This window comes from Triticum aestivum, chromosome 3D (genome assembly GCF_018294505.1).
Source record: "Triticum aestivum cultivar Chinese Spring chromosome 3D, IWGSC CS RefSeq v2.1, whole genome shotgun sequence".
In the NCBI taxonomy this organism is placed as follows: domain Eukaryota; kingdom Viridiplantae; phylum Streptophyta; class Magnoliopsida; order Poales; family Poaceae; genus Triticum; species Triticum aestivum.
Window position 1 is genome coordinate 567427004 of NC_057802.1, and position 72089 is coordinate 567499092.

General features: G+C 47.2%; 1 protein-coding gene across 1 annotated transcript; it reads right to left on the reverse strand.

The window, feature by feature from the left end:
• Positions 1–19934: 19934 nt before the first annotated feature.
• Positions 19935–28980, reverse strand: LOC123075499 (CASP-like protein 5B3). The gene is made up of 3 exons (XM_044498089.1): positions 28850–28980; positions 21983–22115; positions 19935–20142 (listed from the first exon to the last, which is right to left on the reverse strand). The coding sequence occupies exons 1-3, from the start codon at positions 28978–28980 to the stop codon at positions 19939–19941; spliced, it is 468 nt and encodes a 155-aa protein (XP_044354024.1). The 3' UTR covers positions 19935–19938.
• Between the last annotated feature and the right edge of the window lie 43109 nt (positions 28981–72089).

The window sequence follows — 72089 nt, forward strand, 5'->3', positions numbered from 1 at the left end:
ATGAACAATTTTTCAAATCCATGAACTTTAAAAAAATGTACAAAATTTTAAAAAACGCAAACATTTCCTAAATTTGTGAAGAATTTTCAAATCATTGAACTTTTCTCAATCTGCGAACTTGTATTCAAATTCATGAACATTTTTCAAACTGTGCTTTTTTTAAATCAGAAAACATTTTTTCATATTCGCGAACAATTTTCAAATCCATTAAAATCCGTGAATAATTTCTCAAATGCACGAACACTTTTTAAATCCATGAAATATTTTAAACTTCATGAACTCATTTTGAAATTCATGAATGTTTTCCAAATCCTTGAACAATTTTCAAATCCACAAACTTAATTTTTATAATTTGTGAACAATTTTCTAATCCATAGAATTTTTTTATTCGCGATCATTTTTCAAAACGGTGATTCTTTTCAAATTCATGAACATTTTGAAAATCTGTGAGCATTTCCAAAATTTTAAATCCCCAATTTTTTTTCAAATCTGTGATGTTTTATCTGAATCCACGAACTTTTTCAAATTCATGCACTTTATGTATGTCTATGGACATTTCTTAAATTCTTTTCTAGTAGTCATTTTGAATGTTGAAGATGATAGCAACGACCACATCTTCGTCTTCGTCTAGCACAAGCTTATCGCCAACGTCACCGTCATCTTCCCCGACTACTTCATCTACTCCGGCAACTGTGAGCAACAATGGCACCTTCTATCTCATGCCGGTTTGAGCTGCAACCGCCGTCGACTCCTCCTCTGCTGGTCCCTCCGTCGACATGGCGTACAATTTGTTCTAGTCCCCATCTACGCATGCTCGGTGCCGGCAACACCGACACGTGCCTTCGTCCACAACGTGTCCCAGGGCTTGGCAACTGCGGTGCGGTGCCTCGTCAACATCGACTTCTTCCCGTCTACGCATGCCCTGTTCTGGCAACACCGACGCATAGTTTCGCTCACGACGTGTCCCCGGGCGTCTCAACCCCGGTGCGGCGCCTCGTCAACATCGGTCATTCCATCTATGCATGCTCATCCTGGCAACACCGATGTGTGCCTTCGCCCACGACGTGTCCCTGGGCTTGGCAACCCGGTGCGGCGCCTCATCAACATTGACTTCTTCCCATCTATGCATGGCCAGTTCTGGCAACACCAACGCGTGCCTTCTCCCATGACGCGTCCCCGGGTTTTGCACACCCGGTGCGATGCCTCGTCAACACTGTCTTCTCCCTGGTGCCCCACTGCACCCCTAACTACATGATACTTCCTTGCGCCCACGGCTCCATGGTGGCTATGTACCTCGACACCGGCCACCCTCGACTCGACATCATCCACGGCGTCCCTCGCACGGCTACCTCGACCACTGCTACACCACCTTACATTCTCAGCTACTTCAACCTCGGCACAAAGGGCTATTGTCTTGCTTGAGAAACTTCACCGGTTTTCACTCCAGTCACAACATCCGCAACACTCCAGTCACTCCAGTCTCAACATCCGCGATGACGATGACACTAGACGGGTGGTCGGTTCCGGTACTGACTCGGCGGAGGCCCAACGCTTTTCCCCCGGCAATGCTCGTCGACGGAGTCGGAGCTGTCTGGTCGTCGGCGCGTGTGGTGGACTGTTTGGCATGGACCCGCGGAGGCCTCGGCGCTTGTTTGCGGTAAGGCTACATCGTTGGTAGTTGATGGTGGAGTCGGAGTCGCCCTCGCGAAAGTGTGATGACGATGACACCGGATTGCAATCTCGACGACGCTCTTCTCCTCGACGGCGTGTGCGCGTTCTTGTGTGGGTTGTCAGGTCGCCCCGTGGGCCTTGTTTTTGCCGACGTGTTGTAACGGTTTTCCACCGGTTTTTCGTTAATTTACTGGGCAACTCTCTTCGACCTTTTTAATGAATCGGGCCCTAAGGGACCGCATTTCAAAAAAAAAGGTTACATTTATTAATCAGTGATAAAAAATTCCAAAAATGTTCACAATTCAAAAAAAGTTACATAAATTTTAAAAAGTGTTGATGTTGTCAAATTTTGTTCAGAATTCAAAAGTTCTTCCCGTTTCAAAAAATTGTTCACAGATCCAAAAGATGTTCTCTTTTCCAAATTTTGTTCAATATATTACAAAATGTCCCTGCTTTCAAAATCCATTCACAAATTAAAAAAAGTTCAGAAATACTAAAAAAATAAACAAAAATTGGAAAGAGTTTGTGAATTTGAAAAATAATCAGGGATTTAAGATAAATTGCCAATTTATAAAAAACTTAGCGAATTTAAGAAAATTTTCACGTATCTGAAAAAAATCAATAATTTATGATAAATTGAAAAAATTATAATTTTTTTGCCAATTTAAAAAGGGAAAAAATAAAAAAAAACAGATGAAAACCCGGCCATGGAAGTGCTGCACTTTTGTCGCACGACAATATGGAGATGAAGTAGTAATAAAGCACAGCAGGTGACATTTCCCGGTTGGTTACTGCTGTTCAAACTTAACCAGGTTTGTGCTTCGAATCCCAACTTCCCTCACCATTTTTTTGAAAGTAAAAAAAAGGAAATAAAGTAAATGGGCCAAGCCCAATCTGCAAGGGGGGGTGTAATGTACGGAAACTGGGCTGACTGGGCTGCTGCAGTTGGTGGTGAGGGAGCCCACCTTTCCCAGGGTTGGGTGTGCATAATTGTCCACATTACTGGGACCTGGACCTGGCTGTCAATTTCTTGGAAGATTTGTCTTGAGCACAAACTTCTTTTCAAGGCAATTGGGAGTGATTGCTGTGGATCACTCTACTACAGTACTATTCACATGCAGTTAGTGAGACTCCCAATGTTTGCTGGACCGAGTAGTAGTACTTTCTATTGCCACCAACATGTCCTTTTTAGGCTGGTGATGAACTAAACGCATGAAAGAGCTGTTGGATTTTTGCAATATGCTTTCAAATAAATCTTTTTTTTTGAAAAGGGGATTCCCCGGCCTCTGCATCAGGTGGATGCATACGGCCACTAAATCTAGTACGCCTTTATCAGTTTAAGATTGTGCAGGCCTTGAATACCTTTATGCTGGGAATTATATTAATCGATTAGTTGCTATGCTGTTTTTAATGGATGCTGCTGCAAACTACGATCTAAACTTTTCTGTCAATGAATATATATTGCTTCCTTCTGAATTTATGAACCAGGTTGAAACTATAGAGCAGGACTAAACTGAACTTCCTTTTGAAAATGTATTCCACTCTCTTTTTTGTTTTGTTGAAGAGATAAAATTCCATTGCACAATAACTAGAGCATTTTTCAGGTACCTTCGACGGCGACTTATCTCCATATATATTACTCTTCATACAAGTTTTAGAGTGGTTGGGCTTTTTTAGAATCGTTCGTTGATGTCAATCTAACGGCAGACAAATACGAAGTACTGGGTAGTACTCCGATTAAAGTACGCGAAAGTACTAAAACGAGTGGGGCCGGTACTCGTGACAAGGTGGGGACGCGTTTTAATATAGGGGCAGTTTAGTCCTAGAAAAATTTGCACGCGCCGCCCCTCTCGTCGAATGCAAAACCGCCGCCATGGTGCTACACCTTCCACAATTACTCATCGACGGCCATCTTCGCCCTCTCCTCCAAGTCCACCGCAGTCATCTCCTCCTTCTCGCCGCTGCAACTTCTCTCCACTCAGGAACCCCCCCCACCCACCCCCACCCCCTCTTCCATCGAAGCAAGAATCGGCAGATCGAGCTGATGGCCGGCGGCGAGAACACCGACTTCGTGCAGATCGCCGGCGGCGACCAGGTCAAGTTGGCCAGGTTGAGGGAGATCCGTTCTTGGTTTGACAACACAAGGCAGATGAGCTGGACGGCAATGGCCACTCTCAAGAATTTGACGAAGAAGGAAAGGGCAAAGCTTTGCCCCCCGCCCGCACAACCGATTCACAAGATCGAGATCCTCCTCTAGGCGATGGAGCAGGCCAATTCGTCCAGCAAGTGGACCAGGCGGAGGTGGTGGGCGTTCAGATCCAGGGTAGAGCATCCACTGGATCAGGAACCCACCGTGCACGAGGTGCCGTTGCAGATTGTGCAGCCTCCAACCGAGTCATCGGAGACTCCGAAGCACAAGATGAGGAGGACAGTGGTCGCGACCTCGCTTCCCCGCCGTTCTCCACGCTTCCCTCGCCGCTCTCCTCGTCTGAACGGCGGCGGTAGCTATGTTTAGAGTAAGCTTCCCCACTCCTCATCTTCCTACTGCTCGTGCTTACATCGTGGTGATACTGATCGTAATAGCTCAGAGAGGGAATGCTATATGGCATTTTAATCTCAATGAATTGCATGAATATTTGAGTACATGGATTTGGAGGATGATTATGATGTATGTGAACCCTAGGAAAAATTAGTAATGTTCTAGTGGTAGACACTGAAATATTTCGGTACACACCGGTAGGCACGAAATATTTCGGTACCGCCCTAGGCAAAATTTGTAATGTTGTAGTGGTGGACACTGAAATATTTTGGTACACACCGGTAGGCACTGAAATATTTCGGTACTGCCCTAGGCAAAATTTGTAATGTTGTAGTGGTGGACACTGAAATATTTTGGTACACACCGGTAGGCACTGAAATATTTCGGTACTGCCCTAGGCAAAATTTGTAATGTTGTAGTGGTAGACACTGAAATATTTCGGTACACACCGGTAGGCAATGAAATATTTCGTTACTAGAATTTCAGTACACACCAATGCACACTGAATTATTTCAGTACTGCAGTTTCAGTACACACCGGTACACACTGAAATATTTCAGTACTGCAAATTGTATACAAAGTTGGCATTTTGTCATGTATTTGTGAATTAATCCATGCATCATATGTCCTAACTTTGTACATGAGTTTGGGTCAATTTCATGTCTATTTATTGTTAAAATTATTGTCATGCCATGAAACACAAGACAAGTCACTGACCCAAGCTTGCAAAGATGCCATATCAATGTTGCTGATATGAATATGCATGTTTTCACCAAGTGTTGTGTCTGAATTAGAACTGAGCATTCTTGATGGTATCCATGGATCTAGAACTCCTATGAATTTGCTCATGTTGGATGTTTTGTTCTCCATCATTTGTACTAGCATTCCGTGCGATTAGATGCCATGACAAGACCCCTGGCGAATTTATTTTCTTGCCTCCAACATCCCATGTGTGTTTTGCAGGAAAAAACCTGGAGTTCACCAGGCTGGCTGAAGTTGTGAGGCTGGGAGGCTGATGGTGCTGCTACTGGCTGATCCTTCTTCTTTCAGCTTTTGTTCGTCCTTTCTCAAGCCGTTGGACCAGGGCTACTTCCCTATGTGCTGTTAATGTATTAAGTAGTTCCTTCCAATTTGTAGTATTAGTTAGTTTGAATGTGGAATTACCTTAATTTTTAGGAATGAAATGTTGCTTTGTATGACCAAGGGTTTGATACCTTAATCTTTGGATAATTAATTATGTGAACTGTTGGATGTGGCGCACAACGAAACGCCTCTACCATTGATACTAGTTCAACATGTCGGTCCAATTAGAGACCAACCACTACCATATAGAACAGTTAGCATTTCATACTACAACCTGGCACGTACAAAACATCACAAAGTGGAATAATCCCAGCGAGTAGACCACTAAATACCGAAAACATCACAACATGTCAGAAGTGTTTTAAGCATTTTATCGTTGCAAAAACCTTAGAAAATCCATACAAATGCCGACAACCTTAGCAAACTAGTCATGATTGCTTTTCATGTTGATACAAAGATGTAGAAAAATATTGGGTCCGTTTACAACCTTAGCAAACTTGCTTCTCATGTTTACATCACGGCCGCCGGGTGAAGGAGGAGAAAAGCCCACCTACCTAACATGAGTTTTCTCACACACCACGGCCTGCATACGACTACAAACCCAGTGATATGGGCCACGATGCAGGCCCGTGGGTGGTTACAGAATGGAAGACGAACAACACGAGCCCCACGAGCCCCACGATCACGATAACGACGAGCGCCTCCCTCACGCGACGAACCGCCTCCCCCAGAACTCAAAAAGGCACCTTCTCCTCCATTCCTCCCTCATTATGCGAACCACGTCCATCTACTCCACAAACTGCAACCACCGTCTCTGTCTCAAAACGGCCGTCGCTGGAGAAGGGCAATGGCGGAGGAGCCGTCTACCAAGCGTCACTGTGGCGAGACGTCCGACCAGAGCATCAAGGAAGAGCAGAGCATCAAGGAAGACGACGTTCAGGTCCCCAGTGAGAAGCGCGACTACACCACCAAACTTGACAAGGTGGAACTCCACGGCAAAGAGACGCTGGAGGTCGTCTGCACCAGCAATCCAGACACTGCCGACGAAATGCTCATGAGGCTCTTCATGAAAGCCGTCGGCAGGTATCCTAGATTCGTCGGCGTTGATGTGGAGTATACCAGGGATGACGAACCTCCGCAGTACACAGCAGTTCTGCAGTTATGCATGGATGAACTCTGCCTGGTCTACCACATCGCTGCGGCCACAAAATGGTGAGCCATCCTACTCATATACCCTAGTTTCTCAACTACATGTACTAGTGTAGATTGTGAAGTGGACGCACTAGTGTGGTTTCTCAAGTACATGCACTGGCATAGATTTTTACCCTGATGCACTGGATTAGTATCTTAAAATCTTGCACCAGATTAATCACCAAACTTGATATACTAGTGTAGTTTCTGATCTTGATGCATTAGTGTTGTGTCTACCGCTGTGGATGCATTAGTGTTATTTTCTGAAGTTGATGCACTGGACTAGATGTATTAGTGTTGTATCTACTAGTGTAGTTTCTGATATACTAGTGTAGTTTCTGATATTGATGCATTAGTGTTGTGTCTACCGGTGTGGATGCACTGGACTAGATGTATTAAAAGTTGTTTATGAAGTTGATGTAGTGAAGTAGTTTGCTGTAGTGTTATTTTCAACTGTATGATCCAAAAAGAGAAATAACATCATGTACTTCATGCATTCATCACTCGTATTGTTTGGTTCTAGCACTAGCATTGTCACACTTTGCCACAATTTTTTGCCAAGTTTGCCTAAGGTTAGTTCATCAAAATGAGGGCCACAAGTTGGCAAGCCTAAGGGGATCTTGCCACACTTTTTGTGTGTATGCCATGTGGGACCCAAGTGTGGCTTGCCTAAGGTGTGGCTTGAACCAAACACACACCTAAGTTGGTCAAACTTGCCTAACCTTAGGTGTGGCAATCTTTGGCAAACTTAGTCACAAACCAAACAACTCCTAAATCTTCAAAATTACTACTAATCTTCAATATGCCTCTCCCCTTGAAGGCCCAAGCGCCTCAAGAGCTTCCTCCAGGAGAAGAAGTTGTTCACCTTTGCCGGTTTCAGCATTCATAATGACAAAGAGATGCTGAAGATGTTTGGTTTGGAGATCAACCCCGAAAAGTACATCGACATTCAGAAAAACTATAGAGTTCCATATGCCGGCAGAAAGAAGCAGTACGACTCCTTGGCTGATGTTGCAGCCAGTGTCATCCACCCATTTTACCAAAACATGAAGAAGAAGATCAACAGGACCGAAGACCATAAACTGTGGGGGATCAGCCCGCTGCCAGACTACCTCATCGAGTACGCAGCGAAGGATGCGTACGCCACCTACAAGGCTTGGAAGATAATAGACAACATCAAATCAGGTGTGGAAATTTCAGAAGCACATGAGGCTGACCACTGCCACTACGCGGCATGAAGAGAGATCAAAGTCTGCCTTCAAGTTGCTAGCGCAGTGTCCTTTTATGATATCTATGTTTCTTTGTTGTTCGGTGTGTCTGAACTTATGTCCTATGGTGTGTCTGAACTTATGCTGTGCGGTGGTTGATCTGCCGTTTATCTTAAGAGTTTGCTGCTACTCTGGTTTAGTGTTCCAAGTTGTTAATACTATTTTGGTGATGCATGACAAGCCTTGTACAATGCTTGATGCGTACGGTGGTGCTTAGAAAAATAAACAGGGTTTTTCTGAAGCACTGGTGCCTATTTCTACAGGAGAGACGCCTAGTTAAGCGTCTACCCTGTACAAATAAGCACCTGTGCTTAAGAAAAGCTTCGTATTTTGTTTATGCATTATTTCAAATTCATAGTAGCTTGTGAATGGAACTTTGTGGCAGCCAGCCTCTACCATTAGTTACCAGTTAATAATAGTTGCAATCCATCACAAGCAATAGTACCTAGATATGAGTAGATATAGGTACGGTAATACATGACAAGTACTCGCAAACAAGAGCTAACATAACAAGTTCTAAATGAGGTGGATGGTGATCATCATCCTCAAGTCATGGCGACTGGTGTTCGCAATAGTGAGTAGGATGGCCTGTCCTACCCGAAGATTCTTGCCACGAAGGAACTTCTTCCAGCCTGCCCTTCTCAAGATAGTGCGACCGTCCGTGTCCACTGCATAGGCACAGCTGGTGATGGAGCCCGTTCTGGTAAGGCGTAGTCCAGCAGCCATGCCTTCTTCGTCCGGGTCGATGCCACAGCTATCAAGTAACCTCTTAGGTAATTTCTGAAAACAGTTGACATGATATATGATCCTGTCACGTGCAATTATCAACAAAGCATACACTTCAAGACACATATATCATTGGATTCAACACTGAGCATATATATCATCACATCACTACACTATACGCCAAGCATCAAATTACTACAGTAATTAGGCATATCATTAGATTACTGCGTACACTAAGCATATCATCGCATATTACTACACTACATGCATGTCATAAAATTCTTCACTAAATGAATTCTAAACTAGGCCTCTCATCACAGTACTACAACATGCATATCATATGAACTACTACACTAACTAAGTATGCATATCATGTAATTACCACACTAAGTGACATACCATGATATGCCGTTTAACATTCGTCCTTGTGAGGCGGGTCACGAATGGCTTCCCTAGGTAGTCTTCACGTAGCGGAAGCATGTCCCAGAGGTTGCCGATTTCCTCGTCGCCCAGTCTGAGTCCTTGGGCATACAGGTATTCAACAAGTGGGTTCTCATCATCATCTGAATCGTCATCATCTGAATCAGCACCATCTTCCTCCTCATGAACTTCATCCTCACTATCCGGAATCAAATTTAGATAGATAACAGAAATCCTGGGCCTATCTCTTCTGAACGAGAAGCGGATCAATTCACCCCCACTAAGACGCATGCGGGCGATGAAACGATCCCAATCATCTCCTCCTATCTGGGTTATCTTTCGCCCCTTCTCGACCTGCATAGTGTATGGGTCCCCAAGAGCGTCGAAGGTCACGGTGTCTCCGATGAGCTCATTGAATGGAAATCTCACATTGCATGGTACGATCTGTGTAAGATAAAAACAAATAACAGACACAATACATTAGTGGAAATAGCAAAAAAAAAGAATGTACTGTCAGAAGGTTCATATAAATTGTTACCGCTGCAACAACAAAAGAAGGCTGGAAGTAGATGCCGAACAGCGTGACAGTAGAAAGGCTGGTCCGGCACCGTGAGTTGCAGCGTCCACATGGTGCTTCCTCCATTCTACACAGAACATGTTGAACTCTAAGTTGAATTGTACATAGTACAATACAAAGATCATACATATAATAAATCATAGTGATAACCTATACTGGCAATGGCCAATCAATCTATTTACTATCATCTACGTAATAAAGCAATGCCAATGACAATGGCAATGCCCGTCTCATCTAAACCTGGGAATAGTTCGGCATCCAAACTAAAACGAGTGCAATCCACGGCACACATCAAAACCAAACCAATCCAGATATTATCATTTAGAATCTAGACCAAACCGAACTATACATGCTAGTCATCCAACCCACTCCAAACCGTTTTCAACTTTTGGATCTAGATCAGACATGACATCGAGAGATCCGACGAGCTCCGGCCGGCAACAGCCAATCGGCTCAGATCCGCCTCCGTAGGAGACGCGGTTGGGGAAGGGAAGAAGAGGGGAGATCTCACGTACTTGCCGGAGTTGGCGGCGGCCGCGCACCGGCAGCGAAGAGAGGGGTCATCGGGAGATGGCGGCGGCGGCGGCGCTGGTCGAGAAGGGGAGAAAGAAAGATGTGGAGTGGTCGAGACGGGGAGAAAGAAAAATGTGGTACATGTGGTGGCGTGGTTGTGTGGATGACAAGGGGACCCACTTGTGAGACCGCGTGCACGACCGCCACGTCCCCACGTGGAATGGGGACGGCCGGGTGGGTGTGTCAAGTCAAATCGGCACCCGCGGCTTCTCGGTAATTCCAACAGGCAGGAGCAGTGCATTTCCTCCCCAAATCGGGTAGAAAACCCTCGTCCTCTCCCGAACCTAACCACCCTCTCTTCCTTCCTCACCACCTCACCACCCTCTCCTCCTTCCTCACCACCCTCCTCCCTTCCTACGCCTCCCTCCTCCTGCCTTCGACCGACGATGAAACGCGGGCGTGAAGATGCGGCGGACGAGCCGGAGGCAACCATCGGAGCAGAGTAGTCTGCTGCCGTGGCTGCAGCCGTGGGTGGAGCGGCTGAGTCCGCCGTAGCGGTGAAAGCTGGCGGTGCAGCGACCTTGTGCCTGCTCCCGCTTCCATCGCAGCCGTGGAGGCACCCGTCGGCGAGCAGAAGGTCGGGGAAGATCTGGAGGAGGAGGAGATGAGAAGGCTTAAGCGCAAGGTGCATGACGAAATCGAAGAGCTCTACGAGGAGAACGCCATAAAGGAGTTCGACGTAGATTGCAGGAAGGGCAGCGACTTCGACGAGGATGCCATCGACGAGCTATCTGAGGTAGTACTCTGTTTTTTGCTCTGTTTTTTTCATGACAGTGGGGTTTTTCTTGTTAACTAGATGAGCATCAATTTCACTTGGGCGTGCTAGTTGTACATATGTAGGATTGTAGGGATTTAGCATAGATCTTCATGTTGGATCTGGATTTTTAAATCTGATTCCAGCAGATACTCTGGTTTTTTTCATGGCATTGAAGTTTTTCTTGTTAACTAGATGAGCATCAAATTCATTAGGGCGTGCTAGTTGTACGTATGTAGGATTGTAGGGATGTAGCATAGATCTTCATGTTGGATGTGGAATTTTAAATCTGATTCACATTCTGATTCCAGCAGATACTCTGTTTTTTTTCATGGCATTGGGGTTTGTCTTGTTAACTAGATGAGCATAAGTTTCACAAGGGATACATTAATGAAAGAAGTGGGGTAATGAACCCAAATACAAGAAAATGTTCATGGCAGGGATACATTAATGAAAAAAGTGGGTTAAACAATGGATATATGGCAGGATTCTCCATTGGCTTCCCCAGGACAGTGACAAAATGCTGCAGTTCCTGATTCATTTTAGTTTATGTAGATGAATTAATTTGCACACATGTTCATAGATGATCAGTTTGCACACATGTTCATAGATGATCCATTTGCAAATTCTGTACAGATTTCCATTTTGCAAAGGAAGTGATTGCTCCCTTAATAATTATGGGCTGACACAAAATCAAAACATTTCATGTAGCCAATTTATTCATGTCTTCAATTTTTCTCCCCCTGTAAGTATCTCGCACCGATTGTATATATTAAGGACCTACGTATTCTATGATACAAACATCTTCAATATGTGGCAACCTTATGTCGGCGATTGTATGTAGGCTAAGCATCATGAGACGGCACAGTCGCCATCCACTCGAGACATTGCGATAGAGTCACCCGTTCAATGCCACATCACTCCACCCCAACAACATATCTTCAATTCTCCCATTGTAAGTACCTCGCAACGATGCCATACCCAAGATATGGTATGACCTTTTAAAATTTGTGTGTAAACCCACTGTCGACGTTTCATACGCAGGATAAGAAACGTGTGATGGCAGAGTCCCCAGTCACATCACATGAAGGATACATTCCACATAACAAGGTGAGAAGGTTTGAGCTGGCACAATCCCCAGTCACTCCACATGAAGGATACATTCCACAAAAGCAGGTAACAACACCGCAATGTTGCTATGCACATAAAAAATTATGTTTGCCCCTTTACTCATTGAATGTATTAACTCTGATGTGAGATACTAGGTGCTGGTCATGGAATTTTTTGTTAGTAGGGATGATGAGATGTCACATGTCCCGAGAGCATACTTTGATGAACACCCGGCAGAAGTCAGAATTTTTGAACCCGCCAAAGTGACCTACAATCTCATTATGAGTGAAATGAGAGATACTTTTGGTTGCAAACTGGGAGCAGAACTGTACTACTTCTTACCCGAGTCTGCGTGGAAGCTGCCAGAAGGAATGTTCTTGATTGCAGGACCAGATGATGTAGAAAAAAAATGCTTTCTGATCTGAATGGCAGCAAGACATGTCACCTGTACATTGTGTACAATAGAACTACGGGTTGTTTTCCCGAGGATGACATTGATCCAGAGGTTCAAATTTTACATGTTACATGCATCTAGTTTATGGCTACGTCATTTTTAAGTTCTTCCTAATACAATTCCTATGGCTTTCTACAGGAAGTGAGAATCCAAGAAATGGAGGGTCTTGCTAGAGAGTTGGCGGAAAAAGAACAAGAACAACTTCAGTTGTATGGTTACATTGATGTTAAAGAGAAAAAGATTGAAGCACATGGGTCGTCGCCAAGCCCGACGCAATCTCCAACGTCGCAACGCAAGAGGTCACTGGATTTTGGCAGTGCAGAAGACCATATGGAGTAGGCTCAATTGTTTTTCAACCAGTTTAAGCTTCAAACCAGGATTATTTTGTTGCAAACAAACATTTTTTTTCTGTTTCACACTATGTTCGCAATTATGGTACAATTTATTCATGAGACAGTTCTTTGAACAACAATGCATGTGTTTTATGATCAATCATACAGTTGTTTCTGAGTTGTTTGTGAGATGGCATTGCATCTAAAGAAGTTTCCATCTATAAAACTTGTAAAAAATCATTTATGTTGTCTTTGTTGAAACTGTTTTTTCGTGCCTTTCATCTACACGTGTAATCATTATAGCCTAAAAAACCATACAACGTCGCAAAACAAATTCCAGTTGGCATGGATGCTTGTCATGTTGGTACAAGGGTTTCAAAATTTTTTTGGGTCCATTTCAAGCATGCCGAAAAAATCCGTCTTCCCAGACGGAACATCCCCTGCTACCCGAACGGCTAAGTTGAATGGCACCAATTTTTTCCATCAAGCGCGCAAGCACACCCCCGTGGGCCGCGTGAAATCTGAGCTAACCCCAAAACTTGCTGGTTTTAACGTCAAATAAGATAGAAATATCAAGGGAAGAAGATAGAAATAGCAAGCAAAACACAGATAACCAACAACATATCAAATAGACGGGTAGAAATCATAACATAGTTCGGATAGATAAAGTTCACGGTAGAACCAACAACATGATTTAATAGAAATATTTAAAAGGTAAAAAACTTGCCCTAACACGCTAGGGCAAGACAAGCTGACGAGACCGGGCCTTCACCACCATCTTCACTGCGCCTCCTCTCCAGTGCTCCTCTCCACCCCGTCCTCGCCGATGTAGTAGGGGAGGGTGTGCATACCGTCACGGGTGGGGAAGACGCAGTCGAAGTTTGTGAAGATGTTGTGGGTTGTGAATGCGATGAATTCGCATCCACACCAAAACACCTTGCCGAGGAGGTAGTACGCATCAAATCTGTTGGTGAAGGTGACGGTGAGCCCTATCGGCGGAGACCAGGAGTTTGGACGCACTTCATCCAGTCGGAACATCACCGGCGAGCCCGCCGGGAGGTGGGCGAAGCCCGCACGGAGGAACCACTGGGAAAAGCCCCTTGCACCCCTCCAGCGTGAGAATGCCCACACGCGAAGCGTGCTCTCCACGACAACGCCGGCCGGATACTGTCTCTCCGGCACGGTCGGTGGGAGCCGGTAGGTGGGGCCGTTGTACTGCATCCTCGCGGCTCGCTCAGAGAGTGCTCTGGGTTTGGGGAAGAAAAGAAGGGCGACGCAAATGGATGTGTGCAGAAGGTGAGGGCTGGTGGTTTAAATAGGGAAAGGGGAAGGGAAGGGAACCGACCGCGCTTACGTTCAAACTAGCCGCGTCGAACGATCCATATGCCACTTTAATTGCCATGTTGAATAGATGCGGGTGGATCAAAAAAGTGTGAAACCAAGGCTTTAATTGCCATGTTGAATACATGCGGGTGGATAAAAAAAGTGTGAAACCAAGGTTTTAATTGCCACGTTGAATCGAAAAGTGTGAAAACAAGGTTTTAATCGCCTCGCTCGCATGCATGCACGTCCGCCACCCGCGCATGCAAACCCACGTCGCCGCCCTTCCCATGCATGCAGGCCTCAGGCGCAGACAACGAGATGGCCCAACGGTCCATCCAGCGACCCAGCGGGTGAGGCTGGCGTGGGACGGCCCACCCGAATTAGGCCCAAGCGAGCTTCGCGCCGGGCACATCCCAGGGGTGCAGGGAGTTTAGTCCCACCTCGCCGAGCGAGGGGAGCTAGCACCGGTTTATATAGCGGGCTGAGCTTTCCCTCTCAAGTTCCTTTCTAAAGCGGGCAGCACATTGCCTAACCGTCTCCGTCCCTGCCCTGTGGGGCCTACTTGCTACCTGTTTTCACAATCTGGCGGGCCTCTGCATCCTGGCCCAATAAATGATTGGGTTACTAGTCGTATGCAGGCCGTTGAATTGTGAAAGCGGGCAAGTAGGCGGGCTTTTTTTGTCTATTTCATTTTTTTCATTTGTCACCATTATTTCCATTGCAGCCTGTCCATCATGCTGCATTTTGGCAAGAACAAGCTAGAGTTGTACACACCCTGATTTAATGCTCAAAACGTCGGTCTATACCTCAAGGGGACATTGTAAAATAATTGTTTTCAAAAATTTCTTTCATAGACATGTTGCACACATGATCTCTTCCACAAACAAAACTAGGTTTCCAAGTTTTTGTATTTTTTTGATTTTTTTGAATTTATAATGCCCTCTAGACTGACTGCTGAAAACATCGGTCTATGCCTCAAGGGGGCATTGTAAAATAATTTTTTTCAAAAATTTCTTTCATACACATGTTTGGCACATGTGTGTTACCATGTACAAGAAAATTTGGGTGATTTGGAGGCGGTGGAAAAATTCACCTTTTTTCAAAAACTGGCTTAAGTTAGACCAAATGGTGCCTCCGGAATGCGGGCATTTTTTCGACCACCTTCAAATCACCTCAATTTTGGCACACATGATCTCTTGGACAAACAATGCTAGGTTTCCAAGTTTTTGTATTTTTTTGAATTTATAATGCCCTCTAGACTGACTGCTGAAAACATCGGTCTATGCCTCAAGGGGGCATTGTAAAATAATTTTTTTCAAAAATTTCTTTCATAGACATGTTTGGCACATGTGTGTCACCATGTACAAGAAAATTTGGGTGATTTGGAGGCGGTGGAAAAATTCACCTTTTTTCAAAAACTGGCTTAAGTTATGACCAAATGGTCCCTTCGGAATGCGGGCATTTTTTTGACCACCTCCAAATCACCTCAATTTTGGCACACATGATCTCTAGCACAAACAATGCTAGGTTTCCAAGTTTTTGTATTTTTTTGAATTTTTTTGAATTTATAATGCCCTCCAGACTGACTACTGAAAACATCGGTCTATGTCTCAAGGGGGCATTGTAAAATAATTTTTTAAAAAATTTCTTTCATAGACATGTTTGGCACATGTGTGTCACCATGTACAAGAAAATTTGAGTGATTTGGAGGCGGTGGAAAAATTCACCTTTTTTCAAAAACTGGCTTAAGTGACCAAATGGTCCCTCCGGAATGCGGGCATTTTTTCGACCACCTCCAAATCACCTCAATTTTGGCACACATGATCTCTAGCACAAACAATGTTAGGTTTCCAAGGTTTTGTATTTTTTTGAATTTTTTATGCCCTGGGCAATGTCAGTTCGAAACACTCTAGAGATACTTCCTCAACCAATGATGCGACCCAAGGACCTTCATGCAAAAACCAGGCACCTGCATGCAAGAGTCGGGGACCTGCATGTGAATAGTGATTCATCAAGGCCTTGACAGCTGCTGGCACAGCGGCTGCCGCCCGATTTGCATGCAGCGAAGATGAACGTGCATGGAGGTTTCTCAAATATTTCCAAGCACACCCCACTGGGCCCCGCTTATTTAAAAAATACGTCAGTATGATCTCTAAATGAAGAATATGCATGATGATTATGAATATGCATGACAACCATAGTAAGGGTGAAGAATCATTTTCATCCTACAATGAATCACCTCGATGAAGGTATTTAAGCAGGTAAAGGAGCTGGTCGAGGGGCGAGGTGGGACTATTTTTAGTTACACGAGAACAACGCGCGAGATCGTACGTGACGTGGGCCGTCCGGAGCTGCAACCTCGGATGGGCCGGTGTTTGGGTCTACGTAGGAAAACGGCCTGCCATGCATGAGCCATGCAGACCGTGGGATCGCGCGGGAGATCCGTCTAGCGGCCGTGCGTGCGTGCAGAAATACATCACAAAAATTATTCTACTCGACAATAACAAGTGCTCCATCCTAGCCCTTATTCCTGTTCGAAATACATCATCATTCTTAAAGTTGGACATCAAATGATACACACAGAAAATGGAAACGAAAGATGTCAAACTAATACAGTAACATGGCAGTACAACCGCACTTCACTAAATTACTGTCATGATGAAATAGAATGTAAAGACCACGTCACAGAAAGCTGAATGGCACACGACTTTCTCTGGCTCATCGTCGGTTCATGCTGCATGTAGACATCACAGTTCAGCCTCGAGATCCTACACAGAAGAATAGAATAAATCACATGGACATCAATTATGAGTAAAACACATGCAAAAAATAAATATGAACATATTTCGTACCTCTAGCAATTTAGCGCATTTACGTCGATTGTGACCAGGATTATTGCAATAGCCATAGATATTCTGTGATCTTGACTTCTTTGTCTTTGCCTGCAGCCTTTTCTTCGGTGCACCTCGGCCTGGCACATGCACGGGATCCAGAACCTTATCAACTTTCTCCGAGTGTGGCATCAACGGGCCAAACCTAATGTTGTTATGCTGAGCATTAGTTGACTCCTTGCTGTCAGCTTGTTCAAAACTTGATTGCTTGCCATGATGTTGTGCTTGCAAAAGCATAATTAGACGGTGATAGTCCTCATCAGAGTGGCATGCCTTGAAACTTGCGGCGTGACTACAATTCCGCAACTCGCGGTACCTCTGCAGGCTTACCGAATAGTCATACATCTGGTTTTTTCTGGTAGGTGCGTATGCACATTTTGCATTCATAGTCCACCTAGTGGGAACGCAACAACTGGGCAGAATTGTTTGTTTTAAAATCCCCAATATGTAAAAAATGTGGGAACATGGTGTGCCTGCGCATTCCAGCTTACGGCAAGAACAACTCACCCTGTGCAAAAGACCTCCTTGCTCTTCAATGCGCACTCCAAACTTTTTATCCATTCTTTCCTGCTTGGACACAACATAAGTGGAATCTTCTGATCCATCTAGTATCTCTCTGATCTGACATTTGCTGACAGTATCTATGCTCCATAAGACCATCTTAAAGACACTAGGTGTGAAAACTGTTGCGGCGTGTTTCTCAAGCGGCGAAGCATTTTCCTCTGTAAATGGAACGGACTGCAAGGCTTCGACGTCATGGAGAGCTTCGTTAATCCGTCGCGACGCAAGGCAACGCTCATAGTGCTCTAGCATTTCAAACAACGACATCTTACCCTCAAGATGCGTATGTAGCACAGAGTTCAAGCTCTCACTCCTCTGATTGCTGCTCAATCCTAGGAAACAACGTCCCTCAAGATATGGAGCACACCACAACTTTCTCATTTGATACATCTGATGCAGCCAAGACTCCTCACTGGTTACTTTATTCCGTTGTAAGAAGTATATCCATTCTATCTCATGCTCTTCAATGGAAGAAGTATCATAAATGAAAGATCTAAATTCCTCCTTTACGTCGTCATCATGCAGATGGCATACAATGTTCTGCTGAATGTGCCATATACATAGTCTATGGTTTGAGTCTGGCCAGACCACCCTGATTGCTCTCTGCATTGCAATGTCCCCATTTGTCATCACAGATATCGGATGCTTCTGTGCCATGCAATCAGAAAAGGTCCGCAACATCCACTCGTATGCCTGGCTTGTTTCATGAGAAATTATACCACAGCCAAAAATGACAGTGCTCCGGTGGTGATTCAACCCGACAAACGGCACGAATGGCAGATTGTATTTGTTGGTTCTGTATGTGCTATCGAAAACAATGACGTCTCCGAAAGCCTCGTAGTCAAGTCGCGATTGACTATCAGCCCAGAACAGTCCCTTCAGATGGCCATGCTCGTCTACCAAGTACTTGAAGAAAAAATCCACATCTCGCTCTCGCCTCGCCATCATGTGCATGATCACCGTATTAGCATCACCGGCACTGATTGTCTCCTGCTTATTAGCATGGCAGAAATTATAAATGTCCCTCTTTATGCATCCAACCTTATCAAATCCACCGTATTGAAAGCACAAAATATCCATAATACGGTATTTGCGGATCCCACATTTTTCCATGTCCGCAATGTCCGCTTTCTGCTCATCGCCAATTCGTCTGTGCGAACGCAGCAGACAAGAAAGATCCCGTGGGGCTAGAGGATGGCTGTGCTCATCGATGAAATCCTTGACAAACCACCGACCGGTTTCCTCCTGTCTCGTAATGACCAATTTAGCATTACACCCAACACGAGTTAAACTTCGTGGCCTCCTCTTTCTATCTTCCATCTTTCTTTTCATGTGCTTCTCTTCGCGAAACCCTTGACGACTACACACAATTTTCCTTAAAATTATGTATTTGTTGGATCCATCCCACTCAACGTAGCTTTTCCTCACACTAAAACCTTTTTCAAGAGCATATTTGTTGTAGAATTCATAGCCTTCAGCCTCACTATCAAACATCTTGCTGACAACATTTAGATACTCGAACATACTCTCATCACTTGCATACGCCATGTCTTCCTGCATATGACATGTGAGGGAAACCAATCATCAACATCTTTCTGTTTATCAATGTTGCAGGTGTAAAATAGCTCATAGGCAAAGACAAGTGCATGGAAAAGACTTTGCTCGTTTGACATGTGAGGGAAACCAATCATCAATGCCCAACAAGTACTATCCTAGCATGGATGATGACTCTAATAAACTGGATTCATACCTGGTACGCGCGAAGAGATGGGATCGTCCGCCGCCGTCGCCGCCGATTCAGCCGGCGCAGATCCGGCCTTCTTCTTCTTCGGTGACGGCGTGGGGGGTCTGGGGTTGGTTGGGTGGAGGACGAGGACGATGAATTTATTCCTCTCACCGGGCAGGTCGAGGACGGAGAAGGTCAGGAGCGGGGACGAATAGATCGGAGGAGGATTCTGATCTGGATCGAGTAGACATGGATCTGGTCCTCAGGTGATCGGTTCAAGAAAAGATATTTCCCCCTGGACCATTATGCCCTTATCGCAATTAACATATTAAATTTAATCAAGTTTAATTCCCCGCAAGATCGGACGGCTAATAAAAATCAGACGTGATCAGAGATGTAAGTACTGCTAAGTACTCCGAGTACTAACCCAATCACCGTAAAACAGCTCTACTCTTCATTAAGGATCCCAGCATCCCACATCATCTAAACAGTAGTTCCACCACAAGGGGCTCATAACCAACTCCTAGAATAAAGATGAGCTACTATTAAACAAACAATCCATCTATCTAACAAGTGATGAAGGATGCGTGCCCACGACTGAAATCTAGCAAGTGCCCCCGCAAAAAAATAAAATAAAATATATCTAGCAAGTGTCCCGAGCACATTTCAACCGATTTACCCTCCTGAGTCCTGACCGACAATTGCCTGACGTGACGGAGATTATGAGCACGTGAGATCACTAGAAGAACGAAACCAGTAGCCAGAATCCGGAGAAAGAGGATGCAGCTTGCAGCAACCACGTGATGAACGCCAGGACAACCGAAAGCCCGAACTGCCGGCAGGCCAGTCGTGAGTATTCCCCGCATAAGTGCGCGTCCCACATGAAGAAAATTGTCAGGCTCGCGGAGGCACAGGCTGCTGAGAACATGAAAATCGCCACGACCTGCAATGCATTCACAATTGATGTTTTCACTCAGATAGACCTTTGCTAGCTCAAGATTCCAAGAACGGCTCGAGTAATAAAATTGATTTCACGGGGTATCTGGACTGTGCTTGTGAGATGTAATGGCAGCCATTAGTTCTAATAACAGGAAAAAAGAACCTTTGATCAACTATAGCCTTGGCTGTTAAAATTTATTGCCCCCCCCCCCTCCCCCGCCCTTTTAATAACACAGGCGATCCCTCCCTCCCAGAGGCACTCCCGCGTGTGCCCCCGGGAGGAAACCCTAGCACCGCCTCCCCGACCCCCTCGCCTCAACCCCCTCCCTCGCCGCCGCCGGGGGCGTCGCCGGCCAAAGGCCGCATGGCGTTGGCGTTGGCGGCGGATCTGGGCCCCTGCCCTGTTCTGGATGGTGGTGGTTGGCGGGGGCAGCGGATCTGGGATTCCCTGCCCAGTTTTGGTGGATGGTGAGGGTTGGCGTTGGCAGGGGTGGGCGGCGGCCCTGATGAGGTGGTGGTGATGCGGCTAGTGTCTCCACTGCTCCGGTGCGGGGTGGCGGGGCTCCGGGTGGATCCGGCCAGGGCGTGGAGGCGCTGGTGTTGTGGTGGTGGCAGATCGGCTGCGGCGGTGGCTGGTTTTGTCTGGCGTCGGCCCGTCTGTAGGCGGTCTGTGTCGACCTTCGACCCCTTCCCCCGTCGCCCGGGCGCTACCTCCGCCGAAGGGTCGGCCCGATACCAGCCGCGGTCCATCGCTCGTCTCGCGCCCGGTGCTGCAGGACCAAGCTCGTCTTGCGCCCGGCAGCAGGACTGACCTCGTCTCGTGCCCAGCAGCAGGTCTGAGCTTGTCTTGCGCCCGGCAGCAGGACTATGCTCGTCTCACGCCCGGCGGCAGGACCGAGCTCGTCTCGTGCCCGGTGCAGCAGGACGGGTCGATGGAGACCAGTTTGGGCCGGCCTATTGGGTCACGGCACTCGGGGCCGTCTAGGGATGCAAAAGGCGGGTCCTTTCCGGTCGTATCTTTGGTTGGGGTAGCGGCAAGTCTCGGGTGAGGTGGTGTCAAGGTCTTGGATGCCGGGGCGGCGGCCCAGGTGGTGGTACCGCGGTGCTCATGGGCAGAGCCCGCGGCTTGGTGCTGCCCGGTGGCTATGGATGTGTGGGCGGCGTGGTCGCCGGGGTGTGGTGTTCGGTGGCGTTGAGTGTTGGCCGGGGTGAAAACCTGATCTATCCTCGGACCAACCGGCGGCGGCGAAGATCGTTCCCTTCTTGAAGGCGTCGATGCGGCTCTCATTGCCCGTCGTGTTGCTCCAGGGGAAACTCTGACCCTCGGGTCGGGCGGTGGCGGCGCTCTGGTGTCGTAACCTTCCTGAAGGCGCCGCCTTGGAGCCCTCGGTTCGTCATAGTGCTAGGGGTGGTGTTCACGGTGAAGGACCCCAGGTTGCTCTTTTAGTACTAGGGGTGGTGTTGCTGCGCTCAGCGCCTATATGTATCCCGCCTTGGGTGTGTGCGTGTGTTGTGGTGGTGTGCATTTGTACTTGGTTGTGGTTGATCATTGCTTTATATATAAAGCGGGGCAAAAGCCTTTTTGGGTAAAATTTATTGCTCAAATGGACAATTCATCGGCAAAGTTTGATGGAGCGCTTTGCCAAATAAATCTCTTTAAGGCTTAGAGGGAGGCAGAACAAGAACTTGGCCAATAGAAAAGCATGAGTTGCACTTATCCTGAATTTCTTTTTTCGTAAGAACTAATGATAAAAAAAAATCTGGGTTCAATTGCTTCAGTGCATGACTTCAGTAAATTCAGACGTAGCTCATGGACAATAGAAGAGATAAAGTGAACGGCTTACCCAGTCAATCATAACAATGATCAATAGATTATCCGGGGTGTGAAGATCCTTTTTATTCCTTAGAGCAAAGATATCCTTACAAGCAAGGCCCAAACTCCACATAATCTGCAGAATCAACGCTAGATTCATGTAGCTGAAATGAAGGGACACCAGAATACACTCGTTAGATGATGTCGACAAAACACACTTGAGTTCCTGCCCAAGCAGTTCTGAAGAGTAGTCAAGAAATTGAAGACTTTATGCAGTTCATAGTCTCAATGGCATGAACTTGATGTGAAAAATATAAATAATTGGCACACACCAGCATACAGTCAAGACATGTATGTTGACCTATAAAACCTACTTTTAACCATTCTAAAAAATATTATAATGCATGGGAGGAAAAACTGTGGGTTAAATGAAAAACGAATGGCTTCGTTACACATACAAAAGAGAAAATATGTCCAATATTCCGATTCCATTTTTGAACAAGTATGGTGTTCACTCCGTCCTACAGGGAATTGAGCTTGGAACTAATACCGGCCCCAAAACACCCCAGGTCCGAGTTTTCCCTGACTACATCACACCAAGTGAAGGTTCACACAGAAACATTCTAGGGAAAGATTAATTACCAGCCAATTTCTAGCAACCACCTTACCAGATCATAAACCCTTCGTAGGGTGGCCTCAGCAAACACATGCATGTTTCCTAACTTGTTTTAATCCTCAACAAGTGCACACGCCTAGAAGTTGGGTAGAGTGACATATACTATTTAAATACAGGGGATATTAATAAACTATCAATAAACTTTGGGAATATTCAACTTGAATACTACTCCCTCCGTCCCATAATGTAAGACGTTTTTTGACACGTCAAAAAACGTCTTACATGGGATTGGGGGAGTAGACGGTAACAAGAGATTTGGACACTGCTGACAATCAGGATTCCCAATACCACTGGAAATTTAAATGTTGCAGCTCGCATTTCAGACAAAGAATGTCTCTCTAATCATTCACGGAAAACATTAATAGACGGTAACAGAACAATCCAGCTCTTGTTATGAAAAAGAACTCTCAAGTTCAAGTAAACTCCCCAGATTATGGACAATTGAACATAAATATGTACGATGTCGGAGTTTGTGGTCCTGCAAACAGGGCATGAACTCTGTAATGGAACAAAATCTACTACATAAAACCGTCTTAGAACTCAAATAAGGAAGTCACCTAATGAAGACTGTTAGATGATTCTACGTATCCCCAACCGGATCGACCACGTGTTGTAATTGAACCTGTATAGTTGGTTACCATATAAGGTTAAAATCGACTTGATGAACTTGCGATACAAGTTTTGTAACCCTGTATATATAGCAATCAATGAGATCAATCGAGGCGTGCACTTTAGCAGCCCGATCATATTACATTACATGGTATTAGACACCAGCCGTATCCTCCCTCCTTTTGAAATCCTAATACACACAAGCCTTTCCAATCGAATCCCAACCTAGCCTTCTACCTGCACCATGACAGCCGACGATCTCAAGAAGCTCGAGGTCGAGTTGAAGGAACACGAGTCTCTCCTGCAGACTCGCCAGGAAGAACTTGATCGTCGCGCCGCCGAGATGGGCAAAGCTCCCGCAACCTCCCCAGCAGCCTCCACGCCCAGCCCTTCCACCTATGCCACCTCCATCAAACTTCATGTACCCATCACCCTCGACCTGACCGCCTCCAACTACACCAACTGGCGCGAGCTGTTCCTCGTCGCCCTTGGCCGCTATGGCCTTACAGCTCATGTCGTCGGCGATGCCGGCGCTACTCCCTCCGACACTTCGCCGGCTTCGGATTGGGGCCGCGACGACTACACGGTTCTCTCTTGGATCTATGGCTCTATCTCCATCGACCTCTTCGGCATCGTCATGCGCCCCGGCTGCACCGCGCGCACGATCTGGGACGCCATCGAGAATCTCTTCTGCGACAATAAAAAGCACCGGGCAATCCAGCTGGAAGCGAGTTCAGGAACACCCCGCAAGGCGATATGACCGTCGGTGACTACTGCACAAAGCTCAAGTCCCTTGCTGATTCTCTCGTGGATGTTGGCCAGACAACCAGCGACGAAACACTCGTCCTCACCCTCCTGCGTGGCCTCAACGACAGTTTCGCCCACCTCCGCTCGTTTCTTCCGTTCCAGGTGCCCTTCCCCTCGTTCCTGCAGACCCGCTCGGCGTTGATCCTTGAAGAGAGCCAGAAGAAAACTGATGCCAAGAACGCGGCATCCACTGCCCTTTGGGCTAGCGGGAATAGCATCATCCCGAGCGCTGGCGGTGAACGTGCTCCTCTCCCTATTAGCTCCGAGGGCGTCGGCTCTGGAGGGCGCGGAACGGGCTCCACCTTCAACCGCGGCAGTGGCCGTGGACGTGGCCGCGGCCGTGACAATCCGTGGCAGTTCAACCCATGGACGGGTGCTCCGACGCGGGCATATCTTCAGTAACAACACACACAGGCTCCATGGCAGCAGCCCTCCTCTTCCTGGCAGTCACGTCCGTGGCAGGCTCCTGCTCCAGGTCTACTTGGTCCTCGCCCCAACACTGCTCCTCAAGCTTACACTGCGTACGGCCATGCCAACAACAACTCCAACATGCTGCAGTCACCTTCATCAAGCTCGGCGGTCGACCCTGCGCTTCTAGCGGCTCTCAACAACATGCAGATTCCCGGCACACATGAGTGGTATATGGACTCTGGTGCATCCTCCCACATGGCATCAGATCATGGTAACTTCGACTCTCTAATACCATCTGCTTCTCAATCTGTCACTGTTGGTAACGGTGCTACTCTACCCATTACACATATTGGTTCCTACTCTCTAACTAGCACATCTATTCCTCTTTATTTACGCAAAATTCTCACCGTTCCACAAATTATCAAAAATCTTGTTTCCGTTTGTCAATTCACCACTGACAACTCTTGTTCCGTCGAATTTGACCCTTATGGTTTCTCTGTGAAGGATCTTCTCACCGGGATCGTGATTCTTCGATGCAATAGCTCCGGTCCCCTCTATCCAGTCTGCCAAGCCAGCCATGAAGCCCATGTCACCACATCTCCTTCGGATATTTGGCATCGTCGCCTAGGTCACCCCGGCTCACACACCATGTCGCGTCTTCATCAACTTCAGCACATCCCCTACAATAAAGCCGGCTCTACTTTATGTCATGCTTGTCAATTAGGAAAACATGTTAGGTCACCGTTTTTTGCATCACAGTCCTATACTATTCGTCCGTTTGAGCGTCTACATTGTGATCTTTGGACATCCCCTGTACCCAGCTCGTCTGGCTATTGCTATTACTTAATAATTGTCGATGATTTCACTCAATATTTTTGGAGCTTTCCTCTTCGAAAAAAATCCGATGTTTATAACACATTTGTCGCCTTTCATGCTTATGCCTCTACACAATTTAATCTCACTATTCAATCCATTCAATGTGATAATGGCAGAGAATTTGAAAATACTAAATTAGATGTTTTCTGCGGTAGCCATGGCATTCTATTCCGTTTTTCCTGCCCCTACACATCTCAACAAAACGGCAAGGCCGAGCGAGCTATTCGTACAACCAATGATGTTGTTCGTACCCTACTATTTCAAGCCTCTCTTCCTTCTTCTTTTTGGGCTGAAGCCCTACACACTGCCACCTATCTCATTAACGTTAGACCAACCAATTCATCTAACCTTACTACACCCTTCTTTCTCCTCCACGGTCATCATCCTCGGTATCATGATCTCTGTGTGTTTGGATGCCTTTGTTATCCCAACACCTCATCCACCACACCACATAAATTAGCTCCTCGTGCCACTCGTTGCTTATTTCTCGGCTATCCTTCTCGGCATCGCGGTTACCAATGTCTTGATCTTGAAAGCCGGCGAATCATCATCTCCCGTCACGTTACATTTGATGAGAACACCTTCCCATATGCTCCAACACCTAGCCCTCCCAACCCACCTCACCATGACATATTCGATCCTCTAATCATTGACCCAATTCATACCACGACAACCAAAACCCCTCCATTCCCTATAGCAGCAGCCGACCCATCTGCCGTGGCAATGAACACCTCCACTATTCCTGCCACGGCAGCGCCCCCACCCGAACCATCCTCTCCTATTTCTCCTACCGCCTCCGTATTACACACTCCCAACAACTCACCAACCCCTTCTCCTATCCCTACCCCGCCACCACCACCTCCTATACATCGCACTTGTCGCACAACCGATAAGCTACCCGGTCCCATCGATCGTCTTAATCTTTCCGTCACGGTTGGCTCCCCTCTTCCACATAATTATCTTGTTGCTCTTCATGATCCTTCATGGCGTCAAGCCATGCAAGACGAATATGATGCTCTCATGACAAATGGCACTTGGACTCTTGTTCCTCCCCCTTTGGGTGCTAACATTGTTAGTGGCAAATGGATATTTCGCCACAAATATAACTCCGATGGATCTCTTGCTCGTCATAAGGCTCGTTGGGTAGTGCGCGGATTTACACAACAACCCGGCATCGACTACGACAAAACCTTCAGCCCTGTTGTCAAACCTGCCACCATACGTGTTGTTCTTTCTCTCGCGCTTTCTAAATCTTGGCCAATTCATCAACTAGATGTAAAAAATGCTTTCTTGCATGGAAATCTCAATGAAGAAGTCTATAGTCAGCAACCATCTGGATTTATCGATGCTCGCTTTCCTACACATGTCTGCCGTCTTCAAAAATCTCTCTATGGTCTCAAACAGGCTCCCCACGCATGGTTCCAACGTACCTATGCTCATTCCATTGGATTTATTGAATCTAAGTCCGATGCATCTCTTTTTATCTTACATCATGGCACAGCCACTGCCTATCTTCTCCTTTATGTAGATGATATTATTCTTACTGCTTCTTCTCAACCCACTCTTCATCAAATAATTGTTCAACTTAGCCGTGAATTCTCCATGAAAGATCTTTGTCCTCTTCATCATTTTCTTGGCATCTCCGTCACCCGCACTCCCTCCACTATTCATTTATCTCAACATCAGTACATCATCGATGTTCTCCGTCGTGCCGGCATCATTGACTGTAATCCTTCTCCAACACCTATAGACACCAAATCCAAACTTTCTGCTTTTGCCGGTGCACGGTATCTGATCCTTCTCAGTATCGTAGTCTTGCTGGGGCACTCCAGTATATCACTCTTACCCGACCAGAAATTTCATATGCCGTCCATCAAGTATGTCTTCACATGCATGATCCTCGAGAACCACATCTTCTTCTAATCAAACGTATTCTTCGTTATCTTAAAGGAACACTTGATCTTGGTCTCATTCTTCATTCCTCCTCTTCACACACTCTTTGTTGCCTATTCGGATGCTGATTGGGCTGGATGCCCGGATACTCGCCGCTCTACGTCCGGTTTCTGTGTATTTCTGGGAGACAATCTAGTCTCATGGTCTTCTCGCCGACAGCCGACAGTTTCTCGCAGCAGTGCTGAAGCTGAATATCGAGCAGTTGCTACAGCCGTAGCCGAGACTTGTTGGCTGCGTCATTTGTTACTTGAGCTAAATTGCCCGCTTGACAGTGCCACCGTCGTCTACTGTGACAACATATCTGCAGTATACATGTCCGCAAACCCAGTGCAACATCGCCGTAGTAAACACATTGAGCTGGATATACATTTTGTTCGCGAGAAAGTTGCTATTGGAGCCCTGCGCGTACTACATGTTCCATCGTCATCACAGTTTGCGGACATATTTACTAAAGGATTGCCGACACCATTGTTCCTCGAGTTTCGGTCCAGTCTTCACATCGGCGACGGCATGTCTCCACGTTCAGACTGTGGGGGCGTGTTAGATGATTCTACGTATCCCCAACCGGATCGACCACGTGTTGTAATTGATCCTGTATAGTTGGTTACCATATAAGGTTAAAACCGACTTGATGAACTTGCGATACAAGTTTTGTAACCCTGCATATATACCAATCAATGAGATCAATCGAGGCGTGCACTTTAGCAGCTCGATCATATTACATTACAAAGACTCATTTCCTTTGTTCCGGCGAGGCCATATATTTACTACTAGTTGGGTGGGTGACCGGACAAACAACAGTTAGTACTAATTTTGAGAGCATTGAAGGTAGTCATGGAGATATGTTTCAAAGTTTATTGAATGAGGAAGTTGGTGGAAGCCTCCTAATTCTGCCGTATTTCGTATGTGCTAAGTCAAATGTAGATAGATACTTGTGTATGTGAAAAGGGATGGAGGGAGCATGCTAAAATTACTCTTTTGCGTATGAAGTGGTTCCAACTTCCAAGCACATAATAAGGTTGTTGTTCCTTTTTTTAAAGAACACAGCGATGACTGTAGGATGCCGTTAAGTTTGATGGGTGTCCCCATGGTTGAGGTATCAATAATGCTTTAATCCATCAGTTGCTTGAAGTATTTTTGTATATACCGCAGTGCAGCCGCAGATGAGCTAGTTTCCTAACTGATCGATTTGTTTTTTCAATGCCGAGGAGAGATTTAGCAGAACATTCAGAATCCTTTGCAGATAAAAGAGTAATCGCCAGGTTTTCACTTCAGAAAAAGGCGTTAAATCTGCCTCATCTGAGTTCTCTTAAACAAGGATTGATAATAATGTTCTGTCGGGCAATTGTAGGATTCTAAGTTTTAATAAGCCTAGAAATTTAGGGTTTCACACCGGCCCGTGTCCTGCAAACACAGATCGAACACAACAGACCCAGAGGGACACTCACATGACTGATTGCTCATGATTGCAAGAAAACACACAATGGGCATTCTAGGGAAGAGAGAGAAATAGCATTTGCGGGGGAATAAAATTAGTAGTAGGGGGGAGGGGAGGGGAGGGAGTACAAGAAGGCGCTGTAGTTGGAGTAGCCGAAGCCGGAGACCAAGGAGAGGACGGACGCGGCGGCAAAGACGCACTGCGACAGCCGCAGCGCCATGCCGCTCCATGTCCCCGGGCTCCCCACTACGCGCTTCATCCCCTGCTCTGCTCTGCTTGCTGCCGAGAGGTGAGGCGGAGAAGCCGATGGAGTCCTGGCTGGCCGGCCGGGCAGGATCCTGTCGCTTGCTGTGTGTGCGCTTAGCTCGTGAGGGGAGCGATGGGAAAGGTGATGGCTATGAGCGGGAGGTGGCCATAGCACTTGTTATGTGCGCAGTGCGCTTGGCTTGGGGTAGACCAGATGGGAAAGGTGATGGCAGAGCAGGGTACCTCTGCCTGGTGGTTTTCGAGATACAAATGGAACGCAAGTAATAACTTTTTTTCGAAGGGCCTGTGGCCGATCTTTATTACTAGTAGGAAGAAATGAGTTCAGTACAACAGGAGCAGTCTAAGAAGGCTAGACTGGACCAAAAGACCCCACACAGTACCCCAGCCGTAGCAACCCTGGGAGCACCAATCCAGAAACACACACGGACAAAGCCAGCCAACTCTAGCTAAGCAGGAAGATCAGCAATACATCCTGCGGCTCTCCACATGGCCATGTCTTCCTTGATCCGGTCCAGAACCCTGTCAGGTGGGCTGGCAGCGTGATCAAAGATCCTGGCGTTTCGCTCCTTCCACACCCTCCAATGCAGCAGGATGATCACCGTATCGAAGTTCCTCCCGGCCGCCTTCGGGATACACCCTCCAATACAGTTCGCTCGCGGTTCTTGACGAAGGAGAAGAGTTGGGGCGCCATCTGAGCCACGGAATTGCCATCCTCCAGCCACCGGTCTGTCCAAAATCTGGCCATCTCCCCGGATCCCAGCCTGACTTGGCACGCCGCGTTGAAAAGGGTTTGGACCTCCCTCTCCGTCACGTCAGGCAGAGCATGCCACGGGCCTCTCATCCGCGTCCCAGCGCAGCCAAGGCCATTTACAGCGCAGCGCCAGACCAAACCATTTCAGGTTCAAAACTCCAAGCCCACCAAGCTCCCGGGGCATGCACACCCTAGACCATGGAAGCAGGCAGTGGCCCCTGTTGATCTCTTCCTCGCCCTTCCAAATGAAGCTACGACAGCGACAGTTGATGATTTTGATCGCCCAGGCCGGCAACGGTAGTGCCACCATAAGGTGGACTGGCAGTGCCATGAGGACTGAGCGAGTGAGAGTGAGGCAACCCGCCGTGGCCATCATCTTCGGCTTCCATCCCTTCATTTTGTTGGAGAACTTATCAATCAGAGGCATCAAGTCTTGTCTCTTCAGCCGATATATAGACAGAGGGATGCCCAAGTATAGCAAGGGAAAATGTTGGTCACTGCACTGAAAGTGTTCTACAACCCTTTGTACCACCTCCACGTCGCATCGGATGCAAGTAACCGTGCTTTTGAGCATGTTGATCCTAAGTCCTGACACCTCACCGAACAGCTTCAGAATGGCCGCAATGATTTGAAGATCGTTTTCCTTCGGCGAGAAGAACAGTACCGCATCGTTGGCAAACATTGACGCCCTGGGGGTGTGGCACCCCGGCTCAGAGAAACCGGAACGCCCCGTATTCCAGCCCAGAGATCGAGGAGAAGTCTTCTGGAATACGGCACTGCTTAGCATAGAACAAACCAGCTTTCTATTATTACACGAATATGAATACAAGGTCTCCGATATTACAATGAATAACATCGGCACGACGACACTACGCCATCCTCAGTTGCTCTATGCAAGCAGCAGAACAACTCGAAGCAGCGGAAAAACTTCTAGCAGCGGAAAAACTTCTAGCAGCGGAACAACGACGACGGTGGTGAACTCCACTCCGCAGGGACTCTGGCTGGAACGCTTATCCTAACTCGCACGAACGGAAACCACGATAAGCAATCAAGCAATCACGACATGACCTGCAAACTGGCATGACACGCCAGGTCAGTACATTGAATGTACTTGCAAGCTCACAATAACCAGAAGCATTCAAGACAAATAACAGCATGGCAATTACAGGTTAAGCAGGAATTATCATGCGATCATCAGGATAACATGGCATGAACAACATGAACATGATACAGCTAGAACAATATGAGCATGGCATGAACATATAAATCCGACGATACTATCATGCAACATGATGATACTATATGCACCACTTATTCTGCTCGGGTTATCTCGTAACCATCACATGCAGCACTTACCAACCTCGGACATCACACGATCATCTCAGGATCAAATCAAGCTTGGTATAAACAATACCGTAGTAATCATTAAATGACCACAAGGAGCTTGATTTTTACCCACGATTCTCGCACAACATCACGAATATCCAACAACTCGGTATCCTTGATACCACGGTGATCATCTCATGATCACGAATGGAACCACTCTTGGTTCAACGGGTTACCTCGTAACCAAACAGTGATCATTCCGGCGATCACAACCATGACCAACACTTGGTCTCAAACGGTGATCTTTCCGGCGATCACAACCAACTTATCTCATCATCGAAACGTGGTTGTTATTAAGCACATCATTAATATTATTACTGTTGACTCATAGTGTGACCAACTACGAACTGGGCCCTTATCCGCGGGCATGGCTATCGATAGATTTAGTATACACTCTGCAGAGGTTAGTACACTGTACCCACACTACAGAACCCATGGCCTCGCACTCCCATTCGGGTGGACCAACAGCGTTCTGACAAAACCGTCCTACTGCCATGACACCCTCCCGGCCACTCCGACAAACTCCCCTCTGGGCTAAGTCCTGGGTGGCCCCGTGCCTACCAAAGGCACCAACGGCCACCGTCGTGGCAAAACGGTCCCAAACGGGGACAAGGATCCATAACAACAACAACGGGCACACAAGGCTTATGTCCGCCTACCTGATCAGGGTAGCGCGCGCCCATAACCTTCCCTCGTTGGAGGCACCGGCGAGAGGCATGACAATAGACCCAGTTAGGACCTTACCATAAAGGTAAGCATGGTTGCACTGGTCAGCTCGATATGGTGGCACCATGACTCAGCCAACAGTTGTTCAAGTTCAATTTAATCCGGTTAAACTTGAACGCAATATGCTGAGCCATGATAAACATAACATGATGCAATTACAAAGCATGAGCATGATATCAACATAAGCATGGGGGTGCAACATAACTATCCACCATATCAATAATGAATCATATCCAACTGAGCATACCATAATGATGAGCATGAATATTACAAGTACAACACTACTCATAACATGACCATTAGCATCAACAATAAATACCATGCAAGAACACATCAATAACGTTACCGGGTAATCACTTAACCAACTAACAGCAAAGGAACAATGCATATTAACGATACTCGGTAACCGACGTTAGTCATGCACCGAAGAACATGATCAACCCAACATGTACTATTATCAAGCATGGCAATATAAAAGTAATACTAGCGAGTAGAACATATTAACAGAGTGCAAGAAAACATAGCATGACAGTAACCACCGATCCATAAGCATAACCGAAATAACGACAGCAGTAGCAAAACAAGCACACAGTTATTAAAGATTCAAGTTGAAAACCAATGCTACTGCATGGCTATCATGCAAATGGTGGTTGTGGCTTGCCTGGGGATGAAGAATACACCAAGAGAAAGTGTGAGAAGCTCGTGGAATGAATCGCCGGAAACACTTCCCTCTTGAAAGGGGCTGGTTTACGGCAAGGGCACGGACGTCGAGGAGGTTGGGGAGGAGCAGGGCACCAGACGCGGCGGAGGAGGGCTTCGGGTGGAGCTGGGCTCGCGGCTAAAGTAGCTCCGGCGAAGGGGAGAGGACCTGGGGATTGTCGCCGGAGTGGTGGCGGTCTACTGGTGGTGGTAGGAGCGAGGGAGGGGCTCGGGTTCGCTCCAATTTAGGAGGACCGAGGCGGCGGCCAAGGCGGCAGAGGGAGGGCAGGAGAGCTTCTCGAGCTCGTGTGAGAGGCTGGGAAGGGATAGTGGAGCGAGGGGAGGCTGGTGAGGTGCTCGGGAGGACTCGGGGATGGCTATATATAGCCGGGCGAGGGAGGCCGAGCTCGGGTGTCGCCTCGGGGATCCGACCAACGCTCTGGCGAAGGCCAGCGATCACGGGAGGGCGCGGGAAGGCGACGAGGGAGGCAACGGACGAGCTACATAGGTGCACAGGGCAAGAGGGGCCGAACGCACAGTGGAGAAAGAACCCAAACGCCATTGAATGCTCGGTCGGCCACAGTGCGCTCGTGGGCGCGCGGCGACGAGCGCTGACGGAGGGGCTTACAGAGGGGGAGATGGCTCCAGGAGGACGGCGACGACGGGGTGAAGCTGTTGGACACGCTCACGCGCGCGAAGACGACGAGAGGGGGAGGGGCCCGAGCAAGAAACCATCCTGGACGCGGCCATGGCATGCCAGAGAGGTGGAGACCGCGTGAGCTGGCGAGGAGAAGGTGCCAAAGGTTGGCAAACGTTGTGTAGTGGTAAGTTCTTCCAGGGGAGGGTTCAACTGCGGTGGTAGATCGGTGAAAAAGGCTCTGGTTAAATGGTAATCTACCTCTGAAGTTTACTGCAGTAAACTTGAACGTGAACTGCTGATCAACAGGAAGGAGATTGGGAGCAATGGAGTTGTCTGCGAGGTTTAGGGTAAGAAGGACTTTCATCATGGTAACTTTGAGAAGATTTGGACCAAGATTTAATATAGTTGCTTTGCAACTGCCAAATCTGGTCCAGAAATGAGATTTGGATGATGCACTCGCATGGTGATGCCACTTGAGCTCAAATTTGGCAAGGCTTAGTCATTTGGTCAAATAAATATGCTGTAAAAGTTTCACACCAAATGGACAAGCCAAAATGGCACTTGCTTCACAAACATCTTCACTGACCAGATTCTTGGAATAATTTTGGAGAAATATTGGCTAAGTGAAATGGTGCCAAATTTGGTGGAGATATGTTATAAGGGTAGAAGCACAATCTGTAATTTATCAGGATTTTTGAAGCAATATAAAATACACTTGCTTCACAACCTAAAAATATTGCCAGAATCAAAGATTTGGCCCTGTGCTCACATATATGATTGGATGGGGCTGAAATTTGGAGGAGGCTAATTATATGAGCACATGAAGAGGCATGCAAAATTTCAACTCATTTGGATGCTCCTAGCTAGTACTTCCTTCACAGTGGCTTCTGTTTGACAGAAACTTTGAAAAATCACTGAGGAAGATTGGCTAGGCAAATAAAGTTGAATTTTGGCACGTGGCAATGATTTGGACATAAAAGAATTTCCAATCAAGTTTGGGAGCAAACAAGATTGGATAGGAGGCACTTCCTTCACAAAATGCCACTCTGGACAGAAATGAAGAATAACTATTGGGGAATTATTCTTGGGTTAGGACAGGAAAGTTTGGGCATATTTGAGCAACATATGACCCGAAGGAATTATGAGAATTATTTGGGATTTTTTGGATGGACAGAAACATAGGGCAGACAGGGTTATTCCTTTAATAGAAAAAGGAATATTTCCTAGAAAAAGATTTTAGGGTTTGGTCAGGGAGTGGAGTGACATGATCTTGGCAAGGTTTTGAGAATGATGAGCCACTTGGGAGAGGAAATGATGATGATTTCCTAGGTGGCAAGGCCACAGAACCACTCCAAAAAGAAAAACAGAGAAAAAACCAATTAAATTAAAAGAAAAAGAAAAGGGCCAAAAACCTAGCTGTTACAGTTGCCCTCATGCCAATACCAAGATCAGATAGCAAACTGTGTTGCACCGCCCATTCCAGCGTGCCGTGGGCGGCGTCCATAGCTAGTATGAAGAGCGCTGGTGATATGGGATCACCCTGTCTGACCCCTTGGCCAAGAGCAAAAGGGAAGCTCAACTCGCCGTTGATGAGGACCGATGACGAGGCAGTGGAGAGCAGCCCACATATCCAGGAGCACCACTTCCTACCGAATCCTCTGGCGACAAGGATTTCTAGGAGGAACTCCCATGAAAGAGTGTCAAAGGCTTTGGAGATGTCGATCTTCATAAGAACCGAGGGCCTTCGTTTGCGATGCAGCAGACGATGAAGGTTCCTTACAAACTGGAAGTTTTCGTGGATGTTGCACCGGTAAAAGAAAGCACTTTGGGCCTGCGAGATGAGGGTGGGCAGGAGAGGAGCCAGACGGCAAGCAAGCACTTTAGCGAAGATCTTGGCAGCGCCATGGATGAGGTTGATAGGTCTGAAGTCGCCGATCTCCAATGAGTTTGATTTATTGGGCAGGAGTGTGAGGATTGATGTGTTGAGGCCTCCGAAAGAATAAAAGCGGCCCTCACGCAGAGTCTTCATCACATCCATTAGATCCGAACCAATGATATCCCAGCACATTTTATAAAGTAGACCGGAGAAGCCGTCAGGACCTGGTGCCCTGTCGGAGGGCATGTCCATGATCACCCTTTTCACCTCATCCACGGTGAAATCTGAATCGAGACCTTGCACCAACTCCGGCGTCAGCTTGCGCAGATTCAGAGTCTCCCACCGCAAAGTACGCCTGTTTTTGGCCGGCTCAGGGGTGCCCATTAACTTACTGAAGAACTCGCCCGCCAAGTTAAGCTTCTCTTCCATAGTTGTGGCAATTCGGTTGCCCTGCTTGAGGTAGGGTATTAAATGTTTATGACGGCGCACATTCGCTTTCATGTGGAAGTATTTGGTGTCCACATCTCCTTCCTTGAGATCCCGCACCTTCGCGCGTTGACGTACATGAACACGTTCAAGCGAAGCAAAGGCCAGGCACTTGCCCTTCAAGAAGGTGTGAAGGTTTCTTTCCTTCGTAGAGAGTTGCCTCCTCTCCTACGCACAATCCAGATGCCAAATCACTTCATTGGCCATTTGAAACTGAAAACTAAGCTCACTCCATCGTCTCTGGCCCCAACTTCTCAAAGCTTTGGCAGTGCGATGCAACTTGATATTGAAGATTTTCAGTGGATCGCTGCCCTCAACATCTTGCATCCAAGCCTCCTTGACAGTGTCCGTGAATCCTGGTAGCTTGCACCAGAAGTTTTCAAAGCGGAAGCGGTAGGCGCGTGGTCTAGCGGAAGAGCAAGTAAGAAGTAGAGGATAGTGGTTTGATATGCTGGAGCTAAGAGCCAACAGATCGCTCATGGGATACAAGTCCTCCCAGTCATTGCTGAATAACACCCTGTCCAGTCTTGCAAGAATCGCTTGCTCCTGATTATTACACCAAGTGTAGCGCCTCCCGATCATGGGCATGTCATGAAGACCCAATCTGTTAATGGTATGCCGGAATTTATTCATGAGCCTTCTGTTAACTCTCCTGGAACTGCGCACATCTTCATTGCAAACAATGTTAAAGTCACCGTTTAGGTTCCATGGCAAACACACCTCCTCCCCAAACTGCACAACGGCCTCAAGGAATCTAACTTTGTGTTCCTCCTCTTGTGGTCCATAAACAGAAGACACCATCCACTCTTTGTCTAGGCACCGCACGGCTCGACCACCTCCGGTAGAGAGAAAGCACCAAAACCAGTCTGAGGTGGTTCATCGAAGTCGACCTCGCCCAGCGCGAAGATTGTCGTGATCGCCTTGACATGATGGGTGGCGAAAGGCTTGTCGAACAGCTTCAGGTACTCGTTAAGTGCTTCTTCCGAGAGCTGTTCTTCGTCTCGTATCACCCCCATTTTCCTCAATAACATAGTTTGGGCCCGCTGCACTGGGCATGTATTGTGTCCCATAGAGTTCTTGCAGAGACAAGCGCTCCTTCTGGGCGTGAAGTTGGGCGGCAAAGGCTTCTTGCGCCTTGCAGGTGCTGATGCAGTTGGTCGCGGGGCCAGAACAGAAGGCCTCAGCGAGATTGCCAGGCCCTGCAACAGCGTCTCTGACACCGTCTTTGGCCCTAACATAGGAGCATCCCCGTCCCCTGCCGTTGTGGCCGACAGGAGCAAATGTTGAGGAAGGGGGATAGCGAACGGCGTCTGCATAGGGTTGGGGATGCGGCTCCTGCAGCCAGTAGAGCTAATCTGGATGGACAAACCCATATGATGTCTGAGTGCTATCCCCGCAACATCCCCCACCTAGTTGTGAATCTGTGCTTCCAGGATTTCAGGCGCGCCCGAGACGGCCCTGTTGGCCGGACCTCCCATCTCCACCACTTGGGCATCTAGGCCAGCAGACGTCAGGCCAACAAACTCGATACCTGTTGGGGAACGTAGTAATTTCAAAAAATTTCCTACGCACACACAGGATCATGGTGATGCATAGCAACGAGAGGGGAGAGTGTTTTCCATATACCCTCGTAGACCGAAAGCGGAAGCATTAGCACAACGCGGTTGATGTAGTCGTACGTCTTCACGATCCGACCGATCAAGTACCGAACGCACGGCACCTCCGAGTTCACCACACGTTCAGCTCGATGACGTCCCTCGAACTCCGATCCAGCGGAGCTTTGAGGGAGAGTTCCGTCAGCACGACGGTGTGATGACGATGATGATGTTCTACCAACGCAGGGCTTTGCCTAAGCACCGCTACGATATTATCGAGGTGGATTATGGTGGAGGGGGGCACCGCATACGGCTAAGAGATCAAGAGATCAATTGTTGTGTCTCCAAGGGGTGCCCCCTTCCCCGTATATAAAGGAGTGGAGGAGGGGGAGGGCCGGCCCTCTCTATGGCGCGCCCTAGGAGGAGTCCTACTCCCACCGGGAGTAGGATTCCCCCCCTTCCAAGTAGTAGGAGTAGGAGTCAAGGAAAGGGGAGAGAGAAGAGAAGGAAGGAGGGGGCGCAGCCCCTCCCCTAGTCCAATTCGGACTATGCCTTGGGGGGGGCACCCAGCCTCTCCTCTCTCTTTCCCCTAAAGCCCAATAAGGCCCATATACTCCCCGGCGAATTCCCGTAACTCTCTGGTACTCCGAAAAATACCCGAATCACACGGAACCTTTCTGATGTCTGAATATAGTCGTCCAATATATCGATCTTTACGTCTCGACCATTTCGAGACTCCTCGTCATGTCCCTGATCTCATCCGGGACTCCGAACTACCTTCGGTACATCAAAACACATAAACTCATAATATAACCGTCATCGAACTTTAAGCGTGCGGACCCTACGGGTTCGAGAACAATGTAGACATGACCGAGACACGTCTCCGGTCAATAACCAATAGCGGAACCTGGATGCTCATATTGGCTCCCACATATTCTACGAAGATCTTTATCGGGCAAACCGCATAACAACATACGTTGTTCCCTTTGTCATCGGTATGTTACTTGCCCGAGATTCGATCGTCGGTATCTCAATACCTAGTTCAATCTCGTTACCGGCAAGTCTCTTTACTCGTTCCGTAATACATCATCCCGCAACTAACTCATTAGTTACAATGCTTGCAAGGCTTATAGTGATGTGCATTACTGAGTGGGCCCAGAGATACCTCTCCGACAATCGGAGTGACAAATCCTAATCTCGAAATACGCCAACACAACAAGTACCTTCGGAGACACCTGTAGAGCACCTTTATAATCACCCAGTTATGTTGTGACGTTTGGTAGCACACAAAGTGTTCCTCCGGTAAACGGGATTTGCATAATCTCATAGTCATAGGAACATGTATAAGTCATGAAGAAAGTAATAGCTGAATACTAAACGATCGTGTGCTAAGCTAACGGAATGGGTCAAGTCAATCACATCATTCTCCTAATGATGTGATCCCGTTAATGAAATGACAACTCATGTCTATGGCTAGGAAACATAACCATCTTTGATCAACGAGCTAGTCAAGTAGAGGCATACTAGTGACACTCTGTTTGTCTATGTATTCACACAAGTATTATGTTTCCGGTTAATACAATTCTAGCATGAATAATAAACATTTATCATGAAATAAGGAAATAAATAATAACTTTATTATTGCCTCTAGGGCATATTTCCTTCAGTCTCCCATTTGCACTAGAGTCAATAATCTAGATCACATCGCCATGTGATTTAACATCAATAGTTCACATCACCATGTGATTAGCACCCATAGTTCACATCGTCATGTGACCAACACCCAAAGGGTTTACTAGAGTCAATAATCTAGTTCACATCGCTATGTGATTAACACCCAAAGAGTACTAAGGTGTGATCATGTTTTGCTTGTGAGAGAAGTTTAGTCAACGGGTCTACCATATTCAGATCCATATGTATTTTGCAAATTTCTATGTCGACAATGCTCTGCACGGAGCTACTTTAGCTAATTGCTCCCACTTTCAATATGTATCCAGATGAAGACTTAGAGTCATCTGGATCAGTGTCAAAACTTGCATCGACATAACCCTTTACGACGAACCTTTTTGTCACCTCCATAATCGAGAAACTTATCCTTATTCTACTAAGGATAATTTTGACCGTTGTCCAGTGATCTACTCCTAGATCAGTATTGTACTCCCTTGCCAAAATCAGTGTAGGGTATACAATAGATCTGGTACACAGCATGGCATACTTTATAGAACCTATGGCTAAGGCATAGGGAATTACTTTCATTCTCTTTCTATTCTCTGCCATGGTCGGGCTTTGAGTCAGGGTATGTAACACAGGTAAGAACTCTTTCTTTGACTGTTCCATTTTGAACTACTTGAAAATCTTGTCAAGGTATGTACTCATTGAAGAAACTTATCAAGCATTTTGATCTATCTCTATAGATCTTGATGCTCAATATGTAAGCAGCTCCACCGAGGTCTTTCTTTGAAAAACTCCTTTCAAACACTCCTTTATGCTTTGCAGAATAATTCTACATTATTTCTGATCAACAATATGTCATTCACATATACTTATCAGAAATGCTGTAGTGCTCCCACTCACTTTCTTGTAAATACAGGCTTCACCGCAAGTGTGTATAAAACTATATGCTTTGATCAACTCATCAAAGCGTATATTCCAACTCTGAGATGCTTGCACCAGTCCATAGATGGATCGCTGGAGCTTGCATATTTTGTTAGCACCTTTAGGATTGACAAAACCTTCTGGTTGCATCATATACAACTCTTCTTTAATAAATCCATTAAGGAATGCAATTTTGTTTATCCATTTGCCAGATTTCATAAATGCGGCAATTGCTAACATGATTCGGACAGACTTAAGCATCTCTACGAGTGAGAAAATCTCATCGTAGTCAACACCTTGAACTTGTCGAAAACCTTTTTGCGACAATTCTAGCTTTGTAGATAGTAACACTACTATCAGCATTCGTCTTCCTCTTGAAGATCCATTTATTTTCTATGTATTGCCGATCATCGGGCAAGTCAACCAAAGTCCACACTTTGTTCTCATACATGGATCCCATCTCAGATTTCATGGCCTCAAGCCATTTTGCGGAATCTGGGTCATCATCGCTTCCTCATAGTTCGTAGGTTCTTCATTGTCAAGTAACCTGACCTCCAAAATAGGATTACCGTACCACTCTGGTGCGGATCTCACTCTGGTTGACCTACGAGGTTTGGTAGTAACTTGATCTGAAGTTACATGATCATCATCATTAGCTTCCTCACTAATTGGTATAGGAGTCACAGGAACAGATTTCTGTGATGAACTACTTTCCAATAAGGGAGCAGGTACAGTTACCTCATCAAGTTCTACTTTCCTCCCACTCACTTCTTTCGAGAGAAACTCCTTCTCTAGAAAGGATCCATTCTTAGCAACGAATATCTTGCCTTCAGATCTGTGATAGAAGGTGTACCCAACAGTAACTTTTGGGTATCCTATGAAGACGCACTTCTCCGATTTGGGTTTGAGCTTATTAGGATGAAACTTTTTCACATAAGCATCGCAACCCCAAACTTTAAGAAACGACAGCTTAGGTTTCTTGCCAAACCATAGTTCATACGGTGTCATCTCAACGGATTAGACGGTGCCCTATTTAATGTGAATGCAGCTATCTCTAATGCATAACCCCAGAATGATAGTGGTAAATCGGTAAGAGACATCATAGATTGCACTATATCCAATAAAGTACGGTTATGACGTTTGGACACACCATTATGATGTGGTGTTCCAGGTGGCATGAATTTGTGAAGCTATTCCACATTGATTTAATTGAAGGCCAAACTCGTATCTCAAATATTTTACCTCTGCGATCATATCGTAGAAACTTTTATTTTTGTTACGATGATTCTCCACTTCACTCTGGAATTCTTTGAACTTTTCAAATGTTTCAGACTTGTGTTTCATCAAGTAGATATACCCATATCTGCTCAAATCATCTGTGAAGGTCAGAAAATAATGATACCCGCCGCGAGCCTCAACACTCATCGGATTGCATACATCAGTATGTATTATTTCCAATAAGTCAGTTGCTTGCTCCATTGTTCCGGAGAACGGAGTTTTAGTCATCTTGCCCATAAGGCATGGTTCATAAGCATCAAGTGATTCCAAAATTCCATCAGCATGGAGTTTCTTCATGCGCTTTACACCAATATGACCTAAACGGCAGTGCCACAAATAAGTTGCACTATCATTATTAAATTTGCATCTTTTGGCTTCAATATTATGAATATGTGTATCACTACGATCGAGATCCAACAAACCATTTTCGTTGGGTGTATGACCATAGAAGGTTTTATTCATGTAAACAGAACAAAAATTATTCTCTAACTTAAATGAATAACCGTATTGCAATAAACATGATCAAATCATATTCATGCTCAACGCAAACACCAAATAACACTTATTTAGGTTCAACACTAATTCCGAAAGTATAGGGAGTGTGCGATGATGATCATATCAATCTTGGAACTACTTCCAACACACATCGTCACCTCGCCCTTAACTAGTTTCTGTTCATTCTGCAACTCCCGTTTCGAGTTACTACTCTTAGCAACTGAACCAGTATCAAATACCGAGGGGTTTCTATAAAAACTAGTAAAGTACACATCAATAACATGTATATCAAATATAGCTTTGTTCACTTTGCCATCCTTCTTATCCACCAAATACTTGGGGCAGTTCCGCTTCCAGTGACCAGTCCCTTTGCAGTAGAAGCACTCAGTCTCAGGCTTAGGTCCAGACTTGGGCTTCTTCACTTGAGCAGCAACTTGCTTGCCGTTCTTCTTGAAGTTCCCCTTCTTCCCTTTGCCCTTTTCTTGAAACCAGTGGTCTTGTTAACCATCAACACTTGATGTTTTTCTTGATTTCTACCTTCGTCGATTTCAGCATCACGAAGAGCTTGGGAATTACTTTCGTCACCCCTTGCATATTATAGTTCATCACGAAGTTCTACTAACTCGGTGATGGTGACTAGAGAATTCTGTCAATCACTATTTTATCTGGAAGATTAACTCCCACTTGATTCAAGCGATAGTAGTACCCAGACAATCTGAGCACATGCTCACTGCTTGAGCTATTCTCCTCCATCTTTTAGCTATAGAACTTGTTGGAGACTTCATATCTCTCAACTCGGGTATTTGCTTGAAATATTAACTTCAACTCCTGGAACATCTCATATGGTCCATGACGTTCAAAACGTCTTTGAAGTCCCGATTCTAAGCCGTTAAGCATGGTGCACTAAACTATCAAGTAGTCATCATATTGAGCTAGCCAAACGTTCATAACGTCTGCATCTGCTCCTGCAATAGGTCTGTCACCTAGCGGTGCATCAAGGACGTAATTCTTCTGTGCAACAATGAGGATAAACCTCAGATCACGGATCCAATCTGCATCATTGCTACTAACATCTTTCAACTTAGTTTTCTCTAGGAACATATATAAAACATAGGGAAGCAACAACGCGAGCTATTGATTTACAACATAGATATGCTAATACTACCAAGACTAAGTTCATGATAAATTAGAGTTCAGTTAATCATATTACTTAAGAAATCCCACTTAGATAGACATCCCTCTAATCCTCTAAGTGATCACGTGATCCAAATCAACTAAACCATGTCCGATCATCACGTGATATGGAGTAGTTTCAATGGTGAACATCACTATGTTGATCATATCTACTATATGATTCACGCTCGACCTTTTGGTCTCAGTGTTCCGAGGCCATATCTGTTATATGCTAGGCTCGTCAAGTTTAACCTGAGTATTCCGCGTGTGCAACTGTTTTGCACCCGTTGTATTTGAACGTAGAGCCTATCACACCCGATCATCACGTGGTGTCTCAGCACGAAGAACTTTCGCAACGGTGCATACTCAGGGAGAACACTTATACCACTAGTAGAAAAAGGGTCATCTGTCCCGGTTGGTAAGGGCCTTTTGTCCCGGTTGTTGAACCGGGACTAAAGTGTCGTTACTAATGCCCTAGCCCTTTAGTCCCGGTTCTTACACGAACCGGGACAGATGGGCCTCCACATGGCCGGTGCGGCGAGCCCAGGCAGGAGGGCCTTTGGTCCCGGTTGGTGGCACTAACCGGGACCAATAGGCATCCACGCGTCAGCATTTCAGGGGCTGGGGTTTTTGTTTTTTTTAAGGGGGGGGGGGTTGGGGGTTTTGGGGGGTTAATTTAGGTGTTCCATATATTGTGTTAGCTAGCTAATTAATAGAGAGAAGTGTCCTCTCTTATCTCCGTGCTTGGTCGACGCTACGTACTATATACGTATAGAGAGGACTAGACACGCTAGCTAGTAAGCAAATGAAGGAAACAGAAGATCGTCATGAACATATGCATACAGAAAGAAGTGATATCGACCACCTCTCCTTCTCCGAGAGATTGGTCGAACAACAAGTTCTCGTATATCTATCTGACACTACCGGCTACATATATACAATAATTATCTCTTACAATATAATCTCCTAATTATATATGAACACAAGGTCCACATAGTATTCTCCGTTTTCAGCGATCACGTGGTCAAGGAAGAATGCCGCCAATTCCTCCTGAATTGCTCGCATACGATCTGGTGGTAGGAGTTCATCCCGCATCCGAAAGATCTAATTTGAAGAAGGGGGTCAATACATATATAGAATAAATGAAACTCAACACAAATGATGGTAATAAAATAAAATTGTGAATATTATTGCTTACGCACTTCATATTGTTCGACAGAGTAGCCCTGCTCACAGGTCGTGTGGCGGATGGACTCACAAACGTAGTATCCACAGAAATCATTCCCTTGTTCCTGCCACAACCACTTTACAAGAAATAGAGGTCAATCAAACTGATAAGCAAGCATGCTAAATGGTATTGATGAAACTAGCGCTTGAATCACTAGGAGATGCGCGGAACATGCTACTATAGTACTTACTTTCGGGTGTCTAAATTGCAGCTTCTTCGGCAGTCCTGGAGCTTTTTTGGTAAATTTTCTCCAAACCCTGCCAGACAAAGAAAACAATTACTTGATATCAGGAAATGAACAAAGTTGCTGATATGGTGGATAATGATCGATTTAACTTACTTCTCGAGCATTTGAGTCATGTCCGCATAGTCCTGGGGATCTTTTCGTCTCGAGTCTAAGACGGTTACTACTCCCTGCTCAAGCTTAATCTCTTGGAGAATATAGTGGAAGCTGTGCACGTATGCATAAGTCATCAATTACATTACTATAACCTGGACTAATAAGGGAAACCGCATATGCAGAAGACAGTAACACTCACTTGAAGTTGTAAGGAAAGAGTATTATATCTTTGTTTTCATTTATTACCAACGATCGTAGCAAGTTGGCCTCGGTATTTTCGGCATGATATTTAACCTCAGTTGCATCTATGAGATTTGAGTTAATGAACCCAATATCACCGATTTGTCTTTTCTTCAATTCGGCGATCTTCAATCTGCATAATATAGTGAGGATAATTATAAATACATGCAATGAAAGAGCTGACCTATATAGAGAGACTTAATGACACAAGTAGTACTACTTACAGATAGTAGCAAGTGACCGTTGATTTATCGAGGGCCTTTCGATTGAAAAACTGAAAGAACTCCTCAAATGGAACATTCAACAGTTCAATTCCAACGAGGTCATGCTCCTCTTTAACTCTCAGCGTCAAAGTATTCCTCCCCCCAGACTCTCTGAAGGTTTTCATGTACCAATCATGGAATCTTCGCATCATCGTTGTTAGAGATCTTTCATCTTTGAGGAGAGGCTTCCCGTACTCGTATCTGTGTTCCTCCACCTCCAAGAAATCATAATGTACATCATCAGGCAGGTAATCTCCAAGATTGCTATAACCGGGCACCATCCTCGGATCATTAGCGACGATGTCGCTAGACACCTTGACCGAGGGGCACGATTGGTTCGCTTGTTCGTCGAGCTGGGCAATTTTTTTCCCAGCTCGTCGTTCTTTTAACTTTTGATCACTGACAGTACTTCCCGACTGCTCCGCTTCGACAAATGTCTTTGCAACAATGCGCTCATAGTTGCCTTTCGGCGGAGACTTTGGTGGTTTTGTCAGGGCAGCCAGAGTGCGCTTCGCTTTCACCGGATCTACCTTCTCCTCCGGAGGTGGATGTTTCTTTGCTTTCACCCCTTCAAAGAAGTTCGTCACTTCGGCTCGCACGATCTTCGTGTTCTCCTCCGGGGTCCTCTCGTATGGTAACTTCTTTGGAGTCTTCAGAGAAGGACTGAATCTGTATTGCCTCCCGCCTCTGGCTGTACTGCTAGACTCCGGCAGAGCAGACGGAGCGGCCGCGGCTGTCTTCTTTCCTTGCTTACGAGGCGGAGGAGAAGGACTATGACGCGCCGGAGCAGCCGGAGCGGCGGCGGGTCTCTCCCGCCCTTGCTGACAAGGCGGAGAAGGAGGAGACTGGCTGCTCGGGCGCGCCGGCGCAGGCGGAGAAGGAGGCGGAGTGCCGCCACGCGCTGGAGAAGGAGGCTGAGTGCCCTGATCACTCGCCGGAGGAGGAGGCGGAGTGCCCTTACTCGCCGGAGGAGGAGGAGGAGGCGGAGGCGTCCAGTTTGGAAGGTTGATGAGCTCCTTCTGCCATAGGCATGGAGTCTTCACAGCAGAAACCAACCGAGTCTCCCCTTCACCGGTAGGGTGGTCAAGCTGGAGGTCCTCAAATCCCTCTGTTATTTCGTCCACCGTCACCCTAGCATATCCTTCTGGAATCGGACGACACTGAAAAGTTGCGCCGGGTTCAGGAGGTCGAACAGAGCCGACAGCCGCCTTGACTTTGAAGTTCTGCCATTGCGTCATAAGGTGGCAATGTTGAGACTCCGTGATAGCATCCACGGGGTAGCTAGCAGGAGCCGTCAAGACATGCTCCGGCTGAAGCAACTCGGTGGAAGCCACGCTGCTTCTCCGCTGAGATGGTGGGGTAGCTTCGGGGGTAGTTTCGGCAGGTCGCTTGCTGCGAGCTACGTCTCGTTCCTCTAGCGCTTGAACCCTTTCGTGTAGCTTCTGAATTTGGGTCTGCTCCACTTTTTTCCTCCTCTCCTGGCATTTGTAACCGCCTGCGTCCGGAAAACCAGCCTTCCATGGAACGGAGTCTGGCGTGCCTCGTGTCCGTCCAGGGTGCTCAGGATTCCCGAGGGCCATTGTGAGCTCGTCGTTCTCTCTGTCTGGAACGAACGTCCCTTGCTGCGCTGCATCGATATAGTGCTGAAGCCTCTTCACTGGTATTCTCATTTGCTCGTCCGTCCAAACGCACTTCCCTGATACAAGGTCCAAGATTCCGCCAGCCCCGAAGAAGCAAGTACGGCAACGGTCTGGCCAGTTCATTGTCTCTGGTTCGATCCCTTTATCAAGCAGATCATTCTCAGCCTGGGCCCACTTAGACCGGGCTTTGAGGTAGCCACCTGATCCCGTGCGATGGTGAAGCTTCTTCTTCGCAGCATTTTTCTTGTTTGTCGCTAACATCTTCTTACTCTTTTCCGATGTCTTGTGGGCCACAAATGCGGGCCAGTGATCTCTGATCTTCTCATATTTGCTGATGAATTCCGGTGTCTCTTCTTTGTCAACAAACGTTTTCAGCTCATTCTTCCACCTCCTGAATAGGTCTGCCATCTTCTTAAGAGCATGATACTTGATTAATTGCTCTTTAACTGGCTTCTCCGGATCCTCCTCTGGCGGTAGGGTGAAATTTGCCTTCAGCTCAGTCCAAAGATCATCTTTCTGCATATCATTGACATAAGACACCTCAGGGTCTTCCTTCTTAGGCTTATACCATTGGTGGATGCTGATCGGGATCTTGTCCCTAACAAGAACTCCGCACTGAGCAGCAAATGCTTCCTTTGTCCGGATGGGTTCAATCGGTTGGCCGTCGCGCGCGATTGCTGTGATCTTAAACCTTTCAACCGAGCGCAACTTTTTCTTCGGGCCTCGTCTCTTTACCGAAGTTGTGCTCAATCCGGAGGGCTAGAAAAAAGAAGAAATACGAGAGTTAATTAATATGTGTACATACCAAAACAATGAATGCATCAATTAGCTAGTCAGCACAGGCTTAACTAATATATTTACCTGGCCGGACTCTGTTCGGTCACCGGAGCCGTCACCACGGGCTCCTTCTTGCACCAGCATTGGGTCACCGGAGCCATCATAATCATGTCTTTCCTCCTCCACTCTTCGATCACCGTAGCCTGCTTCTTCACTCTGTTCTTCCAGACCATCATTGTCGTTAAGATACGACAAGACATCACCTCCGGCTAAGATTATGTCCCCCAACACCTCTTCTGCTTCCTCGTCTCGTCCGTGCTCCATTGTTTCTGCAAATACTACAACATGGAAATTATTACACAAACATGACAACAGGTGGATATATTAGTGCAAACATAGACCTAGCTTATTCCGGGTTTGGGGTGGCCTCGGCAATGCTTCAAGGGTAGGGGCGCGGCGTGAGGGGGTAGGAGACCGACATCGTTTTTTTCTAGGGTTTGGGTGTCCTCGAGAGTTTTGGTCGAGTGAGAGGGCCGGGGGGTGCTCGCGTGGTATAAGTTATCACGGTCGAAGTTATCCAGGAGGGGGTTATATCGACAACGACGACATACATACATGGGAAAATAATGTTATCGGGGAGGGGGTAGGTCGAACCCCCCTCGTGTTGAAGTTATCAGGACACGGGGTATATCGACAACGACATATCCGATAAAAAATAAGAAGACGAAGAAGCAATAAAAAGAGGAGAAGAAGATATTAATAGAGGAGAAGATTGAAGAAAAAAAAGAAGAAAAAAAAGAGGAGAAGAAGAAAGGAATAGAGGAGAAGAAGAGAAAATAGAATATTCTATTTTCTCTTCTTCTCCTCTATTCCTTTCTTCTTCTCCTCTTCTTTTTCTTCTTTTTTCTTCATCTTATTTTCCTTTTTCCTCTCCTTCTTTTTCTTCTTCTTCATTATCTTCCTAGCTAGATATATAATACTTTTCTAAAAATGTAACTTTTGCATATATAAAACTTTTTCTTCTTCTTCCTTCTTCCTTCTCTTCCTTCTTTTCCTAAATATATAAAACTTTTCTAAAAATGAAACTAACCTAAAATGTACTAAATCAGAGAACATATATAGATAAAACTAACCTAAAATGTACCCAAATGTACTAAAAATCTAACTTTTATATGCACAGAGAACATACATACATATATACATTTTTATAAAAATGCAAAAACCAAATCATCATATATATGAACAAAAAATCAAATAAAGGACATATAATCTGGAAAAAACATCATAAATATGTGAAAAAACAGAGGAGAGGACAGGGGGGCGGCGCCGGCCTGACCAAGGAGAGGTGCGGCGTGGTCGGGGCAGGGCACGGCGCCGACGTCGGTGTAGAGGGCGGCGAAGGCGGCGTGGTCGGGGCAGGGGCGATGGCGTTGACGGGGCAGAGGGCGGCGACGGCCTGACCAAGGAGAGGTGCGGCGTGGTCGGGGCAGGGGCAGAGGCACGGCGCCGATGTCGGTGCAGAGGGCGGCGAAGGCGGCGTGGTCGGGGCAGGGGCGATGGCGTCGACGGGGCAGAGGGCGGTGACGGCGTCGACGAGGTGGGTCGGGGGCACGGCAGAGGCACGGCGAGGGCGCGCGGCGTGGTCAGGGGGCAGGGGCGACGGCGGCGTGGTCGGGGCAGGGGCGATGGCGTCGACGGGGCAGAGGGCGGCAACGGCGTCGACGAGGCGGGTCGGGGGCGCTACAGAGGCACGGCGAAGGCGCGCGGCGTGGTCGGGGGGCAGGGGCGACGGCGGCGTGGTCGGGGCGGGGCAACGGCGGCGTGGTCGGGGGCGCGGCAGAGGCGCGACGAGCTCGGGCAGCCTGGCGGCGTCATCGGAGGGATCGAAGAACTGACGAAATTTTCACAAGTGCTGGCTTATATAGCAAACTCATTGGTACCGGTTGGTGGCACAAACCGGTACCAATGCCATCCTTTAGTCCCGGTTGGTGTCACCAACCGGGACCAAAGGCCTCTTTTCAGCAGCCCAAAGGGCGGGAAGCGGCGGCCTTTGGTCCTGGTTGGTGGCACCAACTGGGACTAAAGGAGGGGCATTGGACCCGGTTGGTGGCACGAACTGGGACCAAAGGGTGGCATTGGTCCCGGTTCATGCCACCAACCGGGACCAATGGCCTTGCACAGCGGCGTGGTGGTGGGAGTTTAGTCCCACCTCGCTAGTTGAGAGCGTCGACTACCTGTTTATAAGCACTGCTGCCTCCTCTCTCTTGAACTCCTCTGAACTGCAGGCCTATGGGCCTAATTTCACACTGCTTTGCCTGTGGGCCTGCTGGGCCTTCTGCGGGCCTGAATCCTGGCCCAACTAGCTGGGTTTCTAGTCGTATTCAGGCCGTGGTGGCCTAGAAGGTGGCATTTGTTTTCCAGTTTTTTTGTTTTCTTTGTTGCTTTATTTTTTTTATTTTGTTTCTACTTACAACAAAATACTTACTGTTGCTATTTTATTTATTTTATTAAGGTTTATTTATTTTGTTTTATTATCGTTTATTTTATTTTATTTTATTTTGTTTCTACTTATTTATTTTATAAAAGTTTATTTTATTTATTTTATTTCGTTTCTATTTATTTTATTTTATTTTATTTTATTTTGTTTCTACTTATTTATAAAAGTTTATTTTGTTTATACTTATTTATTTTATTTTATTTTTTGCTTTTTGTATCTATTTTATGAAAATTCTTTTTGCTTTTAATGTTTTGAACAGAATATACTTTGATAATTTTAGTTGCATAAATTCTATATAATTTTAGTTTCAATAATACTAGAGGTTTATAAAAACTTTTTAGTTGATTCCTTTAGTACTGGTTCTTTCTGCCCTTTCTGACTTCATTTGTTATTTTTCATGCATTTATTGATTATTTTGAGCTATAAGAGGAACATTTTCGGGAACGTAGTAATTTCAAAAAATTTCCTACGCACACACAGGATCATGGTGATGCATAGCAACAAGAGGAGAGAGTGTTGTCCACGTACCCTCGTAGACCGAAAGCGGAAGCGTTAGCACAACGCGGTTGATGTAGTCGTACGTCTTCACGATCCGATCGATCAAGTACCAAACGCACGGCACCTCCGAGTTTAGCACACGTTCAGCTCAATGACGTCCCTCGAACTTCGATCCAGCCGAGCTTTGAGGGAGAGTTCCGTCAGCACGACGGCGTGGTGACGATGATGATGTTCTACCGACGCAGGGCTTTGCCTAAGCACCGCTACGATATTATCGAGGTGGATTATGGTAGAGGGGGGCACCGCACACGGCTAAGAGATCAAGAGATCAATTGTTGTGTCTCCAAGGGGTGCCCCTTCCCCGTATATAAAGGAGTGGAGGAGGGGGAGGGCCGGCCCTCTCTATGGCGCGCTCTAGGAGGAGTCCAACTCCCACCGGGAGTAGGATTCCCCCCCTTCCAAGTAGTAGGAGTAGGAGTCAAGGAAAGGGGAGAGAGAAGAGAAGGAAGGAGGGTCGCAGCCCCTCCCCCTAGTCCAATTCGGACTAGGCCTTGGGGGGGGCCAGCCTCTCCTCTCTCTTTCCCCTAAAGCCCAATAAGGCCCATATACTCCCCGGCGAATTCCCGTAACTCTGTGGTACTCCAAAAAATACCCGAATCACACGGAACCTTTCCGATGTCCGAATATAGTCGTCCAATATATCGATCTTTACGTCTCGACCATTTCGAGACTTCTCGTCATGTCCCCGATCTCATCCGGGACTCCGAACTACCTTAGGTACATCAAAACACATAAACTCAGAATATAACCGTCATCGAACTTTAAGCATGAGGACCCTACGGGTTCGAGAACAATGTAGACATGACCGAGACACGTCTCCGGTCAATAACCAATAGCAGAACCTGGATGCTCATATTGGCTCCTACATATTCTACGAAGATCTTTATCGGTCAAACCGCATAACAACATACGTTGTTCCCTTTGTCATCGGTATGTTACTTGCCCGAGATTCGATTGTCGGTATCTCAATACCTAGTTCAATCTCGTTACCGGCAAGTCTCTTTACTCGTTCCGTAATACATCATCCCGCAACTAACTCATTAGTTACAATGCTTGCAAGGCTTATAGTGATGTGCATTGCTGAGTGGGCCCAGAGATACCTCTCCGACAATTGGAGTGACAAATCCTAATCTTGAAATACGCCAACCCAACAAGTACCTTCGGAGACACCTGTAGAGCACCTTTATAATCGCCCAGTTACGTTGTGACGTTTGGTAGCTGCTACCTCTTGAGAACTGCATTGCTTTTCGCCTGAAGAGGAAAGGGTGATGCAGCAAAGTAGCGTAAGTATTTCCCTTAGTTTTTGAGAACCAAGGTATCAATCCAGTAGGAGGCTACACGCAAGTCCCTCGCACCTACACAAACAAATAAATCCTCGCAACCAACGCGATAAGGGGTTGTCAATCCCTACACGGTCACTTACGAGAGTGAGATCTGATAGATATGATAAGATAATATTTTTGGTATTTTTATGATAAAGATGCAAAGTAAAATAAAAGCAAAAAAAGGCAACGGAAATAGCTTGTTGATGGAAGATTAATATGATGGAAAATAGACCCGGGGGCCATAGGTTTCACTAGTGGCTTCTCTCAAGAGCATAAGTATTTTACGGTGGGTGAACAAATTACTGTTGAGCAATTGGCAGAATTGAGCATAGTTATGAGAATATCTAGGTATGATCATGTATATGGGCATCACGTCCGAGACAAGTAGACCGACTCCTGCCTGCATCTACTACTATTACTCCACACATCGACCGCTATCCAGCATGCATCTAGAGTATTAAGTTCATAAGAACAGAGTAACGCTTTAAGCAAGATGACATGATGTAGAGGGATAAATTCATGCAATATGATAAAAACCCCATCTTGTTATCCTTGATGGCAACAATAAAATACGTGCCTTGCTGCCCCTACTGTCACTGGGAAATGACACCGCAAGATTGAACCCAAAGCTAAGCACTTCTCCCATTGCAAGAAAGATCAATCTAGTAGGCCAAACCAAACTGATAATTCGAAGAGACTTGCAAAGATAACCAATCATACATAAAAGAATTCACAAGATTCAAATATTGTTCATAGATAAACTTGATCATAAACCCACAATTCATCGGTCTCAACAAACACACCGCAAAAGAAGATTACATCGAATAGATCTCCACAAGAGAGGGGGAGAACATTGTATTGAGATCCAAAAAGAGAGAAGAAGCCATCTAGCTAATAACTATGGACCCGAAGGTCTGAGGTAAACTACTCACACTTCATCGGAGAGGCTATGGTGTTGATGTAGAAGCCCTCCGTGATCGATGCCCCCTCCGGCGGAGCTCCGGAACAGGCCCCAAGATGGGAACTCACGGGTACAGAAGGTTGCGGCGGTGGAATTAGGTTTTTGGCTCCGTATCCGATCGTTTGGTGGTACGTAGGTATATATAGGAGGAAGGAGTACGTCGGTGGAGCAATGTGGGGCCCACGAGGGTGGAGGGCGCGCCCAGGGGGTAGGCGCGCCCCCCTACCTCGTGGCTTCCTGGTGGCTTTCTTGACGTAGGGTCCAAGTCCTCTGGATCATGTCCTCGTGGCTTCCTGGTGGCTTTCTTGACATTGTCCCTTCTCTCTTTTTCTCTCATATTTTTGGGGCCTTTTTTCTCTTTTTTTATGGCCTCTTTTTTTTTAATTATTTTTCGTCCGGAGTCTCATCCTGACTTATGGGGGAATCATAGTCTCCATCATCCTTTCCTCACTTGGGAAAATGCTCTAAAAATGATGATCATCACACTTTTATTTTCTTACAACTCAACAATTACAACTCGATACTTAGAACAAAATATGACTCTATATGAATGCCTCCGGCGGTGTACTGGGATATGCAATGAATCAAGAGTGACATGTATGAAAGAATTATGAACGGTGGCTTTGCCACAAATACAATGTCAACTACATGATCATGCAAAGCAATATGACAATGATGGAGCGTGTCATAGTAAACGAAACAGTGGTAAGTTGCATGGCAATATATCTCGGAATGGCTATGGAAATGCCATGATAGGTAGGTATGGTGGCTGTTTTGAGGAAGGTATATGGTGGGTGTATGATACCGGCGAAAAGTGCGCGGTATTAGAGAGGTTAGCAATGGTGAAAGTAAGAAAGGTGCGTATAATACATGGACTCAACATTAGTCATAAAGAACTCATATACTTATTGCAAAAATCTACAAGTTATCAAAGCAAAGTATTACGCGCATGCTCCTATGGGGATAGATTGGTAGGAAAAGACTATCGCTCGTCCCCGGCCGCCACTCATAAGGAAGACAATCAATAAATAAATCATGCTCCGACTTCATCACATAACGGTTCACCATACGTGCATGCTACGGGAATCACAAACTTTAACACAAGTATTTCTCAAATTCAAAACTACTCAACTAGCATGACTCTAATATCACCATCTTCATATCTCAAAACAATTATCAAGCATCAAACTTCTCATAGTATTCAACACACTCATAAGAAATTTTCTTTTACTAATCTTGTATGCCTATTATTATTAAAGCAAACTACCATGCTCTTTTGTAGGACTCTCAAAATAATCTCAGTGAAGCATGAGAGAACAATAGTTTCTATAAAACAAATCACCACCGTGCTCTAAAAGATATAAGTGAAGCACTAGAGGAAAAACTATATAACTCAAAAGATATAAGTGAAGCACATAGAGTATTCTAATAATTTCCGAATCATGTGTGCCTCTCTCAAAAGGTGTGTACAGCAAGGATGATTGTGGTAAACTAAAAAGCTAAGACTCAAATCATACAAGACGCTCCAAGCAAAACACATATCATGTGGTGAATAAAAATATAGCTCCAAGTAAAGTTACCGATGGAAGTAGACGAAAGAGGGGATGCCTTCCGGGGCATCCCCAAGCTTTGGCTTTTTGGTGTCCTTAGATTATCTTGGGGGTGCCATGGGCATCCCCAAGCTTAGGCTCTTGCCACTCCTTGTTCCATAATCCATCAAATCTTTCACCCAAAACTTGAAAACTTCACAACACAAAACTTAGCAGAAAATCTCGTGAGCTCCGTTAGCGAAAGAAAACAAAAGACCACTTCAAGGTACTGTAATGAACTCATTCTTTATTTATATTGGTGTTAAACCTACTGTATTCCAACTTCTCTATGGTTTATAAACTATTTTACTAGCCATCGATTCAGCAAAACAAGCAAACAACACACGAAAAACAGAATCTGTCAAAAACAGAACAGTCTGTAGTAATCTGTAACTAACGCAAACTTCTGGAACTCCAAAACATCAACCAAACTAGGACGACCTAGACAATTTGTTTATTGATCAGCAGCAATTGGAATCAATATTTATCACGTTCTGGTGATTTTTAACAATTATTTTCGATCTCTTCTAACCTTTGAAGATCACCAAACCTAGGTAGAGCCATCGTGACAAACTAACACACGAGCAAACAAGAAGCAAGCGAAAAAGAGGCGAACGGAAAAGAGAGGGCGAACAAAACGGCATGGGTGAAGTGGGGGAAAGGAAAACGAGAGGCAAATGGCAAATAATGTAATGCGGGAGATAAGGGTTTGTGATGGGTACTTAGTATGTTGACTTTTGCGTAGACCTCCTCGGCAACGGCGCCAGAAATCCTTGTTTCTACCTCTTGAGCACTGCGTTGGTTTTCCCTTGAAGAGGAAAGGGTGATGCAGCAAAGTAGCGTAAGTATTTCCCTTAGTTTTTGAGAACCAAGGTATCAATCCAGTAGGAGGCTACACGCAAGTCCCTCGCACCTACACAAACAAATAAATCCTCGCAACCAACGCGATAAGGGGTTGTCAATCCCTACACGGTCACTTACGAGAGTGAGATCTGATAGATATGATAAGATAATATTTTTGGTATTTTTATGATAAAGATGCAAAGTAAAATAAAAGCAAAAAAAGGCAACGGAAATAGCTTGTTGATGGAAGATTAATATGATGGAAAATAGACCCGGGGGCCATAGGTTTCACTAGTGGCTTCTCTCAAGAGCATAAGTATTTTACGGTGGGTGAACAAATTACTGTTGAGCAATTGGCAGAATTGAGCATAGTTATGAGAATATCTAGGTATGATCATGTATATGGGCATCACGTCCGAGACAAGTAGACCGACTCCTGCCTGCATCTACTACTATTACTCCACACATCGACCGCTATCCAGCATGCATCTAGAGTATTAAGTTCATAAGAACAGAGTAACGCTTTAAGAAAAATGACATGATGTAGAGGGATAAATTCATGCAATATGATAAAAACCCCATCTTGTTATCCTTGATGGCAACAATAAAATACGTGCCTTGCTGCCCCTACTGTCACTGGGAAATGACACCGCAAGATTGAACCCAAAGCTAAGCACTTCTCCCATTGCAAGAAAGATCAATCTAGTAGGCCAAACCAAACTGATAATTCGAAGAGACTTGCAAAGATAACCAATCATACATAAAAGAATTCACAAGATTCAAATATTGTTCATAGGTAAACTTGATCATAAACCCACAATTCATCGGTCTCAACAAACACACCGCAAAAGAAGATTACATCGAATAGATCTCCACAAGAGAGGGGGAGAACATTGTATTGAGATCCAAAAAGAGAGAAGAAGCCATCTAGCTAATAACTATGGACCCGAAGGTCTGAGGTAAACTACTCACACTTCATCGGAGAGGCTATGGTGTTGATGTAGAAGCTCTCCGTGATCGATGCCCCCTCCGGCGGAGCTCCGGAACAGGCCCCAAGATGGGAACTCACGGGTACAGAAGGTTGCGGCGGTGGAATTAGGTTTTTGGCTCCGTATCCGATCGTTTGTTGGTACGTAGGTATATATAGGAGGAAGGAGTACGTCGGTGGAGCAACGTGGGGCCCACGAGGGTGGAGGGCGCGCCCAGGAGGGGTAGGCGCGCCCCCCTATCTCGTGGCTTCCTGGTGACTTTCTTGACGTAGGGTCCAAGTCCTCTGGATCATGTTCGTCCCGAAAATCATGTTTCTGAAGGTTTCATTCCGTTTGGACTCCGTTTGATATTCTTTTTCTGCAAAACTCTGAAATAGGCAAAAAAATAGCAATTCTGAGCTGGGCCTCCGTATAATAGGTTAGTCCCAAAAATAATATAAAAGTGAATAATAAAGTCCAATAATGTCCAAAACAGAAGATAATATAGCATGGAGCAATCAAAATTTATAGATACGTTGGAGACGTATCAGTATCACACAAAGTGTTCCTCCGGTAAACGGGAGTTGCATAATGTCATTGTCATAGGAACATGTATAAGTCATGAAGAAAGCAATAGCATAATAGTAAACGATCGTGTGCTAAGCTAACGGAATGGGTCAAGTCAATCACATCATTCTCTTAATGATGTGATCTCTTTAATCAAATGACAACTCATGTCTATGGCTAGGAAACATAACCATCTTTGATCAACGAGCTAGTCAAGTAGAGGCATACTAGTGACACTCTGTTTGTCTATGTATTCACACAAGTATTATGTTTCCAGTTAATACAATTTTAACATGAATAATAAACATTTATTATGAAATAAGGAAAACAATAATAACTTTATTATTGCCTCTATGGCATATTTCCTTCAAGATCGTCTTGCGCAGAGGGCACCGGAGACGCCGAACTGAAGGACAGCCGGCGGGTCGACGCCGTGCTCCAGAGGTCAGCCTCGCGCAGAAGAGGGGTACTGCCGAAAGCCTTAGAGTCGACCGCAATGGACGCCGCGGACGACGACACCAAGGGTGTGTCGATCCGAGCCCGCGAGCCCACCGCCGTTGATGCCAGGGAGTTGCAATGGCCCGAGCCCCTAGCCGGAGGAGACCGACAGCTTCTAGGTGATGGCCTGACAGCCGAACCAGCCCAAGCACCGTTGCCGACTGAGGGGGACACACCAGGCCTGGATGTCGATCCATCGCCTTGGGCACCTAGAGAGTGGCGTGCCGCCTGCCGGTGGCAGAATACCAATAACACTGCGTCCGCCACCCAGTCTCCAGCCATGCCATTGCCACCCGGGCCCCGAACGGATGACCACCCGTGAACGGAATGTTGCCCCGGCCCGTGCCGTCGACTCTGCCTCTGTAGCTGCTCCTTGACTAGTCATGTCTCCTTGCCAGGTCCTCATCATCATCCGGCTGGAAATTGGGATGAAGCTCCAAGTACGGGACCGTGCGGTCCACCACATCAAGAACATGGATGGTTAGCGGATGAATGAGCGTCCTCCTCTCGATTGGCGGAGCAGGGAGAGGGGGCGATATCGGGTCGTCCGGCTCGAACGAGTCTGGTAGGCCGACTGGTTCCGGCACCTCCAGGTCGTAGATTCTTGGGACGGCGGAGGGGTTCTTCAACCACGCCGTTACCTCAAGCTGCCAGCTGTCATCCGGCGGCAGGATTTCCGCTAGCTGGCCGTTGAGGTTGTTGAGGAGCTAACTGATGGTCCCGCTCTCACATGCGTTCGCTGGCAGCCCCTCAATCCCCAGCTTGCAGAAGAACTCCAGTTTGCCGCTCGAGGCCAGAGCACTCCGGTGCCACCGCTGAAACGCGATAGGAGCTCATTTGCAGCGAACTTTGCCTGAGTCGGTGAAAACTCGCTCACAGTCTTCGGTAGAGGCGAATGTGATGAAGAAATCAGCTGGATGTGTGACCTCGACCCGGATGTGTCTCCGCTCCACGCCATAGATCCGGGCCAGGGACTGGACCAAGGCCTCAGGCGAGATCGGGGGGCGCCTCCCCCCACCGTTGCCAGAAGCGCACAGCATCAGAAATCAGCCTCCAGCGCGTCCATGCCAGCGGTGCGCGAGATTAGGCCCCCACCCCGCTCCGGCCTCATATCCGGGTCCCCATGCGTGAGGATCTCCCAGGGGAAGCGCTCGCGGGCAAGAGGGGGATAGTGTGCCATGGATTGCAGCAGAGGAGGTCGACGGTGGTGCTGGGAAGTGGAGGCTTGCCTTGGCTTGTGGAGGGCGGCGCGCTGGTGGTTGCTCTAGGGGGATCTGGGACGGAGGGGGACGGGGCGCTGGGGAATGCTCTGGGTGGATCTGGGCGGCAGAGAGGGAGGAGGACGAGATGAGCCAGACGAGGAGGCACAGTCACGGGCGATATGCCGAAATAACCAACACTTGTGGCAGTGAATCTCGCCGGTGCAAATGTCTTTGTGGTGGCCCGACTCCAAGCATTTAAAGCATCTGCCCAACAGCCAGCGAGGAATTGGAATACGAATCTTGGGGCCCGACGGACGGTGAGGTTTGGGTGAAACCTCCTGACGGCGCCGGTGACGATGGCTACGCACCTCCGTCTATCCGTCGCCATCTGGCTCCAGATTGACCGAGGCGGGCGTGGAACGGCCCGGAAGCAGCGCATCTGAACTTTGTCGAAACGGCACAACCGCTTGGGAAACTGAACTGGTCGGGCCGTTATCTGGCCGACGGACGTCGGAGTGACGGACCGACGGGTGAGGCTGTGGGTGGGAGCCGCGGCGGCCGTTGGTTGGGTCGAAGGCGACGGAGCGGGGAGCGTGGGAGCGAGACGACCGTTGGAGCGCCATGATCCTATCCGCAAATAATAACTCAACTGAGTAACCACATCGTACGTACATTGGTTTGTCACCTTTACTCCTCGTCCCAACCTATCCCTTGTTAGTCCTATTATTGTGACACCCCAAATTTTTTGGCCTTGTTTTGTTTATTAAAATGTTGCCAGGAAATAAAACTTTTCCATTATTGTCACATTTTTACCTTTTGTGATTCTGGATTTTTGCTTCGAGTGGGAAAAACCTTCAAAATATTATTGGGCTTGAATACTCTCTTTTATAAAACAATTATTTATCAGTGGAATCAAATAATGCAAGATTTGTTTTCTCAAAACTTTAGTTCCTTAAAAATGATTCCTTTTGCATTTAGAGCCAGTTTTGCACTGCAACCATTTGACAAATGCTTCTAAAAATTTCATCAAAATTTGGGGATGTCATGTGAGGTTCCCACATCCCTTCTATGCAAAAATACCTCTTGGCCATTGGAGATTTTGAGCTCTACATCAACTTTTCCAATCTGGTCCAGTAGGCACTTTTGCACTACAACCTTTTTAAATATTCTTCTAAAAATTCTTCCAAGTATGTCAGTGGATGCATACACTTCACCTTCAAGCAAAAACCCAGTGATGTTCTTTGAAAAATTTGAGTGAATCAACCTCTTTTGCATTCTGGTCCAAATTGGTGATTTGTACTGCAACCTTATTTTCCTTTGCTCTAGTAACCCTGAGCTTTCTCCTACTTGTAGCCCTCCCTACCAAACTCTTAAGTCCAGGAGATTGGGCTCATTGGAGATTTTGAAGTGCATGCTCTAAACCCTTTTTCTTTCTGTCCAAAACTGGAGTTTTGCAAATCTTGCACTATCAACTTTCTGTCTTTGCCAAACTAAGCTTACCACCATCTCCTGCATCTAAAGAGACACTGATCTGGAGATTTTGGCCACTCCAAGAGTTGCCTAAGTGCATCTGGCATTCTGACGAACACCTGGTGTGCATAGTCACTTTTGGCAAGCTCTCTGGTTTGCATTGTGGACTTGAACCCCTGACCTATCCACCTTGTCCACTGAGTGCCTTGCTACCCCTACCTCCATCCTGTGCAGTGCCAGCTCCACCCTCGAGCTCTAGAGCGCGCTGGCATTTCGTCGAACAGGTGCCGTGCGTGCTCTGGGCGCGCCCAGAGCGCACGTTTTGCACGCGCGCGCACTACGCCGACACGCCGCACTGCCGCACTCGACGCGACCCGACCCTGGCCCCCTCTGCATCGCTGAACCGCGCACTAGCCGCCCCCTGCTCCATGATATCTCTGGCGCCCTGCTGCGCCGCTGGCCGCGCCCTTGGCAGCACGCCGGCGTCGGCAGCGGATTCCGCCGTGGACGGCGCCGCCCAAGCCACCAACGCACGACAGCTGCCTCAGAGCACAGGCCGTGCTTATCCTCCTGCTCGTCGGAACGCTTTCGTCGCCGCCACGATGCCCTGCAACTACAGGAAAGTGGTCGCCGGCGATCTTTTCTTCTGCCGCCGCGGAGCCCGCCTCGTCACGCTATAAAAAGGAACCCCGAGCCCCTCCGAGCACGCAGGCGACATCAGACACTCCCCGTAGAGCTTCCCACGCAGTAGATCGACCCGTAGTGGCCGTCTTCCTCAACTCCGGCCAGCTCAGCCGCCGCCAAGCTCCGGAGCGATTCGTCGCAGCCGGCCACCCTTTCGCCAATCCAGCGCCACCAAGAACTTCCCCGTAGTCTTGCGGAGCTGCCCAGCTACCCAACTTCGGTCGGAGACCACCGAAGCACCAAAGTCACTTCACCACCGTAGTTTTTCTCCGCCGCGGAGCTCGCCGCCGGCGATTCCTTCCACCTCCGCCGACCCAACAACCACCCAGAGGACCGCCTCGGTCTAGCCGTTCCATCCCCGCCCCTGGATGCCCGTGAAGCGCTGCCGTTCGTCGACGGCGATCGCCGGAGCCCCGCCACCGTTCGGGCACAGAGAAAGGAGGGAGAAGGAGACCAGTCAAACCTGACTAGTGGGCCCTCTGGACCCACTGTCAGTGACCCGCGCAGCCGCCCTCTCTCTGTTTAAGTGAAGGCGCAATCCCCCGAGTGCGTCTCCTCTACTGCGAAAGCGTATTTTCTTCTGAATCGTTTTCTTTTCTGGTTTTATTTAAAAACAGAGATTTGACCAAACTTTGACTAGCTATAACTTTTAAAATAAAACTCCAAATGAGTTGATTCTTTTTCCTACCTCTCTCAAATTTCATCTAGTTTATTTTAAGATTTATTTCAAAAATATTTGAGACAGGTTTTGGTACTGTGTTTGAAATATTTGTATTTGTGTATTTTGCAAAATAGGATTTTTGGAGGAAAAGGAAAGCTTCCAATAAGTGCATCCTTTGCATACTCTTGAAGGCAAGCATTTCTGAACTCTGGCATAATATTTTGGGAGGTGTTTTGTTATGGTTACAACACCTTTTTGACTTGGAGTATGTGATAGCTTTATGTATCGGTATAGTCTCGTGCATGAGCGCACTTTGGAGTTGTTTTGTGGTCAACAAATGGATACACTAATGACTTGGATCATCCTCGTGAGCTTCTCTTGCACACCGGTAGGAAGCCGGGAAAGTCGTGGTCTTGGGTAGACACGAGCTTGTCCCTAATCCCTCGTCGAGACGAGTATGCCCGGCATAGCATGGTGAGGCTCGAGGAGTGGTGATTTATTTCACTAGTGGTAATATCGATGGTGGATAATTGGACCACTTGAGTCGGTTGTAGACCGAGTCTTGATCAATAGCTTCCTTTTGTTGGTACCACCACTTGTCCCTGCAGGGGACAGGGTATGGTTCAGTAGGTTGTCAACCCCTTTCCAAAGCACACACCGTACAGAGAGGCCGTGATGAGGGTCCCATGGCCATGGATTAAAGCCAGTCATCCAGTCCGAGGGCATGGGTGTTTCGGTTGTAGCCGAAGGGGATAGCTTCCCCAGTTTGCGCGCGGTATAAATTTTGTGATCCCATGCTACGTCGAGGTTGTAGCCTCCCCACTTAGAGTTTTGCTTGGCAGGTGTCGTGGGTGATTCCAGACACTGGTGAGTTAAGCTGGTGTGTGCAGGTCAGGCGTGTTTTCAGTCAAAAGACCGTAGACGGAATTAGTCCCGAGGGACTGAGTAATCCCGTTACTCGTGGAAAATGGTACTCCCTCTGCAGAGGATATATCCTGTTGGATAGTCATGTTCTTGAGTAAAAGACCGCAGTCTGAGTTGAATCTTTAACGGTATTCAGATGGAGAACGATTTAACTAGAACTCGGTAACGGTATTCGGATGGAGAACGATTTAACTAGAGCTTAGTAACGGAATTCGGATGGAGATACGGCTTGACTAAATTATCGGTTTTCGGATGGAGAAACGACTGTACTAAATTTTGTTTATGATTATGGCACCTTTGGATTATGATCTTTATTGTTTTGGACTAACCATTTATATTACGCATATTATTGAGTACCCCTGGGATGGTTCTACCTCCTGGATACTCATTGTGGTGATCCTTTTATAAGCCCTTTATGGTGTCGCTCAGACGCCTGACTGCGGCATTATTATTTCTGCATTTTCCGCTCGAGGAGTCATTCAGACACTCGTTTGGCACCAGTATTACTATTCTGCATTTTCCGCTCGAGGAGTCATTCAGACACTCGTTTGGCACCAATATTACTATTCTTTTTTTTTCCGCTCGAGGAGTCATTCAGACACTCGTTTGGCACCAGTATTACTATTCTGCATTTTCCGCTCGAGGAGTCATTCAGACACTCATTTGGCACCAGTATTACTATTCTGCATTTTCCGCTCGAGGAGTCATTCAGACACTCGTTTGGCACCAGTATTACTATTCCGCATTTTCCGCTCGAGGAGTCATTCAGACACTCGTTTGGCACCCAGTATTTTATTTTGGTATATTTTTAACCATATGTGTGCATTTTGGTCTTTCGTATTTTTTTTGTGACAGACGTGTGATCATCTAATTAATTCGGAGCATGTTTGACGTATTATACCCGTGTTCTTAATGTTTGCGAGTACATTCAAACGTACTCACTGGCTTGTCCCTGGCTATTGTCTTGACCAGATTTCTTGCATGAAGATAAGCATCGCGGTGACAACCTCGGAGCCTTCTTGTTGGCGATAGCAGCCTCGCGAAGATAGGAGTTATCCTGGTCAGCTGTTCTTGTGGGAAATGGAGTCCCATAGACGCGGATGTTTCCAACCGCTTCCGCCCTCAACCATTAGAAACCAAGTGTTGTACTCCCAGGCCTAAATGGTCTTGTACTGCATATTTTGTTCCTTGCTTGGATTTCTTGTATCAAGTTGGTACCTCATCAGCTAACAGTAATCCTGGGGCTGGTGAGCACACAGGCTGTTTTTCTGGGAATTTATATCCCAAAAATCCGGTCGTGACAATTATCTTGCCCGCAAAAAAAAGGAAAAAAAAAGGTCCGTCTGCATACGGTCAGGCCGTGTGAGCCGGACGTGTTGTGCCATCCAATGTGGTTCTGTATAAGTCAATCGGGCAGTCCGGACAGGTCCGTCTGCATAAGGTCAGGCCGTGTGAGCCGGACGTGTTGTGCCATCCAATGTGGTTCTGTATAAGTCAATCGGGCAGTCCGGACACATCCCCCCCACCACACAAAACAAAGACAAACTTGGGGTGGTGGTCGATACGTCTCCAACGTATCTATAATTTTTAATTGTTCCATGCTGTTATATTATCAATCTTGGATGTTTTATAATCATTTTATAGTCATTTTATATCAATTTTGGGTACTAACCTATTGTCATAGTGCCAAGTGCCAAGTGCCAGTTGCTGTTTTCTGCATGTTTTCTACATCGCAGGAAATCAATATCAAACGGAGTCCAAATGCAACGAAACTTTACAGAGATATTCTATGGACAAGAAGACACCCAATGGGCCAAGGCAGGGCCTAGGGGGTGCTCCGATGGGAGCACAACCCACCAGGGCGTGCCAGGAGGCCCAGGCGCGCCCTGGTGGGTTGTGCCCACCTCGGGTGCCCCCCGGACCGCCTCTTTGCTCTATAAATACACCAATATTCCATAAACCCTAGGGGAGTCGACGAAAATCAATTCCAGCCGTCGTAGAGTCCAGAACCACCAGATCCAATCTAGACACCATCACGGAGTGGTTCACCACTTCCATTGGTGCCTCTCCGATGATGCGTGAGTAGTTCTTTGTAGACCTTCAGGTCCGTAGTTAGTAGCTAGATGGCTTCCTCTCTCTCGTTTGATTCTCAATACAATGGTCTCTTGGAGATCCATATGATGTAACTCTTTTTGCGGTGTGTTTGTTGGGATCAGATGAACTTTGAGTTTATGATCAGATCTATCTTTTTATATCCATGAAAGTTATTTGAGTATCTTTGATCTCTTATATGCATGATTGCTTATAGCCTCATATTTCTTCTCTGATATTTGGGTTTTGTTTGGCCAACTTGATCTATTTATCTTGCAATGGGAAGAGGTGCTTTGTAGTGGGTTCGATCTTACGGTGTTTGATCCCAGTGACAGAAGGGGAACCGACACGTATGTATCGTTGCTACTAAGGATAAAACGATGGGGTCTATCTCTACATAGATAGATCTTGTCTACATCATGTCATCGTGTCGGTGTACAAAAGTAGGGGCTCTCCTTTTTACCCCTTTTACTTGTGCACGGGCAGTCAGAGCCGCGCCCGCGGCCACACTAAGTAGGGCAGAGGAGGGAAGCCAAAGGCACAAGACGGGCAAAGCAACGCCAAGACCAGAGACACAAAGAGCGAGAGGGCAAGGTTGACTCCTCCGGCAAGGCCCTTGCCGGGGCAGCCTCCGCAGCCCCGGCAGGTAAGAGCCTTGCCGTGGCAACTTGCCCAATGCCAGCAGAGCACGCCACCCTTGAGCCCAAGGGTTCCAACACCATCAACCACATTGGAACCAAGGCTCGGGAGGCACTTCCATGGTGGCATGCAGATCTTTGTGAAGATCATAAGCACACAAGATCAGATGAGGACCAGAAGACGACGATCCTCGGCAAGATCCTTGCCGAGGAAATCAATGAGACCCCCGGCAAGATCCTTGCCGGGGACGACCGCAATGCCACGGCAGGACCCTTGCAGGGGCCCAGGCAAGACCCTTGCCGAGGACACCTGCGGGGCCACAGCCAAGCCTGCGTCTGCCAAGACTCCACCGTTGTTCCCATACAGCTGCCAGCCCAACCAACTAGGCAGGCACCTGCGTGGCGACGTGCGGCCTCCAGGCCAACTCAGTAAACACCTACGTGGTGGCATGCAGATCTTCGTGAAGACTCTGCCACTGCGCCAGCCCAGCAGCCAGCCAACGTGGCACTACAACGCCTCATCAGCTCGGACGCGCGTCGGAGCCAGGCGAGGCGGCGACAGCTGGGACGAGCTTCCTTGTCGTCCCTGATAAAGCAAGAAGGGCATGTCGGAAGCGCACTAAATGCGTTTGTCCAGCGGTGCCAGAGGATAGACTTAACCACTGTATACCTTTCCACCTCTTGTGTGCCACTGTGGCAACCCCTTTTTGACTATAAAAGGAGGCCCGAGGCGTACTGAAGAAGGATTCGGATCTTTTGGACTACGCACGCACCACAACTAGTTCGAGAGCTCAAGAACACTCAAATAAACACCAAAGTAGGACTAGGGTATTACGCATCCTTGCGGCCCGAATCTGGGTAAACGACCTTTGTGCTGACTGCCAGACCCGCTCTTTGCACAACCCCGCGCCCGCCAACCATAGAAGGGATCCCAATGATTCCAGAGGTGTCGTTTCCCCTGACATCTTTGGCGTGCCAGGTAGGGGGCCGGCGCAGTTGTGGAAATCTGGTCTGGCTGGAGCAGCGGCTTCATCGTGGTCGTCACTCCAAAGAGGAAGACGACGAAACGGGCGGCGCCATCGGCAGATGCGGTGAACGCCCGTGCCACGAAAAAAAGCTAAGTCATGCAAAGATTTGAGCAATTTCTTTTTATATATAAGGTTATCGTCCCCGAAGATCTTGCCCTGTGTATGGAAAACCTGCACGCAATGGGGCCCTTCCACTGTTGGCAATGCCCTTGCTCTATTTCGAGTCCGCTAACAGTTCAAGCGGCTGCGTCAAGAACGGCAGGGTGACCTTCTGCAATTGGCAGCGCTCTCATTCTGTCTCGAGTCCGCTTGACAGTTCGAGCGGCCGCGTGAAGAGCGGTAAGGTGGGTTGCCTGGCAGCAAGCACACCTGGCAGGCTATTGGGGATCCATCCTCAAGGCGCCACGGCCTGGGTTTACGCGCCGGCAAGCCTCCCCGATTAACGTAGGGTGGACATACAAAGGGAGATCAAACGGGAAAATAACATGCATCGTTTCAAGGTACTGCAGAGTTATATTACATCAATTGTTGCTGCGGTTCTAACTAAAGATAAAAAATTGTCTTGGTCATGAACCTGCAGTGGCGATGAGAAACGGGGTGCCTAATCCCGGCACTGGCCCTCTACCCTCCGAGCTCCGTCGACGCGGCTGATGACGGGCTCGATACACTCTACGAGCGCCGCGGTGTCCGCATCCTCCGGCAAGCTCTCCAGCGCGGCGTCGAAGTCGAGGTTGGGGTTCCAGTATGCCACCTTGGTGAGGACCTTGGTCATGACACCGCGGCAAAGCTTCCGGGCCTCATCGGCCAGAGAGGCCGCCCTGTTAGAGCGGAACTGCTCCAGGGCCCTGAGAACACCCTCGAAGAACAGGGTCAGTTTGGCGTTGGGGCTCACGTTCGACTCCGGGGCGTACCTCACGTTCGGCATCCCCATCATAGCCAGCTGCGTGGTGATCCTGCCGGCGACGTCGGCGAGGCGGCTGATCCAGAGGTTTTCGCCCTTCACGAAATCCGCGTGGTTGGCATCGTCATTCTTCTGCAGCTGCCTTTCCTCGTCCAGATCCTTGGTCCGGGTCTCCTCTCAGGCCCTGACCTCCGAAAGCGTCTCCTCAAGACCCTCCAGCTTCAGCTTCAGGTCTTTGATGGAGTCATTGGCCTTGGAGAGCTGCTCAGCCTTGCCGAGGACTGCGGCCTGCGCCTCCACCAAAGCACCGTTAAGCATGTCCTTCTCCTTCACCACCTTCAGAGCCTCTTCCTTCAGCCCATCCCGCCCCACGTCCAGCTCCTTCACCTTGCCAGCATGGACCAAGGCTTGGGCATCAAGTGCCTCCCTGTACCTCTGCTCCAGCTCCTGAGTCCGCTATGCGACAAGCTTCCCAACCTCCTCATCCTTGCCGCGGAGGGTGGCAGCGAGCGCCCCCTCACGAGCGGCAAGGTCCTCCTCCTGGGAGTTTAGCTCGGCCTAATGCTGGTGTCGAGCGGCCTCGTCTTTGGCGGCCTGCTCCTTCGCCAGCTCCTGGGCCTTCTCGATATCAGCCTGCTTCAAGACGAGCTCCTGTTTGCGCTCAGCCAGCAGATCCTGGGCGATCTTCAGTTCCTCGTGGGCTTGGCAAAACCAGGCATGCGTCTCAGCGATGTGCCCCGCAAGGTCCGCCTCCGCCTTGTCCACCGCTGCCATCCTGGACTTTGCCTTGTCCAGACGGGCACGGTGGAGCGCCTGGAGCTTGTAGAAGTTGGCGCTCATACCCCGAAGGAACTGCTCCTCCTGGGAACCGCCGCCACCGGTTCTCGGTTCGTCAACAACCTCAAGCCCGGCGGCGGCGAGCACCTCGTCGTCGAACGCCTCCCCCTCGGTGGGCGCCCTGGTGCTCGTCGTCCCTGGGAGGTGGACGAATAGGTCATCGCTCACCTTCAGGTACTTGCGCGAGCCCGAGGCAGCGGAGGAGGAAGGTTGGTCGTCAACCGCCCCCTCCTCGGCAGCGGCCTTGCTGGCCTCCCCGGCAGGCCCCTTGCCGACCTCCTCGGCAGCGGCCTTGCCGGTCTCCCCGGCCGGCCCCTTGGCGTCATCCTCAACAGCACCCTTGGCGGCCTCCTTGGAGGCGATCTTGGCGGCCTCGGCCTCAGCGTCCCTGGCGACCTCCCCAATGACGGTGTCGATGTCCTCCCGGTCCGCCGGGGAGGGGTCTGGATACCGAGGAGGGGAATGAGGCGAAGCCAAGACCAAACTTTCGAAAAGAAGAAGCAAGAACAGGGACAGGAGCCCCGCCCAATCGAAGGCACGTGAGTATCGGCCCCCGTGCGCCTTCCCATATTCCATGCGTCTGTCACCTACCCCGCGCTGTGCATGCGGCTTACGTGGCATACGGAACAGGCATACTGGGAAACATGGAACGACGGTTCCAAAGGTGGAGAGAGTAAATGAGCGGCGGCTCTGCCGTTTCGAGGGAACATGCAAGCCGCCCCTTTACTGTTCACCAAGGATGACACAAGCATGCTGTGGTCATTCCGCGCACAACCCCCACGTCACGCATTCAATGTGGGTCATGGGGAAGCATGACGGGCGAGGGAATTACCGTAGTAGAACTCTGCCCCGCTTGCTCGCGCACCGTTCTAGGCCCGGCCCAACAACGCGTTACGCTTATGTGTGGCCCAGGCCCGGGGGCTCCTGTCGTTGTACAAAAGTAGGGGCTCTCCTTTTTACCCCTTTTACTTGTGCACGGGCAGTCAGAGCCACGCCCACGGCCACACTAAGTAGGGCAGAGGAGGGAAGCCAAAGGCACAAGACGGGCAAAGCAACGCCAAGACCAGAGACAAAAAGAGCGAGAGGGCAAGGTGGACTCCTCCGGCAAGGCCCTTGCCGGGGCAGCCTCCGCAGCCCCGGCCGGTAAGGGCCTTGCCGGGGCAACATGCCCAACGCCAGCAGAGCACGCCACCGTTGAGCCCAAGGGTTCCAACACCATCAACCACATTGGAACCAAGGCTCGGGAGGCACTTCCATGGTGGCATGCAGATCTTTGTGAAGATCATAAGGACACAAGATCAGATGAGGACCAGAAGACGACGATCCTCGGCAAGATCCTTGCCGAGGAAATCCACGAGAACCCCGGCAAGATCCTTGCCGGGGACGACCGCGATGCCACGGCAGGGCCCTTGCCGGGGCCCCGGCAAGACCCTTGCCGAGGACACCTACGGGGCCACAGCCAGGCCTGCGTCTGCCAAGACTCCACCGCCGTTCCCATACAGCTGCCAGCCCAACCAACTAGGCAGGCACTGCGTGGCGACGTGCGGCCTCCAGGCCAACTCAGTAAACACCTACGTGGTGGCATGCAGATTTTCGTGAAGACTCTGCCACCGCGCCAGCCCAGCAGCCAGCCAACGTGGCACTACAACGCCTCATCAGCTCGGACGCGCGTCGGAGCTAGGCGAGGCGGCGACAGCTGGGACGAGCTTCCTTGTCGTCCCTAATAAAGCAAGAAGGGCATGTCGGCAGCGCATTAAATGCGTTTGTCCAGCGGTGCCAGAGGATAGACTTAACCACTGTATACGTTTCCACCTCTTGTGTGCCACTGTGGCGACCCCTTTTTTTGACTATAAAAGGAGGCCCGAGGCGTACTGGAGAAGGATTCGGATCTTTTGGACTACACACGCACCACAGCTAGTTCGAGAGCTCAAGAACACTCAAATAAACACCAAAGCAGGACTAGGGTATTACGCATCCTTGGGGCCCGAATCTAGGTAAACGACCTTTGTGTTGACTGCCAGACCCGCTCTTTGCACAACCCCGCGCCCGCCAACCATAGAAGGGATCCCAGTGATTCCATAGGTGTCGTTTCCCCCGACACATCATTCTTATTGCATTACTCCGTTTCCCCATGAACTTAATACACTAGATGCATGCTGGATAACTAGCGGTCGATGTGTGGAGTAATAGTAGTAGATGCAGGCAGGAGTCGGTCTACTAATCTCGGACGTGATGCCTATATAATGATCATTGCCTGGATATCGTCATGATTATTTGAAGTTCTATCAATTGCCCAACAGTTATTTGTTTACCCACCGTTTGCTATTTTTCTCGAGAGAAGCCACTAGTGAAACCTAGGGCCCCCGGGTCTCTTTCTCATATTATTTGCCTTTAAGATCTACTTTTCCTTTGCTTTTGTTTTCAAATCTACTAAACTAAAAATACAAAAATACCTTGCTGCGTTTTATTATTATTTATTTTATTTTGCGTTAGATCTATCAATCGATTACAACTTTCTCCCGTCGGTTTGCCAATTTTTGGCGCCGTTACCCGAAAGGGATTGACAACCCCTTTAACACGTGGGGTTGCAAGTGGTTGTTATTTGTGTGTAGGGGCTGTTTATGTTGTGTTTCTTGGTTCTCCTACTGGTTTGATAACCTTGGTTTCATCACTGAGGGAAATACCTACCACTTCTGTGTTGCATCATCCCTTCCTCTTTGGGTAAATACCGACGTAGCTTCAAGCCGCAATCAAAAGGAATTTCTGGCGCCGTTGCCGGGGAGGATCTTCAACATATACCAGGTTCCTAGTCACAAATCTCATCTCCTCGCAATTTACATTATTTTCCATTTGCCTCTTGTTTTCCTCTCCCCCACTTCACAAAAATTTGCCGGTTTATTCGCCCCTCTTTTTCGTTTGTCGTTTTTTTGCCGGATCTGGTCTTGAGTGCAACCTTTTTTGCTTTTGTCGTCATGGATAGTTCTTCCTCTATTGCGTGCACTCCCGAGAACAAGGTTCTCAACTTTAAACAAAGGGGAGGAGAAAATTTAAAAGATGCTTGGTATAGAATTTGCAATGCTCAGAATAGACTTTTCGGAAGCAATCTACCGTTGTTCTTCTTTGTTTCTTTTATGTGGGCATCACCGATTGGTATAGATTCGTCCTTGATATGATTACCGGTGGAAATTTCTTGATGTGTCCCTCTCTTGATGCTTTCAATGCCATGGGAAATTTAGTAGGTTCACCACCCCTTATGATTAATGAAACAACTTTGACTCTTGAGCATGTCATGGAAAGATAAGATGCTATTGAAAAGAAAATGCTTACTGAAGAGCATATTGAAAATTTGGATAAAAAGATGCATAATTTTGGATCTAAAATTGGATCAAAAGCAGGTGAAGTTTTTAAGTTGTTAAAAGAAAAGGGAACCGTAATTAATGAAAGAATTGAAGAAAGCCCGTCTCGGATTTATAAACTGGAAGAAATTTTTAGTAATTTGAGTACGGCTTTTGCTTATGCTAAAACTGTTGAAAAAACTCCCGTAAAAATTGGCAAGACTACCCAAGTTACTAAGAGCAAGGGTGCAACTTCTAGTAAAGTGGATCTTAAGATGATTAGTATCCACCCGGATTTTGTTGAAGTTATAAGAGATCCCTTTGGCAAGAATGAATTATCTAAATTTGTTCCTAGGAGCATTGTTATTGAAATCCTCTATGTCAAATCTCTAAGGAATTCTAAGTGTTTGATTGAAGAGTTGAACAAAGATGACAAAACTTAGATCCTTGCTTTATGCCTAGCTAAGGGCATAAAACTATAGCGCTTGTTGGGAGGCAACCCAACGAATAAAATTTATTTTCCTTTTTTGCTTTCTGTTATTGAGTGTTTGCACAATTATGATACAGTTATGATTGTGTTTTTTGTGTTTTAATTAGTGTTTGTGCAAAGTAAAGCCTTTGGGATCTTCTTGGGTGATAGTTGTTTGATCTTGCTGAAAAACAAAAACTTTTGCGCTCACGAAAACAATTCTTATTTTTTACCAGAGCGTGATAAAATGAAAATTATTTTTGCAGAAGATTAATATACAAATTGCTCAGGTCGTCCTAATTTTTCAGAATTGGAGTTTTAGAAGTACTTGAAATATCCATATTGCTACAGACTGTTCTGTTTTTGACAGATTCTGTTTTCTTTGTGTTGTGTGCTTGTTTTGATGGCTCTATGGTTTTCTTTGATGAGTTTTTGCCATAGAAAAGTCGGAATACAGCAGATATAATGCAAGAACAAAATATGAATATGTTTTCTACAGTACTTATAGTAGTGATTTGCTTTCTTATACTAACGGATCTCACGAAGGTTTTGTTGAGTTTTTTGTGATTGAAGTTTTTAAGTTTTGGGTTATCTTATGATGGATGAAGGAATAAGGAGTAAGAAGAGCCTAATCTTGGGGATGCCCTGGCATCCCACGCTATTATCCAAAAGAGAGCAAGCAACTAAGCTTGGGGATGCCCCGAGTGGCATCTCCTCTTTCTTTTAACGACCATCGGTATTTTACTCGAAGCTATATTTCTATTCGTCACATACTATGTGTTTTGCTTGGAGCGTATTGTATGATATGAATCTTTGCTTGTTTTATTTTGTGTTTTAAGTCATCAATCCTTGCTGGACATACCTATT

What these genes read in the sequence shown, in the direction of transcription:
- LOC123075499 (XM_044498089.1), bottom strand. Translation starts at nt 28,980, where the DNA reads ATGAAGCGCGTAGTGGGGAGCCCGGGGACATGGAGCGGCATGGCGCTG. An exon ending in TCCAACTACAGCGCCTTCTT is followed by an intron (nt 22,116 to 28,849) that starts GTACTCCCTCCC and finishes CCTTCATTTCAG; the next exon opens with CTACATGAATCTAGCGTTGA. An exon ending in TCATTGTTATGATTGACTGG is followed by an intron (nt 20,143 to 21,982) that starts GTAAGCCGTTCA and finishes AATGCATTGCAG; the next exon opens with GTCGTGGCGATTTTCATGTT.